We start from the raw sequence: 72,089 nt of genomic DNA, 5'->3' as shown, positions 1-72,089 counted from the left end.
CATTATATAATGCAATATAATTCAGCCATAAAGAATGAAATATTGTCATTTATAATGACACAGAGCTGGAGATTATATTGCTAAGCAAAATAAGTCAGTCAGAGAAAGACAGATACCATATCATTTCACTCATATGTGGAATTTAAAAAACAAATCAAACAAGGAAAGGGGAAACAAAAAAGAGAGAGGCAAACCAAGAGACTCTTAACTAGAGAACAAAGGTTGACAGAAGGGAGGGAGGTGGGTGGGGGGCATGGGTGAACTAGGTGATAGGGATTAAGTAGTGCACCTGTGATGAATGCAGGGTGATGTATGGAAGTGTTAAATTAGAGTATTATACACCTGAAGCTAATATAATACTGTGTGTTAACTAACTGGAATTAAAAATAAAAACTTAAAAAAATAACAGGAAGAACTGGAAAATCAGTTAAGCAGAGGCATGCAAATGATATTTTTGAATAATCAATTATGATAGAAACATAATTTATTAAGATCACCTAGGGGTCTTACACATGTCTATGTGGAAATCAGTAAACCTTAATTTTATCAACCAAACCATATGCCTTGTGACACGCAAATATTTGGAGAAGTGTTTGCAGGCGTGTAAACCCCATTCCCCTGTTGACATATAATCCCCTATAACTCCAGAGCTATTCTTCAGAGCAATGCAAAAGACTGTTTCCTGGGCTGTGTTCTTACTAAGACAATGAATAAAGCGTTTACTAACCTACCCTGAGTGCCTTCCTTTCAGTTGACAGCATCTACAACTCATAATAAAAAAACCAAACAACCCTGTGGTGGCTGGGTGGCTCAGTCTGTCAAGCATCCAACTCGGTCTTGGCTCAGGTCATGATCTCATGGTTCCATGGGTTCAAGCCCCACATCAAGCTCTGCGTCAGCAGCACAGAGCCTGCTTGGGATTCCCTTTCTCCCTCTCTCTCTGCCCCTCCCCACTCATACTGCTTCTGTCCCTCTCAAATAAAAAATAAAACTTTAAAACAAACAACCCAATTTAAAAATGGGTAAAGGATATGAATAGACATTTGTCCAAAGAAAATATAAAAAATATCCAGTCAGCATTTGGAAAGATGCTTAACATCATAAATCTTTAGGTCAATGCAAAGCAAAATCATAGTAAGACATAACTTCACACACTCTAGAATGGCTCTAATCAAAATTCAGATAATAACAAGTGTTGACAAGGAACAATTGGAATCCTCATACATTGCGGAAGGGAATGTAAAATGATGCAATCACTTTGGAAAGCAATGTTTCTTTTAAAAAGTTAAATATAAACTTAGCATCTGGAATAAAAATTCCACTCTTGGCTGTCTACCCAAGAACAGTGTAAACTTAAATCTGCACAAAGGCTTGCATCTGAATGTTCGCAGCAGCGTATTCATGGTAATCCAAAATCAGAAACCCAAATGTCTACCAACTAGTGAACTGATAACAAAAGCAATGCTGTATATCTATACATTGGCATACTGTTCATACTGTTCAGCAATAAAAAGGCATCAGCTACTGACACATATACAACACAGGTGAACATCAAAATCATCTAAGTGAAAGAAGCATTCAAAAAAAGACCCCCTGTTGTATTATTTGATTTGTGTAAAATTTTTACACATGATCTTAGCCAAAAGGCCGAGAAACAATTTTTGTATAAAATTTTTAGAACAAGCATATCTGTAGAGCTGAAAGCAGTCAGTGCTTGGCCTGGGGCTGGGGATCGGAGAGGCGATTGACTACAAATGGACATGAGGAACTTATTGAAGTGCAGGAAAACATTTTAAGACTGGGGTGTAGTGATGATTACACAGTTTTATAAATTCACTAAAAAACATTGATCTCCACACACACAACGGGTGTATTTTCAGATAAGTAAATAATACCTAAATAAAGCTTGATGGTTAAAAACAAACTTTGGCTTCTCTCTTGAAAGAGAAAGAAAAAGGGGTGCCTGGGTGGCTCAGTTGGTTAAGCGTCTGACTTTTGATCTCTGCTCAGGTCATGATCTCACCCTTCTTGAGATCAAACCCTGAGGACAGAGCCTGCTTGGGATTCTGTCTCCCTGTCTCTCTGCCTCTCTCTCTCTGTCTCTCTCTCTAACCCTAACCCTAACCCTCAAAATAAAGTTTAAAAGAGAGAGAGAGAGAGAAGGAATTGGTGAACACTTGAATACATTTGACTTAGAATTTGACTATAAATAATAGTTTTAAAAAACTGACCAACTCTTAGGCCTCCGTGTGTGTATATGTGTTAATGAGCAATGTACTGACATAATAACACTTTTTTTCCCTTGGTGTTTCTGAGGAAAGTGGAAACTTTCATTATATAATGATTCCAATTGCAAGGGTTTGGGGGGGGGGGGGGCGTGCGGTTGGCCTTCTGGGGAATTTGTGGCTGTCCACAGAGTGTCTGGGAGGTCAACAGGAGGGCACATGATGCACATATAACAAGGGCCTGGGCTGACACTGGTGGTTCCGTATCTGTGAAAGCACTTTCCCCAGCCCTCTCCCACTCCCCATTCTGTCAGTGCCCATCAGCACCCCTTGGCATGGTCAGTGCCTCCCCCCACCTCTGTCCAGATGCCCAGCTTCAGGTTCCTGTGAGGAATATGAAGGTGGTCTTCATGAAGCATATGGTTCCGTTTTGTTGATTTGGTCCAGTTGTTTGAAAACATCTTGTCTTAAATAGCATGCTATTTATCATATTTCACTATCTTTCAGTAGAAGTTTGAAGAGGGGGAAAAAATCAGACATTTTCTTGATTTAATCTTAGTTTCTCAAATTTGAGAAACTGTTTTATTACTTTACAGTGGAAAAGAAGATTGCACCCCCTTTTTTGTTTTACTACATCTGTAAGAGCATGCATTGTTGTGATAAATTAAATCTGGCAAGGATTAAAGGAAAATTCTCCCCCTAAGTGATCATGCAGCTTAAAGCAACATCAGTAGGTCAACTAAACCATCCCTCTGCCAAAGACAGACGGCGCTTAAACCACACCCAGACAAATGAAAGTTTATTCTATTTTTAAAGATTTCCAGGGGAGAGGATCATTGGAATTTTTGCCCCTTAAGGCATTTAGTCTGTCTGAGAAATTCATTTTACATAGGAACATGATAGAAACAAAGAGAACACAATTGTCTGGCTGCCAAATCCTAGGATTTTTATTATTATTATTATCATCATTCTGAAATACAAAGGACAGAGTGGAAGATAAAATTCATGCACTGTGTCTGGTATGTTTCCGATTAATGAAACAGACTCTTATATTTTATTAAGGTTAAGTAACCGAGCCCAGCCAAGAAGCAGAGTTTTGCATTTTAATTTGGGGAATTTTGACAATAATAAGGCTGCTGAACATAAAGAAGTTAAAGCCAAGAACTGTTTTCTCTAGAATTCTATGCTTTTCTTCAGCTGTTACACTAAAGGAATTGTAGTTTAGCCGGTGAGAACCTCATAAATTTAAAGTATTTATGGGGGCATTTTCAATTATTATTCTGAGATATAGAACATCCTCTTGCATAAATGGAAAAGTCAGTTCACAAGTGGTTTAAAATGAGAAAGACTGAATAACAAAAAAGTTATCTGAATATATATATATATATATATATATATATATATATATATATATTGCTTCTGGGCATATTTTAATTTAGAAGAAATCAGTGCTTTTCTAAAATAATTTTAATTACTCAAATTGCCCATTGTCATTATGAGCTAAGCCTCATTCTTTTTCTAATTAAATGTGATCATTTGCTCAAATTGTTCTCTTCTCAGTGGGTAATAGGCACAAACTGACCTTGTGAGAAGATCTAACTTCCCAACAATGAGTATTTCCCCTCACTCCAGTTTGTGATTAAAAAAAATATGCGGGGTTGTTGGGGGTGGGGTGGGGTGTGTGGAGAATGAGCCAGTTTCGTAAATGCCCCCTGGCAGTGAGAGAAAATGCTTACTCCACACTCTCTGCTGTGAGGGCCAGAGCTGAGAAGGAGGGAGTGGAGGAGACTGTCTGTCTGAAGGAGGAGCTAGCTGGCCGCCCAGCCTAGCCCAGATCCCAGGCCTCTGAGCTGCTGCAGAAAGCAGCTCTGCAGGATTCCCTCCCTCTGTTCTCCTGGCCACCAGCCCCTCCCTTCCTCTCCCTTACCTTCACCCGTGTAGACAGGAGCTAATATATAAACGAATGTATGAAAATTCCCAAGTTGAGTTTTGTCCAAGGTAAATCTTTAACCCTTATCTCTCCCATATTTGCCATCTCACTCAAAAGATATTATAGCGTACATATTAGTCATTTGACTTCCTTGGGAGTCATAACCATGGGGATCTTTAAAGACCAGGAGCATGTTGGGAAACTGAGGCAGAAGGGGCCAGGAAGCGGGGAGACCTGGGGACATAGTCCGGAGGGGGAAAGGTGACCCCAGTGAGGATGACTGTGTGACTGTGACCACAACCAACTCATGCCCAGAAGCAAAAAGAAAGCAAGGCTGCCATTTGCTCACTTGGAACCCCAGGGGCTGTGACATGGGCCCAGTGTGGGGGACAGAAGTTGCCACGGGAAGACCGGCGTGTGGACTTTGGTTTCTGGTCTTGGCGCTCATGCTTTTTGCATGCGCACAGAAACTCTATGCCCGGGTCAGTCTTCAGATACCACAAAAGAAACTATAGAGTTCTAAGAAAAGTCAAGGTATAAACTGGCTTAGAAATCTTTGAATGCCTTAAAAGTAATACAACATTCAGAGCAGAGGAAAGCCAGAGATAAATATTGGTTTTCTTTTTTTAAGTTTGTTTATTTTATTTTATTTTATTATTTTATTTTTATTTTTATTTTTATTTTTATTTTTATTTTTATTTTTATTTTTTGAGAGAGAGGGAGAGAGAGAGAGGGAGTGAGGCAGAGACAGAGGGAGACAGAGAATCCCAAGCAGGCTCCATGCTGTCAGTTCAGAGCCCGATGGGGGGCTCGAACTCACAAACCACAATATCGTGACTTGAGCCCAAATCAAGAGTCGGTTGCTTTACAAGCTGAGCCGCTCAGACGCCCCATGTATTAGTTTTCATGAGTTCCATCATAAAGCATATTTTTTCGAGGTCAGAGAAAACCCATTGAACAGAGATTAAAATATTCTTTTTGCAGTTTGGTTAATTCACTGATGATTTAAATAAAACATGGTAATTCTAGGTTAAAGAAGATGTGCAATGGGCTAGAAGTAAGCAAACACCACTGCTGTTTGTGATATCCCGGCAGGGGCAGAATTCTTATTCTAATTCTAATTCTAATACCTGGCAGGGTAATTCTAATGGTAATAGAAAAGCAAAGCAGGAGAAAGACTCAGGTAGGGTAGGTCTTTGGAAATTATTTTCAACAAAAAACCTAAACAGAACTTGGCGTTTTCCTTCAAAATACACAGTTGTAAAAAAGAATGGAAGCACAATTAAGCCCCCAAATGCTCTACATTCTTTTCCTGTTGTAGTATTATCAGTCTTTCTGATTTATACATATTTATTATCAAAGAAAATTGACCTTGATTTCACATCACAATTTAGCAACCCACACACCCCCACCCCCACCAAACTGCTATCTCTTTGAAAGAAGTTATTCCATGCTAAGACTCGGTTGCATGTATCAACAGTTTAATTTTTGTCTGGAGTTTTTAAGTGGCAGTTAGGAAACAAGAGAGGACTCACCTCTTTGAAAAGCAGAGCAGTGTCTGGCCATGTGCGTCTTCGGCTCCCTGGGAAAGTGATTTCAGATGGTCGGTTGTGGATGGCTCAGACTTCCTCAGCTCCCTCCCACACAGGCAAAGCATGCCTTTCCTGGGGCAGTAGGTTGAGAGAGGAGAGCTGTGATGTGCAAGGGTAGAGTCAGTAATCACCTGTCCTCTCCAGGCTTCCAGTGCATTCCATCTAATCCCTAGCAGCCTAGAAGCAGGAGTTTAGAGTCACCCTTTTTTCCATCAGGGAGGAGGACAAATTTGGGAATTTTAAAATGGAAAAAGTGGTATTATGGATATTTAGACCTGAGATAAACACCTGGCATGGAGGGGAAAGGAGGAAGGGGAGACGGGGAAATGGTTTTTTGGTTTTTTTGTTTTTTTGTTTTTTACTAGTTTAGAACTTTGCACGAGGTTTTGACTTAACTTAGTAACTTAATAACTTTAGAACTTCTAATAGCGTTCTAAATAAATTGTTAGTGTCAGAAGGAATTAAGTAAGTGTTATTTACCTAAGAAAAGCCTTGTTTTCACTCTGTATTATTTTCTTATTTGATTTCTATGAAACAAGTTTCTCAAGAAAGTGAAGATTTGCCAAGAGAACGAGTAACAAATACATGACAGTGCTGTCACATGGAGTGCCCTCTGTGTACGGTCACAGTTGGCCTGGTCCTTCTTTCCCACAGCAGTTACGCTCTGTTTCCCACAAGGACCGCAAAGTCTTCCCACTGCCCCACCGAGGTTGGAATGGCCTTGGCTATAGTGCAAAGGTAGAAAGGAGACCATCGCGTATACAGACACAAAAATTGAAGGAGACAAACCTGAATTCCAAAGCAGTCAGGCAGGCCCAGCAGAAGGGCCCAGGGTGCCGCCTTGCCACAGGATGTACTGCAGCCGGCAGCCTCCAGCTGAAGCCAACCTCAGTGGCCTCTTAATTCCAGACACACATTGCTGTAGTGCAGCCACACCCACAGCAAACACTCTCCCATGGGAGTTGGGCGACACCCCCACCTCCAAGAAGAGAACTGTTGGCAAATAAGTTGATTTAAATCCTGTGAGGACAATAATAAATATTAATGTTTCCATTTGCTGGGATTCTGAAACCTGTCGGCCATCGGGAAGGGAGACGCTGTCCTCGATTACAATTCTGTAAGATAAGTAACCCATTCCTTAGGAAACTACATGCCAAAAAATTAAATGACTGGACTGTATCACATAATCACCAAGTTGCAGAGGTTGTATTCGAACCTAATATTTCTGACTCTCCCAAGTTTTCACAACATCACTATGGATCTTTTAAATAATAATGCTACAAGATACCATTTATTGAGCACCTATTGTGAACCTGGCATTCTACTACACACTTTCTGTACATCGTCATATTTAATCCTCAACAGAATCTTTAATATTAGATAATGTTACTTTCTATTTTTAACCTCATAAAGGTAAAATGTTTGATGACCTAGGTAGGTAAGGTTTGGGGACGGTTATTATCAGTGTTATAGTAACCATGATGGATCTTTGTCTCCTCATTTTGTTCAGGGAATAGATTGCATTTAATGTTGTCTATGTCTTGACAATTGTATAAGGCTTTCTTGAAATACTAGCTAACGTGGTGCTCTTTGTGCATCTTTGACCCACAGGGAATAATGACTGCATTAAACTGGTGATATTGATTGAGAAAATAAGTTTTGGAATCATCCCAATCTGGTTTAGAATCTAGGCTCTGTCACATAAGCTACATGGTCTTGTAGATACTCTTTAATATTTCTAAGCTCCCATTTCCCCATTTGTAAATTATAGATAATAATACCTAACTCATAAGTATTCTCGTTGTGCAAATCAAATCAAGCAATGTCCATAAAACACTTAGCACTGTGTCTGGCATCTACTAAGTGCAAAATAATTGGTAGTTGTAGTTATTTTACAACAAGTAATCACATTTTATTGACTGCATCAATTAGAATTCAATATAGCTGCCTTTAACAGAAAAAAAAATGTCATTGCCTGAAGAAGAGAGATGTGAACTTCTCTCTCATGTAAAAGCAGCACAGAACAGGCCACCAGGACATATATGGTAACTCTGTGGTATCATTAGGGAGACCCAGGATGTTGCCCTTGTTCTGTCATCTAGGCAATGGCTTCCATTCTCAAAGTCAGTTCATGTCCAAAGTGATTCTCTGGCTTAAGCCAGCACATCTGAGTCTTGGACCTAAAGGAGGAAAAAGCTTCAGTTAGCTTCCCAAAGTCCCATGTCAACTCATTTGCTTCTATTTTTTTTTTTTTTTTTTTTTTTTAGTTCCATGACCTTAGTTCCATGATGTGATCTGTTACATGACCACACCATGCTACAAGAAAATTGAGAAATGTTCTCTTTTATTCCAGGACAAATTATGCCCTGTTAAAAGTATCAAGATTTGTTTCTAAGGAGGAAGGGAAAAAATGGATGTTGGAGGAAGCAGGTGACAGTCTCTGCGACACTGGTAAGAATGATAGTACCCTGATCAGAGCATGTCAGGGCTGATGGAATATTCGTGAGCCCTTAGTTCCATCATTTCATTTTAAAGATAAGTAAACTCTCATCCAGGGAGATAATGGGATATATGAGGGATTGCATGGTGAATCAGTGGCGGTGGCCAAATAAAACTCAGATCTCTGACTTCCAGGTGGGCCAGTGTACTTTCTGCCAAATTCATTTTCATTCTAATAAATGACTTTGGGTTTTTGAAAATCCCCTTTTAGAGAGATATTACCTAAGTCTTTATATCAAGGCTTCTAGTTCTCATTTTGTCTCTTGCATTGGTTAATAGCTGGTCACTAGTCAATGTAGAACATATTTGCCATTATAAGTAGTGTTTATAATCACTAATAGCCATTTTACCAAAGGCAATAAGTATAATCCTGTCAGCTGCTCCATAAATATAATTTTAATACTCTTAATTATTTTTTTTAAAATTCTCTTTGGAGTCCCTTCCATTATTCTTTCAGTCTGGAATTTATCTTCTGAAGATGTGGTTTGCCCTTCCCAAGGTTACAGCTTGTGGAAATGTTACAGGTCTGCATTTGCAAGCTTGTATTTTTATTAAAGGAAACTTAGTTAACATGGTTCTATCTCATTTAAACTAAAATCTGTGTAATACTAGAGTGCTATTTGATATCAATAGGGCCCTTTTAATAGGCTTTTAAAGAACCTTTTATTTCTAGAAATAGGAAGCTATGTATTGCCTAAAAGCACCCTAGTACAGGAACATAAGTAGTGAAAGATTAGAATTGTTAAGTCCAGGCCACTGATTTTTATATGAACCCTAAATTAGAGTGAATTCTCTAGCTCCTAATTAAAAAGGTTTTAATCACAGACAAAGAATAAAAAGCACAAAAGAACATGTAGCATATGGAAAGAAATTATAATTATTTAGTTGGGAGGAAGCTGTGTTGGGAAAAAAATCTGTGCAGTCACATTAACTTGTCATACCTTCCAAGCATGATTTCAAAGTGAAACATAAGAATTCTCTTGTCTCTAGAAACCGGAATTTACCTCAATCACAGATTTATTTGAAAATTATTTAGTGGGGGGGGGGGGGCGCCTGGGTGGCTCAGTCGGTTGAGAGCCTGACTTCGGCTCAGGTCATGATCTCAGGGTTTGTGGGCTCGAGCCCCACATGGGGCTCTGTGCTGACAGCTCAGAGGCTGGAGCCTGTTTCTGATTCTGTGTCTCCCTCTCTTTCTGCCCCTCCCCTGCCCGTGCTCTCTCTGTTTCTCTCTCTCAAAAATAAATAAACATTAAAAAAAAATTTTTTTTAAAGAAAATTATTTAGTAGGGAATTCCGGATTTTAACAGCATGTCTTCTCATAGAAGATGTTGATCCTAAGTTGGTAAATGAAGGAAAAAATACAACAGGCTATAAATACAACCTAGAAAAACGTTTTTTTGTTTTAATAACATACATAAGCATGTATGTTTAAAAGGTTCTAGAAGGATATATACCTAGATATTAATATATTAATAGTAAATATCTAGGGTGGTGTAATTGTGAGAAATTTTCCCCTTTTTCTTATCTATATCTATATTTTAAATATCTACTATTTTTCTAAGAGGAAAAAAAGAAATGTTTATGTTTTCATTTTAAATGATGCACCTGATGACAACTGGTTTTGAAAGAAAGAAACTAGTTTAATTCCCTAATGCATTCATTTTCATGAATGAACAAAATCCATCCAGTGGCAGGTTTATATTGTGTGGACAGAATATCTGTATGTACTTGAAAAAAATATGGCTCCATTTATCCAAAAAGCATTTAATCCTTCAAGGTGTCATAATTTGTCTATTCCTGTTTTTCCAGAATCTGAAGGGTAAAAAAAAAAAACAAAAAAAAAAACCACCTCTTTATTTTACAGATGTCCAGATGATGGTACTATTACTTTTATGTGGTAGGTTGAGGAACAAATGAAAAGTAGAAAAGTATTAAGTTCATATGAATTTACTAGTGTTTAAAAATGAATTTATATTTTGTTATATTGGAAAATTAGTAGCACAAGTAATTGACGTATAGTATTTATTCAATCTATAAACAATGGTAATATTCTTGGCACGTATTTGATGATCACTGATACTAATTCCAAACACTCAGAGACCTGAGATCCACAATGGTACATCCACTCAGGTCCTCACCCTCTCCACCATGTGTTCAACCTGAATTATCTGCGTCTTAATTAAGAAAAATAATTTTTCCCAGAAACCAGTCTCATCGTTATACCGATAGTCCCCTTCTGCCTATGCTTTCTCTCACCTGAATGCCTCTTCTCTCTGCCAAGAAGCAGGAGATAATGATCAGAGGTAGAGATCCAGGAAGAGCCAAAAATCAGGGCATTGAATGAAAGAACAGAGAGTATTAGGTGATGTCTCATGTAGTACAGATCAAATGGAAGTGCGGACATCGTGCTTCAAAGCCCTTCTCCCAGGTGTTCCACGGTGCCCCGTGTGCCCTTGAGCTGCCTCCATCATAGGCTACACAAAGTCTTCATTACAGGCACTCCACTTCAAACCCTTTTGTGCTTTGTCCTTCCTACATGTGTAATAGCAATCTGGCTTGAGCACGGACTATGTTCCCTCTGTGTCCATTTCTGCTCAAACACTACAGACTGATAGCAGAGTCCAATAGACGTCTATACTCATTGGGCTGAAAATCTTCTTGGAAAATAACTTGGTTTTTTAGGACTCAAACACGTTGTCAGGTATAGAAGATGCACAAAACTGCCTCTGTGAGGTTTATTTGAATCTGTGGTCAAGGATCCTTCTAAGACAGAACTTATCCTACAGCTTTGTAAGCTGACTGGCCACACTTCTTAGGAGATTCAAAAATGAGTAATGATTGAGTGCCGTATCAGTTAAATTTATCCCCAGCCCATTTTCATAGGAAAAAGACAGCTGTGAGTCAAAGGTGAAAACCTTGAATCCTGAAGTCTCTCTAAATCATTGGGCTACAATAGAGTTACTTCAGAAGCATCTCAAGTAGATTATGACTCAGAGAGAAACAAGGCAAAGCAGCGGGTGTGTCAAACAAAGTCAGAGTGCCCAGGGGTAAACCGATTATCACATAGAAATGTAGACTCGGTGCTTGCAGTTTAGGTTTATTGGTTTACGAAACAGCTTACCGAGTCTTAAGCCACCAAAAAAGAAGTGAGAGTTGATAAATCCACCCTAAAATGATTGAGCTCCTTTGTGGTCAGCCTGCTTCCGAGAGAGTAGCTGGCTGACGGTCACCATTCTCTTGCCATTTCTGACTTGGCAAAAGCTAAGGATGCTGCACAGGGCAAGTAAAGCATGTGTTCCCAAACCTCAGGTGTTACACTTTTTTTTTTTTTTTCGTGTTTCTTGTATTTCTTCTCTGTTAAAATTGTACCCAAAAAACTCACTCTTAAATTACGCTAAATTCCTTCTCTGGGCAATTCTTGGTCTTCATTATTCTGCATGTCTGTCTCCTTTGATCAGATGAGTCCAGTAATTAATCGTACTTTATAGGGATATTTTACCAGAGAATGTGACTTCTTCTCTTGGTTTATCCATCCATGATCTGCTTGTGTGTACTGATCTGTAAGTGGGCAGCACCCAGGCTGGACAATTCTCTCCCAAGGACTGGCTGTTGAACACTGGTTCAGCAAGGCAGGCTTGCCTAGAGCCCAACCAGACCCACAGATCCACAGTTACCTTCCCCTGGAATGTTTCCAGCTTTGAGTGAGACTTTCATCAAGCCCTGGGTCTATGCCTGGGCCTCTCCATATGCCCTTCTCCGTGTTATGGGATTAAAATGTCCAGGAGCAAATGTACCATGTATAATGTCTAAAAGACAGAGTATAGGGATTTTATCAGGAGAGTACAAAATCCAGACTAGGCTCCACCACTGTGTTAGTTTTCTTGTTACTATAACAAATTGTCACAAATTTAGTAGCTTAAAACAATGTAGTTACATTGTCTTACAGTTTTGAAAGTCAAGTCCGAAAGCAGTCTCATGGGACTGAGGGCAAACTGTCAGCAGACTTGGTTCCTTCTAGAGGATCTAGGGGTCAACCCATTTCCCTACTTTTTCCCACTTCTATAAGCCAAGTACATTCCTTGGCAGGTGGCCCCTCTTCCATCTTCAAAGCCAGTAGCATAGCATCTTGCTTCCAGCATCATAGTACCTTCCTCTTCTGCAATCAAATCCCCCTTTCCCTCTTTCTTGTAAAGAGCCTGTAATTACATTTAGGGCCCACCAGAATAATCTCTCCATGGGGAGATCCTTAACTTTATCATATTGGCAAAGTCCCTTTTGCTCTATGAGGTCATTCTCGAGTTTCTGGGATTAAAACATAGACATTTTTGGAGGCATTATTATTCAGTCCAGCACAGCCAGCAAAAAAGGATGTTTATGGTTGTGTTAGGCAGCATTCTTCAAGAAACGTAACCAATAAGATATATATATATAAGGGGCGCCTGGGTGGCGCAGTCAGTTAAGCGTCCGACTTCAGCCAGGTCACCATCTCGCGGTCCGTGAGTTCGAGCCCCGCGTCGGGCTCTGGGCTGATGGCTCAGAGCCTGGAGCCTGTTTCCGATTCTGTGTCTCCCTCTCTCTCTGCCCCTCCCTGTTCATGCTGTGTCTCTCTCTGTCCCAAAAATAAATAAAAACGTTGAAAAAAATATTTTAAAGATATATATATATATATAATATATATTATGCATTAATTAATGCCATATTAAATACCTTTAAATCTTATATTAAATCTCTTTCTAGACATATAATTATATATAACACCTATAATTACATCTCTTACATTAATTCTCTTTTCAGATATATAATTTATAAGTATAATGATATATTATTATGATATATATGTAGAAAGAGATTTAATGTAGGGTATTGGTTCACCCGATTATGGAGGCTTAGAAGTCTCAACAATCTACCATCTGCGAGCTAAAGACTCAGGAGAGCCAGTAGTGTGGTTTGGGAGCCCGGAAACTGGAGGGGTGATTGTGGGTCATGTAGACTCCAGTCCGAGTGTGGAAGCCTGAGAACCAGGACAGCTGAAGGCAGAAGATCTGATTCTCAGTTTAATCAGGCAGGCAGAGAGCAAATCCAAGTTTCCTCTACCTTTTTGTCCTGTTCCAACCTTCAGTGAGCTGGATGACACCCACTCACGGGCGGGGGGGGGGGGGGGGGGGATATCTGCTCTACTCAGTCTCCCTGTTCAAATGCCGACCTCTTTTGGAAATACCCTCACAGAACCAAATTAGTGTTTAACCAGCTATTTGGGCTTCCCTTGGCCCAATCAAGTTGACACATAAAATTAGCCATCACAATAGTACAAGATATTTTATATTCTACTAGACATTTCATATTCCATAGATATATAGCATATGATTCTTTGGCTGCAAAAGTGCCTATATTTTACTGTTAATGGAAAGAAAATAGACAAATCCTTGTCATCTGCACATGATTTTTCCCTTGGACATACAGTGCTTACACTGATGAATGGAATCAGTAGACTTTAATTTCAGTCTTTATTTAAAATACTCCTGAGTTAACCAAATTAATTGTTTGTCTACCTTTTTCTTATTTTGCCAGGTAAGATGGAACTGTCCCACTCTAATTGTCCTAAATTTGTTCTGAATTATTAAAATCCAAATGGACTTGTGGTCATTGACTTCTGTTATGCAAAAATCTAGAATTCATCAGGCATCAGCTTCTGTAGGTTAGAGGGTGGTGACAGTTGTGGGGTATATAGCACAAACCCCAATGGACTATCAAATACATAGAGGAATTCATACCACGTCGCATATTTTGGGTTTGTTAATGAAAATGGGATGTGAAAAAAGGGAATGAGAGTGCATTGATACATTTTTCTCAATGGAGGCTATTATTCAATATTATAAAACCAACTAATCAACATTTATGTAATTGAGAATTTTTATTACATCCTGAAAGGAAAAGGGTTTTAGTCCATTAAAAATTGATAAATCCTTTAAAACATCTTCTTTGAAAGCCAAACTAAGTATAACTGTTACTTGTAGTCAATGCTAAAAATGAAAAAAAAAAAAAAGAGCAAACTCATAAGATAGTAGAATGCTGTAGAAAGAACATTAGATTTGTAGAAAAAAGTCACAGATTTTCAGCTGTAATTATGCAACTTACAAGTCATGTACATTTAGGCAAATAGTTTGATTTCTCTGAGTCTCAGTTTCCTTATTTATAAAATATGAATAATATTATCTATTTCAAAAGATTGTTACAATAAGTAAATGAAATATTCCATACCAAGTGTCTTGTGAAATGCTATAGAAAAATTAAGATGTTATTGTGAGGGGCCCACCAAGAACTATATTTACAAATAAATACATTGTTAACTAACATAGTTTGAAACATTTTAGCTGTTCTTAAAGTAAAAAGTTACAATAGCAAAACTCATTAGTAGCCCTGAGGACATCTCTAAACTCCCCACGTTTGTAAAGTCATTATTATAAAGAAATACCAACTTCTAGAAACCATGCCAAAGTAGCTAAGGTGAATGACATCCAAGTAGGCCATTTTATTCAGGGTAAAAGTGGTCCAAAGAGTAGTTACAAAGATATTTACATGACTGGGAGTTAAAGAGGCAGAGAAACCCGAGGAGAAAACCACAATTTAAGCCATTGGAATCTACAAGTGTTTTCATTTAATACATACGTAGAGTCTTAATTTAACACGTATTTCATGAGCAGACCATCTAATAACAATTTCTAGAATGAAAAAATAGTAAGAGTAAGCATTACAAACCCTGAAAAATAGGATTGTTATAAGGACATAGCCCCATGGCTCACTGAGTACCGCCCAGACCTATGCCTTGTGATCCCCTAGCTGATCTCTGTCCAGCAACTAAAAGGTTAATGCTGCCATAAATGGGCTTCCAGGACTCTCCCCCAGTGTGACAGCCTGTGTTCCTTCTGATTGGCCCACATCTGTGCTGCCCCACGTGTTCCATGTTCAGAATATCTGCTCACATGTAGACCAACTGTTGTCCCTGGGCTGTGTCCAGAGGTCTGCCTTCCAGATCATGGACAGATCCCGATTCCTAATTACACACACCTTTTCCAAGTTTCCATGAGTCTGGGATTTCTGTTCATTGCCATCCCAGTGGGGGCATTATGTGTAGTAACCACTCACAAAATGGTTATTGTGAAATCACTCCCATATGTCCTTTCAAATAAGTAATCTTAGCTCCTTTACTTTGTCACCCACATATTATGTTTTACATGTTGTTAATAGTTTAGCTGTAGCATCCCCTACCCCCTGGAACCTTTACATTTATTCACCATTCTCTTCAAGTGAGCAAATTACATCTGTAAATAATTTTTATTTATTCAATAATATTTTATTTACTCAACCTGAATATACTGCAGATTGTTGTGTTCTAAGTATAAGCTACAATTGTTTGCTTATTCATAATAAAACTAATATTGGTTGTAAAAAATGCACATGTTCCATTTATCAACTTCCTCAGAGGTGAACACTATTAGTGCTTTTATCATATGCTTTCTAACAATTTTCAACATACATAATCAAATCTTATTGTATATGTTGTTCTACAGCTTGCGTTTTTCCCTGACAACTTCATGTGGCCCTCTTTTCATGCCAGTACAACTAAAGTCCTGTTGATAGTCATTTAGATAATCCAATTACAAAAACGTTTTAAAAATGTTCTTCAATAATCATCTTTAGAGGGATTGATACACATATTTAAATTTTTCTCTAACCATGTTTTACTAGTTAGACTAGGTAATGTTTATTTTTATGCCTTACTAAAGGCTCTTGCTTTTAAGCGTCATTGTACAAAAAACATTTAATTTATTAAATTTATTTAAGTTTATTGGAAATCTAGTGATAGGCTATACAAATTTCAAGAACTTTTCTGGAAATAAATTGCAGATATTCTTGAGTGCTAGACTGAAAACCCTAATCTACATGGTGACTTAAAAAAAATTACATAATGCACAAGGGAGTCAGCAAACATTCACCGAAAGCCTAGTTTGTACTGAGTACTTTTCTATCCCATTCAGATAAAATTCTGTGTCCTTGGGTATTTCACCGTCTCACAAAGAACATAATCAATTGGACAGGCATTTGATTTCTGAGAGAGGGGGAGGATGCTATATTAGAGGTGTCACCCAGTGTTTAAGAACCCAGAAAAGGGGTACCTAGCCCACCCCAAGGAGGACAGAGAGGATGCCTCAGACAATGAGTAGGATGAAATGTGGCCAAGGAGGAGGCCAGGAGAAAATGGGCCAGAAGAATGGAGAAATATTCAGAATCCCAGAGATAACAAAAATCATGGCTTATTCAGGACCCTGAAAGCAGTTAGCATGAAGAGCAGAGGAAATTAAAAAAAAAAAAAAAAAAAGTCAAAGGGTGAGAACTAGAAAGGGAAGAAGGAACTACCACAATTCCCCATAAACTATAAATACAAATACTTCTTTTGGAAAGTAAACCTTTTTAAAATAATATTTATGCAGTATAACATCAGTAACAATATCTTTCTCTCATACAAATACCTGGATTTTAAATGATATATTACCATAAAATTTATTAAATTTTGAGTAATTACCATATATACCATATATTACCATAAAATTTATTAAGGAGCAGGAAACAGGTTCTCCTAAACGGATAATGTCATCCAAAAAACTGGATCAAATTTTACGGAGAACAATCTGACTCTGTCAAGAGTGTTTAACGGTTCTCCCACCCCTTTATACTAATGTTTATTTCTAGCAGTTTGACACAAGGTATAATCATATTCTGGTATGCTTAAATTTTATGTAATTAAAAAGGAGCTAATAATATTTAAATACACAAATGTCCATCAAAGAATTACTCATAATAACAAACCCCTCATCAAAGAATTACTCATAATAACAACAAGGAAACTATATAAATGATGAAATATAGAAAGTCAGAGAAATTAATTATGTTGCTTAACATAATTAATACTTCCATTAAATGCATTATATTTAAAAGTATTAAATTATACAATAGTATGTACTGTTCAATTTTAATTTGATAATAATAAATATAAAAATCTTTAATAAAATTAAAGAACTAAATATAAAAGCCAGTATGAAAATATAACAAATATATATATATATATTGACTCAGACACTCAACCGACTGAGCCATCCAGGTGCCCTGATGGCTCAGTCGGTTGAGTGTCTGACTTGGGCTCAGGTCATGATCTCTTGGTTCGTGGGTTCGAGCCCCACATGGGGCTCTGTGCTGACAGCTCAGAGCCTGGAGCCTGCTTCAGATTCTGTGTCTCCTTCTCTCTCTGCCTCTCCCCTGCTTGGGCTCTGTCTCTGTCTCTCAAAAATGAATAAATGTTAGAAAAATTGTATACATATATATGTATATTTTTTATTTAAAAGGATTTATGCAACAGTAAGTAATTATTTTTTAGAACTGAGTTAATTTTTATTATCTTTCCCTTTTTTTCAGTATTTTCCTAATTTTCTACAGTGAGCATATATTAATCTCACAATTAGGAAAAAAAAACTCCTCTAAAATTGAAAGAACACACAGATAGATTAAATATCCAGTGTACCAAAAATGAATTCCATCTTACTATAATAAATTCTCTGTTAGCCAGTGCTTTTATTGTGTATCAGCTCTGTGGATTGAAGAAGGTCATTACCTACGTGCCCTTCATCAAAATGAATGTTTAAAACATCTTCCTATTTAATACTGTCTCAAAGGGATTTGGCAAAATGCCTGCTTGAATGCATTATTAAATATGTCTATGAGGATGCTGGTTGATTTTATAAGTCGACTTCAGAAGACAATGCAGGCATCACAACATTCTCAAGTGAATTATAACCAAATTGCTTCCAGTCAATGGTACCTTGATGGTCCTTATATAAACTGTGTCAACGCAGTCATTCTAGGGGATCTCCATCATCAGAATTTGACTCATGGGGAAAATATTGTCTAAATATTTTCAGTTCCTATGACCATTTTATTTGTTTAAGGAGAGATTTTTCAACCCCTGAGAAAAGAGCTCTTATGGTCTAGGGCTGTCAGTGACCACCAATGAATGCTTTGATCACCACTTCAAACATTTTAATTAATTATATAAAATTAGTGTGCTGGCCTCAGCTAAATTGGCCCTGTAACGTAACCTTTGTTAGAGAAGATACCTTGAGAAAAATAAATTTAGCAACTATGTATTGGTTGGTACCAAGTTCCAAGGACTTAGTAGGCACAATCCCTCCTCAAGAGGAACTCACACGTAAATGTTTATGTCAGATCCAGTGCGAACTCGAATACAACAGATGGCTCTTATGAAGGGCAAGGAATTGGAAATTCACTGGGGAGCCATGAAGATCCAAGGCTGGTATAACATGATACAAGGGAAACTAGGCAATCAGATGAGTTGGAAATGAATTTTAACATAGTGATAGAATTTTCAGAAACTGAAATATTATTGCATTTACCCATGAAAACGTAAAGTAAATTTCCTTATCTTTTCTCTCCTCCTCACACATAGAGATATTCATTCAGCCTTCAACTAATTTTATCAGTGCTCCAAGAATCCCACTTTTTTAGGAGCTGCTTTATCTATCTCATCTTATTTTATTGTGAAATTTTCCCTTACTATGAAAGAATTTTGTGGAATTCTTTACTAAAATGTGAATTATTTTTGAGGTGTTTCAATAATTTCATGGATGGAGTCTAACGTGCACCCAAAGTTGTTATAAATCAAGGATGGGAGTTACCACTGTATACACCACTGCAATCGTTAAATGGAGTAAAAATATGATGCTTGAGTCAAGTATGTCTGCAAGGAATTGTGCCATATTTGACTGTATGTTTTCATTTTATAGAAGAATATTGCAAGCTTCCAAATTGGGTATAAAATGACAAATTGTTACATGACTACTTTTATCTATAAGACAAGGGAGTTGAACAAAATTATTTCTAAGTTCCCTTCCATTTTTAAAATACCATGATTCTACCCTTTTTACTCACAACATGACAGTAATGGCTGCCCAATGCCACGGCAGCACAGCAAGAATGGTTTTTAATGGCCACTGACTGTCAACTATCATTTTCCATGTCAGTGGCCCAGAAAAAGTCTTGAGGTCCATTTGGAACTTCTAGAAAGTAAGGCACTAGAAGCATAGAGTAAAGTTTTCCTTTTCGAGGTTGTTTCATAGATGGTTTTTATTCAAGTAACTCAAGAAAGTATATCTTAATGGAGCCTGGATATTTTGGCCAAACCACAAAAAATTTCATCATCCCTACAAATAGAAGTGAATAATTAGGGTAATGATGACCAATCTTTTGTGCCGTTTCTCAGAAAGTAAAATGCATCTCCAGATTTTCCCCAAAAGTTGTCTTGGCAGGGTGAGGCTGGAACCTGAATGTTTCTTCAGTGTGGGCAGGTAAACAGCATTCTCCTCTTCTGCCAGGATTCATTTACCTTATAATTTTTTCTGGAAGATGGAGAAGGTTTTCGGGGCTAGAAGGGAGTGAAGGGAGAAAGGAGAAAATGGGGGGCATTGGAATCTGAACACTCCATCTGAAGAACGCAGTAAAAGTGTCCTGAAGATGTTGTGAGACTCTGAGCACAGGAAGCGTTGTACTGAGGCCCAAGTAACCTCACAGGGACCGGTCACACACAGCCTCCCTACTTGCTTGCAGAGAAACAGGACAAGTAGCATCTTAAGCAGAGGCTTGGGACTTAGGGACAGCAAACCTCCAGGAAGAATCTGCAAATGAAGAACACCAAGAGCTGTGTTCCTGAGTAAATCATTGCCACTTTGGGGATTCTTTTTTTTTTTTTTTTAATGTTTATTTATTTTTGGGAGAGACAGAGACAGAGTGTGAGTGGGGGGAGGGGCACGAGAAAGGGAGACAGAATCGGAAGCAGGCTCCAGGCTGTGAGCAAGCTGTCAGCGCAGAGCCTGACACGGGGCTCGAACTCACAAACTGCAAGATGATGACCTGAGCTGGAGTCGGACGCTTCACCAACCGAGCCACCCAAGTGCCCCACTTTGGGGATTCTTGAGATCACTTGAGAAAAGACTGGTTCTGAGGTTCTGCCTGGCCAGGTGGGCATTTGTAGCTCATTAGAGTCGGAAGTGTATGTGAATATGATCACATTTGACTCTCAAGATAACAGAGGTCAGAATATTGATACTAAGCACTAAATGAATTTCAAAAGCAACTTAAATTAACTTTTTACTTTACATGAGGCTGCAGATACTCTTTATATTGGTAAACGTGGAGATTAAGTTTGAGGCCAAACTAAAATTATTTTTTTAGAGTGAGTTAAGCTGAAATTTTAAAGTAGAGACATAGAAAGATTATTAATTGTGTGCAAATATCGTTATACCCTAAGGAAGTGCTATCCCTGGCCATTAACTGTGGGAACTGGACACGTCAATTCAACTCTCTGTCCTCACCTTTTTATTGCAAAAAATAGAGAAATACTGTGATAATGTGATGCTCAAAACTTCCTGTAAGTTCTGTATTTCAAATATTCCATGATTCCATTAACTGCTTCTAAAAAACAAATACATATATATATTTATATATATGTATATATATACAGTATGTATGTGTGTGTATATATACTTTATTTATATATTTATACACACAGATGCATAAATACTTCAATACACATGATTACATAAATATATGTCATCAAAAAGGGGGTTGGTGATTTGGGAGTTAAATCCTTTGATTGCTTGGTTACTTTTACTTTTGATGTTTTGCATCAACAGTTATATTTATCAATATCCTGAGAGAACTAGTAAATTCCTATTACAGTTTGTCTGACCCCTGACTCCTCAAAAAGGATATTAATCGACATACCTTGCTGCAGACATTTTAAAAATCAATACCTTAGCATTCTGATTTTAGTCTTTAATTTTAAATATCACCTCCATATAGACCCATGGAAGTATGCGAGGTATCCTTTTTCTAACCTGTCTTAATTTCTCAGTCTCATCCTCCATACCATAGTCACAAATTTGAACTTGAGAAAGACTTGTCTTCTCTATACAATCTTCCAGCGAAAAGAGAAAAGGAACCCAAATGCCACTCGCCTCCAGGAGGGATGGCCCCTGAATGGACTTAGCAGATCTTTTTTTTTTTTTTTTTTTGCTTATTCACACATTCAGCACAAATCACTTCAGTAAAATTATTGTTTCTGGTCTGTGCTAGTATTGAATTGAAGCATGTAGCATTGAAGCATACGAGTCTCACTGAAAATGAAATCTTAATTTGCTTCACTAATGGAACTCATTTTATTTCCTTTAGGCCCTGCCTTTGATTATTACCTTGCAACACAGAAAAAGCAGCGATAAAACACTTTAATTGATGACACCTCCATGGTATTTGTTACACCTGCTATAAAATAATTAGTTATTCAACTATAATAACTGCTTATTAAAGTGAAACGCAATAAATACTAGAAAATCTGTAAGACAATTTAGCTACTTAGGAAAGCTATGGTCTGTTAAGCTACCAAGAGCAAAGATCTGTCTCTGTGATCTGCAGTGTAGTCCCGTGTCAGTTTTTAATACCCTGTGTTGTGATACCCTCAGTTCAGTTATTAGCAAACAGGTGTCCTCATTGTACCAAAAGTGTAAATGGCCATAAACAACTCCCCTGACAGCAGAGAAGCCAAAGACTCCATTCTCATGGAGAATCACTCTGTCGTGGAGATGATCACTCAGCCCCAGCCTGAGTGGGAAAGGTCTGCTTTCCTGTACGTAATGCCTGCCTGGGGAACAGATCTCACTTTGGAGACTTCCGTAAGCATTAAGGTAAATTCTGTGTACAATGAATAATTCTAAGGCTCCCACCAGCTGCCGCTGCTGATGGTGCTTAGCCGGCTGCGGGCAAGAAGTGCGTGCAGGCAGAAGAAGGTGCTGCTGGCCTTCCCTACCAGTAGCTGAGGTATAAGTGGAGGGAAAAGCATACATTTTAATAAACAAACAAGGTAGCCAGCAGACATTTTGTCTCTGTGTTTCCAAGGAAATTGGCTTCTGAAAGGGGGAAGGAAAGACTACTTTTGAACTTTTGGGGGGCCCATCTAGAAGGAGATTACATGATCACAAGAGAAAGCACAAAAGAGGGTCAAGAAAATTGTTTTCCCTCTGCCTCCGTCTTCTGAAGTCATGTCACCTGCCCAGCTCACCTACTCTCTGGATCCCATACTTTCTGGTTTCTTTTATGTTCACAATTTTTTTTAAATTTTTTTTACTGTTTATTTATTTTTGACAGAGACAGAGAGAGAGAGACAGAACATGAGTGGGGGAGGGGCAGAGAGAGAAGGAGACACAGAATCTGAAACAGGCTCCAGGTTCTGAGCTGTCAGCACAGAGCCCGACGCGGGGCTTGAACTCACAGACAGCGAGATCATAACCAGAGCCGATGTTGGACGCTCAACCAACTGAGCCACCCAGGTGCCCCTGTTCACAATTTATTGATAATAGTTGCCTCACAAGTGCTGCTGTAAGTTCCGCGAGGAGAGTTTGATGACTTTGGAAAAGAGTTTTCGCACACACACACACACACACACACACACACACCCCACTTATTCATCTTGTTAGCCCAAACGCCAATTACTTATATTTTAACAAAATCTATACAGTGTTTGTGTCTAGCTGGTCACTGAGATATGCAGTAGGCTGACTATATGTTAACTTAGACATTCAACAGCAGGCCATCTCTCGCTCTGTAAACATTCTGAAGTTGATTTTTATAACTTGTCTTTGTAGAATATATCAGGGAGACTAACTCACATGGTAAAACTTCCTGAAATTCTTTATGAAAAGACTTGTGTGGGAGAAGTGTTGACTCACTGTGAGTCTACTGATAACCCATATGTAAGTGCTTGCGCTGTGTCTCACTAATAAAACCTCTTCAGTACAGGGCACCTGGGTGGCTCAGTCGGTTGAGCGTCCGACTTCAGCTCAGGTCACGATCTCGCGGTCCGTGAGTTCGAGCCCCGCGTCGGGCTCTGGGCTGATGGCTCAGAGCCTGGAGCCTGCTTCCGATTATGTGTCTCCTCTCTCTCTGTCCCTCCTCCACTCATGCTCTGTCTCTCTATGTCTCAAAAATGAATAAACATTAAAAAAAATTAAAAAGAAAAAGGAAACCTCTTCAGTACATACTACAGAAGAATTAATGAAGGATTAATTTTGATCAACTTGATTCTTGATTAACTTTGTTCAGTGAGCAGAGATTTGCCCTGTTCCTCAGCTCAAAATGATCAAGAACTAAGATTTAACGTACATAATTGGGAAGAAAAGTATATACTTCCTAAATAAATTTGGCTTTCTAGAATCGATATTCATAAGCTCGTGACTTTTCTTCTTATATTAATGCACTGAGAAACTTTCAGACCCCTAATTTTTTTTTTAAAAAATAAACTGGATGCACTTTAGAGCAGACATCCTTAACCAGCCCTTCCTGCTACTCCCCCATTTCCACAGCCCCTCAAAATCACCAACACCATTAGACTGAGAGGGGGAGGCAGAATCCGTGGATAGGCTTACGGGGGCCCGTTAAAACACTGAAATTGTAGGCTGGATTTTTTCTTACCTTTATGTGTATTGGGGCTCTTGTTTGCAAACGACAGAGATCAGTTCTGGTGAATTTACCTAGAAAAGGAATTTACTGGGGGTGTGGGAATGCCTGGGTTGCTCAGTTTGTTAGGCATCAGACTTTTGGTTTCAGCTCAGGTCATGATCTTCTGGTTTTGTGAGTTCGAGCCACGTGTTGGGCTCTGCGCTGGCAGCACGGAGCCTGCTTGGGATTCTCTGTCTCCCCCACCCCTACTCACACTGTCTCTGTCTGAAAATAAATAAATTAACTTTGCTTTTTTTTTAAAAAAGGAATTTACTTGAAGGATATTGGATACTTCACTGAATTTATTAGAAAGATATTGTAGAGTCTATAAATCATTTACAAAAACAAAGGAAGCTAAACATCCAAAGCAATAGTGAAAATCACACCACAGGAGGCATTGATTAGGACCCCACTGCCAACAGACACGATACTTCACCACTGGTCTGGAACATTGAATGTTCAGAATAAATGCAAAGTGATCCCTGTCTCTTTGTGACACTAGCTTTACCTGCAAACTCCCAGGGCTAGGTGAGATGATTCAAGTGGCAGAGCTTAGGGTAAGTGCCAGCGTACTGTCTATACAGGCTGAGAGACTACAATGGGCCTTTGCACATTCTGAGTTCCAGGTTGGTCATGGGGCTTGATTGCCACGAATTCTTGCATGATGGCTGCTTATCCAGCAGAAGATACGAGCATCTTAAAAAAAAAAAAGAAGTAGTAGTATATATATTGAGAAGGCAGGTCATGCCTTTTGTCAGGTTTTTATAAGTATTGATTATCCAACCAGGCTAAGAATGCCTATTATATAGAATTTATAAAAGGAATGATTTACCTCCAGAAGGACTAGAGACCCAAAGAGATTAAGAGATCACACACTGCCACCCATTAGCAAGATCAACGCAAGGGCTAGAGTGTAGGGGCTCAGAAAAGTGAAGCTGTTTTTGCTCAAACAAACTGAATCAGATTTAGAGGTTTTCAATTTGAAATTAATATCCCCCAATAACTTTTCAATTTATGAAAACTGTCAGGTACCTTCACTGGTCACCAGATAAAGAAAACTTGTTGGCAGACACAGAAAAGGTCTTCATCTTGGGGAAAAATATAAGCATTTTATAAACTGGATATTGTTATTTGCCTGCAGATTACTCTTTCTTTCAAGACCGAGTTAAAACAGACAGAACCACAGTATAAATGCCCCCCTTATTCATGGGGGGAATACGTTCCAAGACCCCCAGGGGATGCCTGAAACTGCCGATAGTTCCGAACCATATATATACCATGCTTTTTTCCTGTACATATATTTTTTTAATTTTTCTTTATTTTTGTTTTTTTTAATATGAAATTTATTGTCAAATTGGTTTCCATACAACACCCAGTGCTCATCCCAACAGGTGCCCTCCTCAATACCCACCTCCCACCCTCCCCTCCCTGCCACCCCCTATCAACCCTCAGTTTGTTCTCCGTTTTTAAGAGTCATTTATGGTTCGGCTCCCTCCGTCTCTAACTTTTTTTTTCCCCCTTCCCCTCCCTCCTGGTCTTCTGTTAAGTTTCTCAGGATCCACCTAAGAGTGAAAACATATGGTATCTGTCTTTCTCTGTATGACTTATTTCACTTAGCATAACACTCTCCAGTTCTATCCACATTGCTACAAAGGGCCATATTTCATTCTTTCTCATTGCCATGTAGTACTCCATTGTGCATATAAACCACAATTTCTTTATCCATTCATCAGTTGATGGGCATTTAGGCTCTTTCCATAATTTGGCTATTGTTGAAAGTGCTGCTATAAACATTGGGGTACAAGTGCTGTACATATATATCTATGATAAAGTTTAACTTCCAAATTAGGCACAGTAAGAGATTAAGAATAATAACTACAATAAAATAAAGCAATTATAACAACATATACTATAACAAAAGTCATGTGAATGTAGTGTCTCTCTCCCTTAAGATATCTTAAGGTGAATGATGTAAGCGTTGTGATGTAGCATTAGGCCACTATTGAACTTCTGATGATACATCAGGAGGGTCATCTGTCTCTGGGCTGGGACTGATCTCTGGTAACTGAAACTGCGAAAGCAAGACCATGGATGAAGGGGGATTTTTGTACCCACTTGCTTCCAGGAGTAAAGGTGCAATTAGGTTTCTGGATCATATATGGTTCTATTATAAAATATTCTATCTTTAAATCAGAGTTTAAGTAAATGAGCTCAGTGAAAACTTGCTAGCAAATTCTCAGTCATTTGCCTTAGAGAATTTCTTTTTGTTTCCCTTCCTTTTCTTATTTTCTTTATTTTTCTCTTTTTTCTTTCCTTCTTCCTTTCTTCCTTCCTTTCTTTCTTCTTTAGTATATTTAACAAATACACATAAACTTACATGTGTTTGTTTTACTCCATCTACACCACAATGGCAACTGGCCACTGTTTGACCTTTCATTTATGAATTGATGTTTAAAAGCTGAGAAAAATAAATTTCTCACAAATAGTTTGATATAAATGACACTAATAAACAGGGAAATAAACTGACAGGCAAATATAAAAATACAGTAAAACCTGGGATTGTGAGTAACTTGTTCTGTGAGTGTTCCACTAGATGAGCAAACATTTCTCATAAATTTTAACTTGATAAATGAGCGATGTTTTGTAATACTAGTGACACTGAATGTCACATGATCACAACTGAGCCAATAGTTTCTCCCCCCTCCCTGATGGATTGTGGGTGATCATCTCCCTTGCTTGGATGCCTGGTCTCTGGCCATGGTGTTTGGCAGAAATCAGTGATTTTTCAGAACATTGGAAAGTGCCCACAACTGGCATTAGTGTACTTTTTGTCATTTCAGAGCCCTTATGGACAGTCTTTTGCTTTTCCATACAAGAATAAGCTTAGGAATGCTTTGCTTCATTCTAACCTGCAGATATGGACCCTTTCCTCTGCTGTCTTATTGCTAGTTACATTAAATACAGTAAAGGACAAGAGGTTATTAGTATTGTACTGTAGTCAACCTCCGTGCAAGCATATACAAAGGCCCCCAAGCAGAGAAAGATTCCATTGAGCCAATGGATAGCAGTGATTCTGTTAGTGATAGGGAAGGTCATCCTACACAATAATCCTCCTCTCCCTTGTCTCCCTCACACCAGCCATGAAGGTTCTCAAAGGTTAGTGCAGGTTAATTTGTTTATTTTTCTTTTATTTTGTATTTTCTTTATTATTTTATATTATATTAAACTATTGTAATCATTTTTATATGAATATTTTTGGGTGGAATCAATTGAGTTTCCATCATTTCTTGTGGGGAAATTTGCTTTCATATACAAGTGCTTTGGATTACAAGGATGCTTCTGGAATGAATTGTGCTTGCAAACCAAGGTTTTACTCTATTTATCTTTATTAATCTTTATTCAAGAAGCTCATCAGAATGCTTTAGTTAACCTATAAAATCCCATAAAGACCTATGAAGAGAAAAAAATATAATGTTCCTCATATTACATATCAGAAAATCAGGACGAAGAAAATAAAGTCTTTCTTTGGCATAAATTGTTAAGCAAGGGGCTATAAAATAATTAACATAATAATAATGCAATTCAGGACTCTAGACAAGGCCTCTAGACAAGGAATAAAGCACAATCCTAGCTAGTGTGATTTTTTCAACTAGATATTAAATGAAATTAATAGGTTGATATATGGGACATCATAGTCAGATTGGGCTTGAATAATTGGAGTAAGCAAGGCAAAGAGAAGGAGAGTGGTGTGTAATTGGGAAGTAATCGTAGTCCGTTATTGGTTTCAAGAGATAGCAGATCCGGGAAGCAGAGAATTTTGAAGGAAAAATGATGATGTGAAAGCATATCTTTGGGTAAATATGAGGTAGTTCTTAGGCATTACACCAAGGAGTTTGACTCTGGGCAAGGAGTTTATCAAAGCAGTGTTTCACAAAGCCATGTCTGGGATTTCCGTGAATAGATGATTTAGACACTGACGGGAAAATAAAAAGGAAGAGGGAAAAATATTATAACACATGTAATACTAGTAATGCTGGTTACATTTCACGTTGGTCACCTAAATTTACAAGAAGTTGAACCGGGTCCCAAACTCAAGTGTTTCAACTTCAAATTATGGGCTCCTCTATCTTTAGATTGTGTTTACATGGAAGACAAACTTGAATTTGCACGTGAGTTTGAGTTTGAGGTTAATAAGAGAGAATCACTTACTCAGTTTTAGGGAGAACACTCCGAATAAATGTAAAACCTAGTGATAAAGATTTCAGGGCAAATTAGGAAAACAGACTTGCCAGAGATGACATGGGTCTTTGCAGTGAAATAGGAATACAAATTACTTACTGAGGGAGGGAGACAGAGCTACTGGGTCCAATAGGTCTGGAACTTCCTCAAACCTTTTAAGCTTGGTATAAGAACAAAGGGCATTGATGGGGGAGGTGAAGTGGATATTCCAGAATTGGCTCAATGATCAACATTGAAGGTTAAGGGAAAAAGAAGTCTATGGTGTTGGTATGAGGTCTTCCCTAAATTGCTTGGCCAAATGCCGAAGAGGTTGAAATGGACTGCATACTACTGGAGCTGTGTCTATAGCATCATGTGGCCCTAGACAAGGAATTCTTAGCACGGTCGCTGAGCTTCAGGATAACACTGTCCAACTCTCAGCCACCTAGTGCACCCAGGGTCGATGCCAACTCTGAAAGCTGGGCTTCCAGCTCTGAGTCACCTAAAGATGGGTCTGTATGCACCAGGGAATCCAGAGTTCAAAGCCTCAGATAATTTTAAATCAAAAGTTTAGCCTCAGGGAGCATAAGGTTAACTGAAAGTCAGCTTTGCAAAATCCATAAAATAGAATGAATAAAATAAAATGAGAAGCATGAAGATAGCAGTCACTGGAAAGGGAATTTATGTTCTCTATTATACATGATCTAGACTCTTAAAAAGGAAAGATAACGTAAGACTTCACCAAAAAAATATATATTTTTTGAAGAAAGAGGTTCAAGAGATTATTCTAAGTGCATATAACTCTTTATATCTAAAGGACATTATCAGATATGTCAGGAAAAATGGCTATTAATTTGGTCAGAATTATCCTCTTCTATTTTATTGATGACTGATACACTAATAAAAGATACTAAGAAAATATAAGCCTGCTTTGAAGCAAACATATAAAAGAAGACTTGGAATTTAGTGGCCATAATCCTTAGTCCTGGTTCTAAGCGCTGCAACCTTGCAAAAAAGCAAACATTTTTCAGTGAGGCCATAGGAAAAATTGTGGGAGGCTCAAAATATCATTTTTAATGTAATTGTCAAGGCCCAGTAGAGCGGTGAACTTAAAAAAAAAAAAAGGAAAGAAATAAAGATGGGGGCTCCTGGGTGGCTCAGTGGCTTAAGTGTCCAACTTCTGCTCAGGTCATGATCTCACGGTGCATAATATCGAGCCTCGTGTTAGGCTCTGTGCTGACAGCCTGGAGCCTGGAGCCTGCTTCAGATTCTGTGTCTCCCTCTCTCTCTGCCTCCCCCCAACTTTTGCTCTGTCTCTCTCTCAAAAAAAAATTATTTTTAATTAAAAAAAGAAAAAGAAAGAAAAGAAAGGAAAAGAAAAGAAAAGAAAAGAAAAGAAAAGAAAAGAAAAGAAAAGAAAAGAAAAAAGAAAAGAAATCATATTGGCCAAGAATATATTTGGGAATTCTCTCAGCAATAGTCATTTGAAATACAATCTGAGAGTTAAAGCAATGCACTTAGCCACAGTCAGTTACTGTTGAGACCTTACATCGGTGTCTGTCCAATTAATTTAATATTTCCTTTAATTATGCCCACACCATGAATTGGTGTTCATTTTATGGACTGTGGGATGATAAAAAGGATGATTATTTTGCCCATATCTGTAATGGCACTGAAGAACAGGAGCGCTTAAGTTTCTCATGGGGCACAGTTCATAAATTCAGGAACAAATTCGGTGTCCCAGGCCTAGCCTTCCGGTCCTGAGGTACTCAGTAAAGGAAGTCCCTAGATCAGGAGAAAAGAGCAGCTCGCCATCTGGAAGGGCAGCAAGAGCTCTAGGAGACTCTGTGTGATGAGGCGCGGCATCTTCAGAGGAGAAGACCGGCAGGGGTGCCGCGACAGCCCTACTTGCACTTCCACTTCTGCTTCCGGAAACAGAGGTCAGTGGAACTACTGTCAGGGACTGTGCGGAACTCAGCATGATCAGGGAAGGGGCGTTTCTCCTCCCTGATAAACCGCGTGTACACACAACACACACACACACACACACACACACACACACACACACCTTTCCTTTTTAGTCAATATAAAATGAGAAATATATTGAAAGGAAAGTGAACCCCATCCATGGGGAAATGCTCACAAGCTTGAATGGAAATAACGAGTCAGCAAAAGGCTAAAAATTGTGTGTTTTTTTAAGTAAATTTAATTTAATTTAAGTTCTGAGAGACAGAGCAGGGAAGAGGGGAAGAGAGGAAGAGGGAGAGAGAGAGAAAGAGAGAGAAAATATCTTAAACAGGCTTCATGTTCAGCACAGTGCCTGATGCAAGGCTCGATCCTAATGACCCTGGGATCATGAACTGAACTGAAATCAAGAGGCAGATGCTCAACCCACTGAGCCACCCAGGGACCCCCTAAAAACTGGGATTTTTTTAGTGGAAAAATTGATGGATTTTATATCATGAAGGAAGATACATGGTAAAAGTTTGTGGTTTTTTATTTCTTCTTTAGTTAACAAACATTCACTGATTCTTTTTTTTTTTTTTAATTTTTTTCAACGTTTATTTATTTTTGGGACAGAGAGAGACAGAGCATGAACGGGGGAGGGGCAGAGAGAGAGGGAGACACAGAATTGGAAACAGGCTCCAGGCTCTGAGCCATCAGCCCAGAGCCCGACGTGGGGCTCGAACTCACGGACCGCGAGATCGTGACCTGGCTGAAGTCGGACACTTAACCGACTGCGCCACCCAGGCGCCCCAAACATTCACTGATTCTTAATGGACATACATTTTCCTGGAGATGCAATCACAAACATAGTTTCTTTCCCTTAGCTTACACTGTAGAAAAAAAAAAAAACTATACTCAAGTTAAATTTCTGGTTCTCATAAACCCAGTAAAAGTTATTTTATTCTATGTTCTCTGCATAAATGAGAAGCAGAATAGTGTTGAAGAGTTTAGCATGCATGCCTACTACTGACTTTCTAAAGAGTTTGCTAATCATCAAAGACAAGGTTCAGTCCCACAAATAACTCACAGGATGGTCCGGAAACAGACATAGAAAAGTTGCAGTATGATACACGCATAGTAGAAATGTGGAGCACAGAGTCAAAGCAGCAAATGACAAGTTCTGTTTGCAGGGACATCAGGTTGGGTTTGCCAGACTAAGATAGACTAAGATACTGGAGCTGGTTATGCAGTGGTGGAAAGGAAGGGGGAATTTCAGGCCGGGAAGGATAGTTTCACAGGGTGGCAGGATAGGGGTCTAGGTATAATAGTTACCAGAGTGGGCATTGACAAGATACATATATTCTCTGTTTTCATACCAGAGAAGAAAGAAAACTTAAGAATGTATAAAGTTACAGACACCCGAGAGAAATCATTACCATTTACTTTAGCTCTGGACAATATCAGCCCTCATTTTGATGTATAGTAGAAGAAAAATCTTTCATTTCTATTAAAGTCCCATTTTCGATAGAAAAATGCAGCTGAATTCCCTTCAAAAAGAAGGACATGTTGGGGCATCTGGGTGGCTCAGTCAGTTAAGCATCCAGCTCTTGATTTTGGCTCAGGTCATGGTCTTACAGTTTATGAGATCAAACCCCACATGGGGCTCCATGCTGACAGCAAGGAGCCTGCTTGGGATTCTCTCTCTCCCTCTCTCTCTGCCCCACTCCTGCGCTCTCTCTCTCTCTCTCTCTCTCTCTCAGTAAATATACATAAACATTTAAAAAAGAGGACATGAGAAGTTATATCTGCATCTGCTAACTGAAAAACAATAGTGCTGTGAACAGAAAGCCGTGTGAATTTTTTCTACAATAACAATATAATGAAAACTAGACTAAAACCATGCTCCAATTCATTAGGTTCAAAATAAGAAATATATTATTATGTAATACTCATGTAAATCTGTATATAATTAAGTGGGCATCCAGTGAAAAATTTGAGATTTTCAGTTGAGTAGTATCAGAAAGTCTTCCTTGTATAGAACATAACAAACCTAATTACCTTGTATATAATATCCTATCAGACCAACAGACTGTATCATATCTTCTAGATTTTTGGCAAACTCCAGAATTCTTTAAATCTATCTGGAATGCTTAAGGGTAGCCCTATTTTTCGAAATCTTTTGCAGACCAATGGATAAATGAAGAATATCCCCATAATCACATTGTGTAGAATTCTTTTGACCATGTGTTCAGTATCTCCATATCAAAATTATATAGTATAGATGTATTGCAGATGTTTGTATTTGGGGAGAGAGATTAATTTCCCTTTCTTCACAACTACCCAACAGCTTCTTTGACTCAAGTTGTTTTCTCATACAAGTATTTACTTTTCCTGAATTCAGCTGAACCATGAAACATGGGTGTATTCAAAGTGCTTTTAAAATTGGAAATAAATAGAACATGAGACCCTGTGACTATGGTTTTTATCAAAAACCTTAATGTAGTTTCAAAAACCATGCCTGAATTACACTCTTTTGAACAATAAATGTTTGTTTTTCTTCCCCAGTCCCACAATGGGGATAAATTTTCTGATTATCTTGCAAATAAGTAGTGCAGCAGTACCTGAAAGCCATTGGATGCACAACAAATATCATTAATCCACTGGCCAAGTAGTATGAGTTTTGTGTTGAGGGTGGTATCAGATAGTCAGCGGTGAAGCAATAAATTTGCTAGAAGTATAGTAGAGGGACTATTTATAAGGTGAAGGCAAGATTATAGGAAACTGTAAGAGAGCAATATTCTGGAGACAGGAATGGCAGGGTACAGTTACCACACTAGGCCTTTAGGGATAACAAGAGGGAGCAAAGCCCTGAGAGAGAGACCAAGAAAGAGAGAACATGAAACAAGCACCAGGAAGACACAGATCTTTGTAGAAGAGATGAAGTGAGCTTACCGCGTTCCTTCCAGTGTCCCTAGAGGTTGTGCCCAACACATAGCCTGAAGACAAGGAAGACCCATTGATGGGAAACCTATAGGTCAACCTCCAGAGCCCAGAGCAGGGTGGAGAAGGGTGGAGAGTGAAGAGATGAAAAGAAGATACACGACACAGCAATTAAACTTACTATTTAGGACTTGAACTTTCAACCCCTACCCCTAACTACGCCAAAGATAGATGTTGAACACAAACTTTGTAAATCTCTGTCTGGTCATATGCTAATTCTTTTCAGGAATTCATTTTTTTTTCCTTACTCTTGGAAAGTGTTGCTTTAGTAAAGTAGAAAATGAACTAGATACAAATATTCAAGCAGCTAAATCACATCTAGGGAGTGATTTAGGCAGTAGGAAGAAAATATGGCCAGTCAATGTGCTTGAATATGTACCATAAAGAGAAAGAAAAGTTACTGATTCATATATTTCATAGTCAAACCTTTATAGAGAACATATCAGGCTCAATGAGCAAATGCAAGAAGCATTACATAAGCAAAATTTTTGCTTTGAGTAACACTATGTGATTCTATATTTAATTATCACATTTCTTCTAAAACTAACTGTTACCTATCTGCAAAAAGTGAGATCCAGTATGCAACAGAGTTTTTTATGCCTGTTCTCTATATAGTAAAAATATCTTAATAATAAAAAAAATAGTTCCATGAATATTCAAGTTTGTTTAGATACAGCCTATGTGTGAGAAAAGCTGAGCTGTTTCTCATTTGTTCCTCACTAAACTGAAATCTTTCAACAATTAGTTGAACCATGAACTTTTTTTTACGTCATTTTCAAAATATTTTTTTGTTAGCCTTGGTTCTGTTTTTGAAATTACCTTCTTTATTACTTTAAGTCAATCATGTATCTATTTCCCACCACAACAGTGAGTTTTAACTGGCTCCTTGTCTAACTATGTGCCCAGCAAGGACGTCTCAAATTCAGAGTCTCTGTGGGCTAGGAAGGAGTATAGACCAGAAGCAATGGAATTGGATGCAGTGTGGTATTTTTCAAAACACAGTATCATCCACAAACCACCAAATTGCCATATCACTTGTCTTTGGAATAAGTTTCACCAGTAAATATCTATCTAGCATTAGTAACTCGTGAGACTCAGTGCTCATCACAGCAAGTAGTTACCTTTTACAGGACTGGCTACTTAAAAGGTAGCTGAATCCAGCTGGAATCAACTATTTTTATCTAAACATTTGTCTGTGTTCTCACCTGAGGTTGGACTTGAGATCATAACCAGTTCTATAGTTTAGTGAAAATAAAGCACATTATCCTAAGAACTTAAACATTTCCTGACATTACCAGAAGTTTCTTAAAGTTCTGAGTTTTTGTTCCCAAGTCCACTGATGTATTTATATAAACATAGCTTTTGAATTTCATGGAAATAGTTAAGGTGGTAGATTTTCATAATTAAATCAGGTTCTTACATACTGCAGCTCTCAGAACCTTTGTTGAATCTTGACATATACCTCCATTGGAATTTTTATCATGTCTTTTATGATTCAATGGCCTCTCATTTGCATGTATCATAAGTTAATTTGTAACATGATTAGCTACCTTTATTCATCTCTAGATTATCTGCTTTTACCAGCAGGTGCATTTTTATATCCTCCAATGATCTAGCTCTGCCCTGTACCTAACAGGAACTCATTAAGCTTTTGTCCAAGGAATCAGCATCTTTAGTGTGAATTATTTGGCCATAGTCTCTCATTTTATGAAATACCTATAACTTTCAAAGCATGTTTTTATAAAAAAAATATTTTTCTCCATTGAAAATGGTCTTTCTTCTGATATAAAATCTAAAATTGGTATTGTTGAAAATTTTCAGGCACATCGATTCATGGCATCCTGGGTGCTGCTATATTCCCAATGCTTCCGCATCATTTTTATAACTTGTGTCATAAACGCTACTACCATCATCCCCAAGAAGCTTTTCTTTGAATATATCTTTCTATGAAATCTTATGCCATTTAGAGTAAATAGGTTGGAATAATGTCTTATAATGATTGCCTATTCTAAAATAAGGTGTTTTAATATTTAATAATTATTTTATGTATGTAATTATTTTCTTGTCAGTGAAATCATAAACCCCTACAAGGTCAGTAGTATGCCAGTTTCTTCTAGGAAGTATATCCTTATCGAGGAAAATTCAGAGCAAATAGATGTGACTTCTTTTTTTCAACAAAATTATTTTAAATCTTGGGCTGGGCCATGGAATAATGTCAGCAGAAATAGTTTTGGTCCATTGTTTGTAAAAAAAAAAAAAAAAAAAAAAAAAAAAAAAGCCTACATCTCAGTTAAATGGTTGCACTAGGCATTTGGGCATTTATTATTTTACCCTTTGAAGCCTCTGCTATATCTCTTACATGAAAGATGTTTCTTTTTTTTCTTGTTCCATTTTAAATTTTTTAATTGAAATATATTGGAGATACAACGTTGTACAAATCTGAGGTGAACAACATATTAATCTGATATATATTGTGATATGATTGCCACTGTAGTCATAATTAGCCCCTCTGCCTATCACATTACATAATGATCATTTTTCTTTTTAGTGGTTAGAAGCATTAAGTTCTAGTCTTTTACAAAGTTTGATGATTATAATACAATTTTGTTATCTATATTCACTATACTGGGTATTAGATGCCTAGTGCTAGTTGAGTACTCCATGCAAGTATGTACTCTTAAACATCTGTCCTACCCCCCCATCTCTCATCCTCTGGTAACCACCATGGTGCTTTCTAACAATTTGACATGTTTAGATTTCACATATAATATACAGTACCTCTCCTCTGTCTGACTTATCTCACTTAGCATAATATGCTCAAGGTCCATTGAGTGAATCAGGGTGACTATTTAATATATCTTTAAAAGACAAGAAAAAATGAGTTTTCCCAACTCCAAAGGTTAAAGTCTTTAAAGGATGAAATGTACATAATTTTCTAAAGCTATCTTTTGGTTTTCTGTGTGTTTGGTATTTTTTTTATCCTTTTCTATCATAAGCTAGACACATGAAGAAAACATAGAGCGTTGGAGACACAATAGAATAGAACAATCCCATACTATTGGAATTCTCATTTCAGAATTAGAACAAGTTCAATGTTAAAGAACATCTCCTCTTAGATTCAGTTAGGGAAATGGCCAAAAAGATGCTCTATAGAATCATAGAATGAGCAACAGGATTAGATATTTACTTTACTTCTCCTTCCAAAGTATGAAATACATTCAAAACTTAACTAGGCATTATGTGCATGTATAATTAACATTTAAAATCTTACATATTTCAGGGGCACCTGGGTGGCTCAGTTGGTTAAGCATCCGACTTCAGCTCAGCTCATGATCTCATGGTTCGTGAGTTCAAGCCCCACATCGGGCTCTGTGCTGACGGCTCAGAGCCTGTTTTGGATTCTGTGTCTCCCTCTCTGTGTGTCCCTCCCCTGCTCACACTCTGTCTCTCTCTGTCTCTCAAAAACAAATAAATGTTAAAAAATATTTTTAAAAAATCTTACATATTTAAAATATTCTCATCACCTCACAACTGAGAAGAACATGTGTCACGTAACCACACCTGCTGTGTTGGAGGCAGAAAGGATTGAAACTTGAAAACACCTAAGCAGTTTACTATAACACCACCGTAATAGTAAAAATAACTCTTAGTACTTTCATCTGAGGATGCCAAAGAATTTGAAAACATCAATTCAGTAATCTTCACAAAAGCCCTTCAATTTAAGTTAAGATAAATCTATGCCAAAGTGAACCTCCTTTCCACATTGCACATTTATTCTCATAATAGAAAAGAGGCTGACATTTGCCTCCAAATTGAAAATAATGACAGCCCAGACCTTTCAGTTCTTATTGGGGTAACAAGCCAAAAGTCTTAAGAAAAGATGTTTGTGATTTTGAGATGCACCAGAGAATAGGAACCAAAAAATGACAGTAAGTAGTTTTTTTTTTTTAAGCCACCATTTGTTTTATTCTTTAAGAGAGCACTGCCTCCGATGTTCTGATAAAAGAGGCTGACAACACACACACAAAGTGGCCATATGTCACAGTTCTAGCAGGTTTCCTCTCTGGACTAGTGGTATCCCTGAGAAATGGGAGCTTTGCTTTAATAGGCAAGCATGTACTTTCAGAGGAATAGCTGTTACAGGCATCCAAGTGGCCGTTTTCTCACTTGTTTGTGCATAGCAGGTTTCACAATGAAATCTACAGCAGATCCAACATCAGAGGATTAAACCCAGAAGCTGGCGAGTCAGAGGTCCGCATTAACTTAAGGGTACTCTGACATCATATGCCGTGAAAACAAGTTCAAGAGAATATGGCAGCTCAACTGGGTTTACTCTGTGGGGCTGGGATTCACGAAGGCCAACACCAGTCCACTGTGAGGCACATCCAAAGTGATCATTTTACTCTCAGCCATTTGCTCTTCACTTGGTCTTTCCAAATTGGAGCCTGGTTCAGATTAAACATTTCCGAAACTGGTGACTTTAACAAAAACAAATTGACCTAATTTCAAACAGTATTACAAAGCCGTAATGATCAGAATAGTATGGTACTGGCATAAAGATAGGCACATAGACCAATGGAACAGAATCAAGGACCCAGAAATAAATCCATGCATATATGGTCAACTAATGTGTGGCAAGGGAGCCCAGAACACACAGTGGGGAAAGGATAGTCTCTCCAATAAATGATGTTGGGAAAACCAGACAGCCACATGCAAAATATGAAAATGGACCCTATCTTACTTACATCATTCACAAAAATTAACTCCAAACAGACTAAGGACTTAGGTAGAAGAACTTCTGAAACTATAGTACTTCTAGAAGAAAACAGGAAAAAAGCTCCTTGACATCAATCTTGGCAATGATTTTGCGGATATACCAAAAGCACAGGCAACAAAAACAAAAATCAGCAATTGGCCCTGAGGATAATGGAATAGTACCTTAGGATACGGCTGCAGCCTTGGACCTTGGCAGACACTGGATCGGCCCCTAGGATTCTGCACCAGAAGCCTGAATGCTTTGCCACCAGGTCCTTCTGGCTCCTGGAAGGCTGTGGACTTGTGCCTGCTCCCGTGTGTTTTCCTCCTTGTTCTGGACTCTAGCAGTCTCTCTCACCTATGTAGCATTTTGGCCAGAACTCGTTTCTTCACACCCATCCTGGCCTCTGGGGCAAGATGACTGAGGCAGGGAAGAGGTGAGGCATCCACAGTCATTGATGTTTGTGTGATAAGTGGTGGGATTCACATTCCTTATGGATGAGTCTGGGATAAGGGGCCTCTGGCTCCCAGGGCATCCAGGTGTTTCTAATCCCAGAACACCCCCCATCCACCTGTAGAGCTCCCAAGTGATGAAGCTTCGTCTAGGAAAAGTGATCACAGCTGCAGCACCTGGGGGCCCTGATTCAGCAATTCTCTGAGTCCTCCCCTAATGCTAAGTGCATCCCAGCCCATCCTCTCCCTGCCCCTCCATCAGGACTGGCCCTTATTAACGCAATACCTCCCAAAGCCTTCATGTCCAAGGGGGTTAGAATTTCAACATATAAATTTTGGAGGAACACAAACATTCAACGCAAAACATGAGTTGAATATACTTTCATGGGAGAATAGCTCTTTCATGGCCTATCCCCACTCTATTGTGGCCCTTCCATCTTAATCTTCCATAGCACAACAGCCAAGGGGCTGTGATGTGTAAGGCGATCTGCTGAAGTTTCCACAGTAATGGGGGAAGGTAACCCAAAGGATGACTTCTGGAGAACGCACAGTCCCATTTCACCATTCCCTTCCTGCCCAGCTCCTAGACTATCAATAAATACCTTATCTAGATAGATAACCCACACACAGGCCTTCCAAGAATAAGCAATGATGAAAATTCATAGGACAGTCTAAATCTAGACTTTAAAAACAGTTCCCAAAAGGAAGAAAAGCTGTAGAGATGACCTTTAACCAGAGAATTCAGAGCAGTTTAGTTTTCTGGAGACATAGCTTCAGACCTCTCCAATCCAGACCAGAATTTTCTCTAGCTATAGCTATAAAATGGTTTTCTAGGTTAAGAGGAAAATATCCCTCAAAGATAGGTTCCTTCTTGTGATGGTTAATTTTATGTGTCAATTTGGTTAGGCCACAGTATCCAGATATTTGGTCAAACGTTATTCCGAATTTTTCTGTGAGGGTGTTTTTGAAGGAGATTTACATTTAAATCAGAGGGACTCTGAGTAAAATAGATTGTCCTCCATAAGGCAGGTGGGTGTCTTCAAATCATTTGAAGGCCTGAATAAAACAAAAGTTTGACCTCCTCTGAGCAAGAGAGAATTCTCCAGCAGACTGCCTTTGCATGCAAACTTCAACTCTTTTCTGGGCCTCCAGCCTGCCAGTCACCTCTATCAGATTTTGGACTTGCCAAACTTTTATAGTCACATGAGCCAGTTCCTTAAGTTAAATTGTATATGTACACACACACACACACACACACACACACCCTATTGGTTCTGTTTCTCTGGAGAACCCTGAATAATATACTCCTCTTAGAAAGCAAAACCACTTTTTATCATTTTTATTGAGAAATCTTACAGTCTCTCCTCATCTCGGGTTGAAAATATTCTGAGTCCAGACCAAACCAAGGTCACCTTGTCCATTAGTAGAAACAGCTACTAACTAAATCTGGTGTTCCAATAAGCATTCATGTTTTGAGGCCACAGACAATGAAGAAAAGAAACAAGCTTATTTATAAAAGAGTCTGAGGATAAGGAAGGAGGATGGGGAAGGAAAAGTAACCAGAGGGATTTCTGTAAATGGCTTTAAGTCACCCACTTTAAACTAGGCAAGGGGATTAGTTGCCTTCTCTAGAGAGAAGACTCTCACATTGATCTTGCAACAAAAATACAATGTACTGAGGGAAGTAATGCCAAGCAAGTAATATTATAGAACATATTTGATAAATGTATGTCTCTTAGCAATTTCACATTGTGAAATGAGATTGAAATACCCAAGAAATGGGATTATTAATAGCTCTGCTTGAAATGTGGCATTTTGAAAAATGGCTGATGACCATATCAAGCATGACTGCAATTCTTAATAAGCTGCTTTCTTTGGAAAACACTTGTAATTTGTTATTAACAATGGTTATTAAATGGCCCTGGGTTCTTTTATTGTTGTTGTTGCTGTTGTCATTTACATTTTATTGCCAAACATTATAGATTGGAAGAAGTGCTTAGGCATCTCATCTGGGAGATGTTCTATGACTTCGCATGTAACTACATAACATTTATGAGCCCACTCTTTCTCAAAGATACCTGCGTAATAAACTAAAGTAAGTGTCTATTACTAGACTGATATAAATTGTTTCTTCTTAACTTCAAGCCTTTTAAGAAGCTCTGTTTTCTTGACTGTAAAAATAAAGATAGCATCTATGTCACAGAATTACAGTAAAAATTAAACCATATAATATATGTGAAGTACCTAGTATCATGCCTGGCACTTGATGTACCTTCAACAAATAGTAATTGTTATCATTATGACTACCTATCTAAGAGTTCCGCCAGTGGTGATGAAGGAAGGGCCAGGTGGCTTTTCTAATACTGGAGCCATCATTCGGGTCTGTCCTTGACATCACACCCACATTGAATCTTGTGATTGGCTGGCTGTGTTCTGTGTTAGTCATGAATCTGTTTTATTTCACGTTGTCCCAGCTTGTTCTTCTAATTTGCACTTTCCCTGTTCCACCACATTCCAGTAAACCTGGACTTCTCACTAACCACCAAACACATCGCAAGCTTCCCCACTGCTATTACAGTTTGTGTCCCTGTCACTGATACCTACTAAATGCCCTGCAGTTTGCCTCACTCTCTGTCAAAAGCCTGTTCTTTCTTCATGGTCCACATCAGATGCTACCTTCTCCATAAAACCACCTAATGTATCAATGTGCTCCTTTCTTATTTTATATCCCCACAACATGACTTTGCCCCTCATTGTGCTGTCCTTCCTTGCTACAGTTTATTACAGTTGTAGATCATAAGCTCCTAGAAGACAGGAATTGTGCCCCACACATCTTTTAATCCCCATTGTCATTTGGCATAATATTTTGTTTGTACACAATACTCAAATATTGGCTAAATGTAAAGGTAAACCCCAGAAATCGGATAATATTTTGCTATATTCTGTAACGAGGATGATATTGATTACATCATTGAACTTGGACTTGAATTCAAGTACACAGTTGGGGATTCTTAGTGTTGAACAAGAATAACCACTCCCTCTAAGCAAAGAGTCTCACTCATCGGGGCTAGTATGTGTACTTGAAATATTTTAGTTATGACCTGCCAGTGTGTATATTTTTTCCTTCAAAAATTAAGAATATTTTAAATTATATTTTTTTAAATCCCAAGTTTCTATCACTGCTATCAGTGAAGTCCAATTATTGTAAATCACATTCAATTCCCAGTTTTCCTATATTTATTTCCCGACCTCTCTGTCATAAAGGAAAGTCAATTGATTTTATCATTGGAAAATTCACCACAGGTGACAAGAGGAAAAAGGAAAAGAATTTAAATGGTACATTTTCCTGTTTTACTCAGCTTCATGTAGAGAATCCACTGTAATTATATTTAACAACTTAGAAAATCTGACTGCTGGTTGTCTTAATCCCTATTTTCAGTCTGTGAATCCCTAAACCCACAGAATATCTCTTCAAGTTTAACATCTGACAGAAGTTATGGAAACGTTATTAACATTTCCTCCAGCCTCCCAGCAGATAAGCACAATATCTTTCTTTTAGAAGAAATATGCATAAACAAAGCCACCAGATCATAAGACTGTGGCCATAGAGTTATCCTCTTTCCATTTTTTTCAACTTTGCTCAGCACTTCTGAATTCTTTGAGAAGGAAGTCTCCATTTGGGGACAATACATTTTTACCAAATGCTTTAACTTTGTGCTAAGTTTCCATTTAAAAAAAAAGAAGAAGAAAGCCTTAAAGATAGAATATATAAAAATATTACCATCTTACAAATATCAATGTTTTATTTGCATAATGATTTTATTTATTCAACAATCTTGTATTGAATATTCAAGGACTTTTATAAAGTATATGGCACTTTACAGGAAGAAATTTGACTAGTTGCTCAGGTCATGAATGACTGTGAAGAGGATAGAATTAGGGAAGATGATGTTAATGCATCCAATATAATGTAGTAAAGGATAAGAGATACGGAGAATCCATGGGGGCTTTAAACAAAAGTATTTTCAGGAGAAAATCAATCAGTTGAGCTGGGGAAAAAAAGGGAATAACACGATTCAAGTAGTCGCAGAAGCTTTAAGAAAGCAACGGTACCCAGAAAGAACTTAATAATATATTATTTTCATTGGAGCTGATTTTATAATTGTCATCTATATATAATGATGTGGGATTCTGTAAAACTACTAGCATTCATTTGCTTAAGTAAAAATAATAAGTCAATTAAAGAAAAAACCTTAAGTACATAGAAAAGTACACAGGAAAACATTACATACATAGGGGGAGGAAAGGTAAGAGACAAAAACCATCAATATACTTCAGTATAACCAAACTATGACCAAAATCTGAAAAAAACTGCCCTAGAGGGTGTCACATATTTTATCTGCAGGAAGCTTACAGCAGAAAAACCAAAGTTTAGATTGGATTCAGAGACTAGTGCTGTGCTCTTTAAAATACAGGCTTTTCTTATTCCTTTGCAAATGGGTTTCTTTTTTTTCTAGCTTCTGCTATTTCCTTCTTCATCATTTCAAGTTTCAACTAAATCTCGATCCCTAGCAAAGTCATTTTATTTTTTTTTTCAACATTTATTTATTTTTGGGACAGAGAGAGACAGAGCATGAACGGGGGAGGGGCAGAGAGAGAGGGAGACACAGAATCGGAAACAGGCTCCAGGCTCCGAGCCATCAGCCCAGAGCCCGACGCGGGGCTCGAACTCACGGACCGCGAGATCGTGACCTGGCTGAAGTCAGACGCTTAACCGACTGCGCCACCCAGGCGCCCCGCAAAGTCATTTTAAAGCCTTGCTCATCTCACCCTAAGTTTCCTTGTGTTAGTTACACCATTTGGTACATATTTGTTTTCTACACCAGATTCTAAGCTCCTTGAGGGTAGAGGCCATGTATTATACTTAGAAAAATGTCTGCGTATAGGCCCTGCATTTGTAGGTGCTGAATAATTCCAACTACATTTACTGCAATTCAGGTAAAGAAAAAAAAAGTGGTATCGCAAGACTACTCAATGACTTATTTCTTACAAGGTTTAATGTAAGACATTGAAAACTGAGATCAGTTGAAAAGATACTCACAAATCTAGTCTTGGACCCATGTCATGACATTTAGGAGGTAGAAGGGATTTAAGAAATGTGCTAGCCCAACTCCTTAATTCAGGAAAACCAAAGTCTGGATAAGTTAAGATTGCAGATCTAAATAGGCAGACTTTGTAGCATGTTCTTAAGCTTTTAGAACTAGAAGACAATGTGCTTCCCAGTTCATGCTGCTTCTTCACAATAGGAACATTCATTCAATAAGTATTTGTCAAACACTTGCTGTACATGTGCCAGCCATTCAAAATAATATGTGAACTCGGCCTATGAGCAGCTTAAAGTCCAGGGCCTGACGTATGGTACTATTAAGTAACACCCTGAAAAGAATGCGCAAAAAACCTTTAGAGTTGTTTTAATAATAGAAAACCACATAAAATGTCATGAGTCAGGATTTCTGATACTAATCCTTCATCTTGAGAAAAGCTGGTATGATTCACCCAGAAGTTACCTATGAACTTCTTCTTCTAAAAGGTTTGCTAATACCCCAAACATTATGCCAGTTCAAAGTATTTACATTTCTGAAATTTCAAGCAGGCAAATAGTGCTTTTTGTATGGTATACTCATTTCAAGAGGGAGCAAAATTACCAACTTCCTGCCCCTGAAGTTTGGTCTTTGCTTATCTATCTCTTTAATGCTGACAGGAACCAGCTGAACATTAACATCATTACCACTCACTCAAAAACAAATTGATACTCAGGTTCATTATTCTCATGGCTGTTCATCATCATCACTCAAAAATTTGAAAGACATTACTTCCCATGTGTCTTTCCAAGCACATTCTCTGAGCTACACTTTCTGGGACTAATACTGATGACGACGATGATGATGATGATGATGTCAATTCAAGTATCTAGGAGATTTATAGGTGATGTATAAACCATAACTTAAAATTTTCAAATACAGTTAGTTATATATCTGAATGACCAACTATTATGTATATTGCTAACATCTATATATATGTAAGCTTTTAAAAGTTTTTTTTAAAGATTAACTTGACATTTCAGAAAAATAATGGACCTAGGAAAGAAAATAAAATTATAAAATTATTTGGAGATATTTTTCTCTTACTAGTTTAAACAAATTCCCAACTAAGAGTAATTCCGATTATTTGTATATGGATAAGTGAAATAGAGAATCAAAGTGCAGGTCTGAATACGTTATAACACTCAATTCTCAGTTATATTCCTATTTATTTAGATAATTGCCTTCCAACATATTTTATACATGTAGAGTTTACCTCATGGAAGTTAAGTTTTATCTGTATCTTGGGTATGGTATTAAAAATGATTTTATCCCCCCCTTTTTAATCTTTCTAAATATATAATTTTGGAAGTAGTATGAGTCGTTATTTTAGCAGAAATATTTTATGTTTATAAATTCTGTATTGTCAAATCCAAAACATTCCCATCTAATTTTGAGCCTTAAGTTTGTCAATATTTACACATTTTTGTTATTATTATTATCATTATCATTATCATTATTTAAAGAGGGGATAGGGGCAGAGGGAGAAGGGGAGAGAGAGAGAATCCCAAGGAGGCTCCGTGCCCAGTACAGACCCCAACGTGGGACTTGATCTCATGACCATGAGACCATGACCTAAGCCAAAATTGAGTCAGACACTAAACCAACTGAGCCACGCAGGAGCCCCAATATTTGCCCATTTTTAAAAATAAAATTCTAAAGATGACTTCACGCTCGTGAATGCTACCAAATATTTAAAGAACTAGCACCAATTTTTCTCAAATTCTTTGAAAAAATAGAAAAGGAAGACCACATCCTAAATCAGTCTATGAGGTCAAAATTACTCTGATACCAAAGCCAGACAAAGGCATCCCAAAGAAAGAAAACAACAGACCAATATACCTCATGAATACAGATGCAAAATCCACAACAGACTACTAGCAAACTGAATCCAGCAGCATATTTAAAAGGACTGTATATCATGACCAAGTAGGAATTTATCCCTTGAATGTGAGGGTGGTTCTGTATACAAAGAGCAATCAAGGTAATATACTACATTAATCAAAAAAGGGGGGGGAAGTCACATGATTACTTCAATTGATGAAGAAACAGCATTTTAAACAATCCAGTACCCCTTCATGATAAAACACATTCAACAAACAAAAAATAGGAAATCTTCCTCAACCTGATAAAGGGCATTTATGAAGAACTCACAGCTAGCATCATACTCAGTAGTAGTAAAGACTGAAAACTTTCCTCTAAGATCAGTAACAAGGTGCTGCTCAATATGTAGAAAATCCAAAAGAATTAACCACAAAAAGCTTTTAGAACTAGTAAATTCAACAAAGTCACAGGATTCAAAATCAACTCACAAACAGTTGTGTTTCTTTTTTTTTTCTTTTTTTTTTTTTTTTAAATTTTTTTTTTTTTCAACGTTTATTTATTTTGGGACAGAGAGAGACAGAGCATGAACGGGGGAGGGGCAGAGAGAGAGGGAGACACAGAATCGGAAGCAGGCTCCAGGCTCCGAGCCATCAGCCCAGAGCCTGACGCGGGGCTCGAACTCACGGACCGCGAGATCATGACCTGGCTGAAGTCGGACGCTTAACCGACTGCGCCACCCAGGCGCCCCTTTCTTTTTTTTTTTTTAAATGTTTATGTTTGAGACAGAGACAGAGTGTGAGTGGGGGAGGAACAGAGAGAGAGGGAGACACAGAATTTGAAGCAGGCTCCAGGCTCTGAGCTGTCAGCACAGAGCCCGATGTGGGGCTTGAACCCACGAACTGCGAGATCATGACCTGAACTGAAATTGGACGCTTACCAACTGTGCCACCCAGGCACTCCCAAAAAGTTGTGTTTCTATAGACTAGCAATGAATAAATCAAAAATGAAACTTAAAAAAAAAGTCTTCTTGACATTAGAATAAAAATAATAAAATACTTAGGAATAAATTTAACCAAGAAGGTACAAGACTTGTACAGTGACAACTACAAAACAATGTTGAAAGAAATTCTAAGACATAAATCAATGGAAGGACATCCTGTGCTTGTGGATTAGAAGACTTGACATTATTAAGATGGCAACACTTCCAAAATGATCTATAGATTCAATGCAATTCTGTCAAAATCTCAATAGCCTTCTTTGCAGAACTAGAAAAACAGATCCTAAGATTCATATGGTATTGCAAGGGAACCCGAATGGGGAAGGTAATCTTGCTGAAACAAAACAAACTAGTACCACTCACATGTTCTGGCTTCAAAACTTACTACAAAGTTATAGTAATCAAAACAGTGTGGTATTGATATAAGAATAGACATATAAAGCAATGGGATAAAAGAGAGAGCTCAGAAATAAACCCTTGTATTTACAGTCAAGTGATTTTTGACAAGGGTATGAAGATCGTTCAAGTATGAGATTGAAGACCAAGTATGAGGTTGGACCCTTACATTATGCTGTATGCATAAGTTGACTCAAATGGATGAAAGACCTAAATGTAAGACCAAAAACTCTAAGATTCTTAGAGGAAAACATAAGGATGTTGATGACCTTAAATTTGGTAATGGATTCTTATTTGTGATACCAAAAGCAAAAGCAACTACAGAAAAAATAGGTAAATTGGACTTTATCAAAATTAAAACTTCTATGCATTAAAGAATATTATCAAGAAAGGAAAAAGACTATGTATAGAACAGAAGAAAATATTTGCAATTCATCTGACAAAGGTCTAATATCCAGAATATATATTTCAAAAGAAAAAAGTACCTGTTACAACTCAACAATGAAAAAAAAAACAACACACACAAACCAATTTAAAAGTGGAACAGGGATAGGAGTAGGCATTTTTCCAAAAGAGGAAACACAAATGGTCAACAAGCACATGAAAAGATGGTCAAAATCATTAGTCATCAGGGAACTACAAATCAAAATCACAGTAAGATACCACTTCATATCCACCCACTATAATTTAAAAAAACAACAACACTGAAATAACCAGTACTGGTGAGAATTTTGAAAAATTGGAGCCTCATACAATACTGGTATGTAAAATGGTGCAGCCGCTGTAAAAAATAGCTTGACTTTTCCCTCAAAAATTAAACCTATATAAACCAGATAACCTAGAAATTCCCCTCCTAAGTATGTATCCTAAAGACTTGAAAATAGACATCCAGACAAACATTTGTACATGCATCTTCATAGCATCACTATTAACAATAACTAAAAGGTGGGAAAACCCCAAATGTCATCAAGGGACAAATGGGTAAACAAAATGTGGTTTATCCGTACAATGGAATTATTCAGCCATAAAAAGAAAGGAAATACTGTTACATGCTATTACATGGATGAACCTTGAAAGCATTATACTGAGTGTAAGTAGCCAGACACAAAAGGTCACACAACGTATGATTCTAATTACATGAAGTGTCTGGGCTATGTAAATCCATAGAGAGAGACAACAGACGAGTGGGTGTCAGGATTATGAAAAGGGTAAGGTGGAAAGGGACTGTGTAATAAGTACAGGGTCTCCTTTGAGCCAATGTAAATATTTTAGAACAGGATAGAAGGGGCAGCTGCACAACATTGTGAATGAACTAAATGCCACTGAATTGCACACCTTAAAATGGTTCATTTTATGTTATGTGAACTTCACCTAATTTTTTTAAATCTACACATTGAGATTACTTTTTAAGTATATTTTAAAAAATTAAGTTAAAATAATTACATGTCCAGAAAGTCAACTTCAAAAAATGTTTCATGATCATTTGAGTACTTTGTTTTTTGTTGTTATTGCTATGGGTTTTTTTGTTTGTTTGTTTTGTTTTTTGTTTTTTTTTTTTAACAGTGGGTGAAGGTGGGTGGCAGGAGACTGGTCCTTGTTGGGTCTTTTAAAATTTTTTTGTTTTATTTGTTTTTGCTTATTTTTTTAAGTCAGGCCAAAGATTCAATAGGGTAGTGAATCAGCCAAACATAAGGTTTGAGCTTCCCAGAGGACATGCAACAAAATAGAATACCTGACATTTAGTCTTCAAAAACTTAACTACCATTTGACTATTTATGGATTCATTTTTCTAATGGTTTTGTATGAGGATCAATTTTACCAATTAAATTACAAGTTATTTAAGTGAAATTGAAGATACCTTTCACTTCTGTTCAGTTCACTTATGTCATGTTGGAAAGAGTTTTTTGTTTTGTTTTAAGATTTCATTTGTAAGTAATCTCTACGCCCAATGTGCAGCTATAACTCACAAACCCACGATCAAGAATCGCATACTCCGCCCACTGAGCCAGCCAGGTGCCTTTCGTCTTGATGTTTTGGTTGATAACCGAATTTTCTTCTATTTTGAATATAACTCACTTAAACTGGAACCTCTTACATCAATGGAAAAATTTTGGAATGTTTTTAGACTTTTGTTCATAGAATTAAAGAATAGGGATTGATCTACAGTACTGTGTCCTGAATTGATAAGAATTCTTAGGCAAAGGAACATTTTAAGGTTACTTTGTATATACATTATAACTAAAGGAAAATTACTGACCTGGAGATTCACTTTAAAACCATACCCCTTCAGAAGCTCTACAATCACTTGAGCAAAACTAGAAACCATTTTTACGCAATCAGCACATTTATTTACACACCCACTGTCTTAATGCTTCAGCATGTCTTTGAAGCACTGAACTTGATAGTTTTGAAAAGGTGCCTTGTTTCAACATAAAACTATGAGAACACCCATAATGCGGCTGTTTCTTTTCAAAAAGAAAGAATGCAGGGGATTTTTTTTTCTGTTTAAACAAATGCTATTGTTTTATTGCCAATTTTTCTTTAAAGGAACCCATTAATGAATCCAGCAGCCTTATTAGGTATTTTTAATCAGTTAACAATGTTGTCAGAACTTGTTATGAATTCTTATCCGCTATATGAGAGTTTCTCAGTCTTTAGTCATCCTTTGAACCTGTAACATACCTGATGATTTATTTCCAAAATGCTGCTTTAGTGTTGTATCATTTAATAATGATAGGATTTTCTTAAAACAGAACAAAAACTAGTTTCTTCAGTTTCATTTTGTGAAATTGATGATAAATTCACATTACACTGTGTTAGTACTTTTTTCCAACTTCATAATCTGTATATGTTAAGTGGCACATTAACTATTAATTCCACTGAGTTGGAACCATTTGGAAATGCCAGCAAATGCCCACTCGTAATGATAGAAAAGGGTCTTCTCCCCAAAAACAAATCAATCTCAAGTTTGCTTAAAAGTCCACAAATGATATTTCAAGATTATATGTCAAGATTATAGAAATTCTGGTTTACTTGTGCTGCTTTGCTTTCAAAAATCTAAGATGGATTACCTGAAGTCCTATATTATCCAAAAGGGTTCAATGTGTTTTGATGCTTTATTAATTTGTTCTTGTAAGAAACATAAAATGAAAACATGACCTGAAAATGAATTGTAAAGAAATTTAAAGTGCTAGATTAGCAAACTAGTGCCCAGTGGAGCTACTATTCACATTCATTGCATCAAACTATCCAAATTACTTCAGCCTACATACATATATTTTCTATTTTTCCCCACTTTGATTCACAATCGCCTTTCTGTCATCTATCGTATACCCATGGAATAGCCAAAAACAATTTATGATGCTCAATCCAGAATCCAAAAATCATATTTTAACAAGATGCTTGATGACATTTTTTATTTTCTCAAAATGGAAAGATAAAGTGAGACTGACAAATTAGGATTTAGATCACTCATTGTCAGTCATTCACTAAGCCACTAACATTTAGGAATTGTGCTCTCTGTCACATAACCCATATTGTATTAAATAGTCTGGGTAATAAAAGTGAAATAGAAGGTGTGTCTTCTGCCTCCCTAGTGCAAGCAATAAAAATGTATCCCCTGTACAAACACTGAGTAGGTGTTATGTGCAACAACATTGTCAAAATAGACAAAGAAAAGAAGTAATCTGGTTCCTAAACACAAGTTTTGTATAGATATTTTCAGCAAGTAGACCATTAATGACCAATCCTCTCAAATTTCCATTCTAAAGCAATTGAGGGAAATTAACAGATGAGAATCTACTACTTCAGTTATCAAAAGGATACCCCACAAGTAGATCTTGGCTTCAGAAGATGTGAACCATTCCCAGCACGCATGGATCTTTCCTCTTTTGATAAGCCATTAACCTGCCCCAGTGGAAGAAAATTTCTGCATTGCATACTGCTTCAAACATTGTACCTTGAATGTTATAAACTAGTAGCCCCTCAATGTCTGGTAAATAACACATCATCAATCAACACTAGCGATGAAAGTCAAGTATGAAAAGGCACTAGAACATGCTGCATTTGTAAGAAGCTGAGCAACCATCCATCATTTGCCTCTGACACTTAGGTAACAACTACACCAAACTGGGGTTGGGGCAGGTGGGCGAAAGAAGAAACTTCAAAATAAGCAGTATCCAAACCAGTAAGCTACTGGGGCAAAAAAAAAAAAAAATTTCTGAAAAAAACTAAATGGAAAGCATCAACCAATCTTTACATAGTAAATTTTATTTTTCACTAGGGATTATGAAAAACAAAAGAATGCACAATATGCAGAAGACAGTCTTTGCTTCAAATGTCATTAGCTAATCATCACTGTGACACATAATTTCTAATACAGCTTATTAATGATACCCATAATGACAGACTGTTTGAGTTACAAAAGCTTTTCTAATCTCAGAAATCTTATTCTAATTCCAGCAAACACCTGTAATCAATATATTACTACACAAACCATAGTTAGAAGTATGGCCATTACAGGTAAAATTTGTATCACCAATGCACATTTTAAATAATAAGGAAATGTAATGGTCTGTAATCCAGTTTTAAACTATTTCTGAGTTGTGAACTGGAAAAGTGCTACAAAAACCCATTATATTTAGAGATTAAAGGAGGAAATATTAGATTGTCAACATTTCAAGCCGCAAATCTGTGTTTAAAAAAAAAAAAAAAGACATCTCAAAGCAATGAAATAGACCATGACTCCATTTGTATTTATTGTGTTCACTTTTCAAATTCACCAAAAGGACGACCGAGAAATTTCTTGTGATTTCTGCTAGAGAAAAAGAAAAGCATACCTGCCATTCAATTCTCAGAGTATATTTCCTTTCAAAATGCCTGGAACATATTCGTGCTTTATCCATTACCCAAACCCGTGCAATATGTAATCCACAGTAAGCCGGAGCAGCTGAAGGTGAGCTTCTTTAAGGGCAGAATCAAAGGAATTTACGGGGCCAGTTCTACTTATGGTGAGAATATTTGGCTTAAGACCAGACACCTAGAGTTCTTACCTGCAAAGACAGGACACATCACAGAAGGAGATGCTAAAGGAGATGCTTGAACTTGGGCCAGGAATGATAATAGAGCTGGAGAACAAAAGACAAGCTATTGAGCCAAAAGGCCTATTGCCAATTAATCTTTTATTGTAAAAGTGAGACATTTTATATATAAGCACGTTCATGAACAGGGAAACCAAAAAGAATTCTTGCTCCCAGTTTTGGGGTTAGAATGGAGTGAAGACAAATGAATAAAAGTAGAAGAGCTTGTATGGAGAAAAAAAAGAAGAAGAAGAAGCAGAAGCAGCTTCTTTCTTTGCAAAGAATTTGAAAATGCTTTTAGTCCACAGGGCATAACACGTAGTGGAACTATCACTCTGACAAGACAATTTAGAGAAAAAAAAAATATATCATAATGCAACCAGTAGCCCTACTAACACTTATAGGAAATGAAAAGTCCCTAATTTCCATGAATACATGGCACTCAGCATGAGCCATTCCAGGTCAAAGTCAAGGCTAATTAATTAATTGATTTATAGTAATGTTTTATTCTTTGAAATTTAAGTATATCGTAACAAAGTATCGGTGTTTATTTGAACCAGAACATAAAGTCCTCTAATGCAATTATCTTGTGAACCACTCATAAACACATTGGCTTTGTGCTAAAAGGTGCAAATATACTCAGTGCTGAGAGCAGCTCCGTAAAATTCGGGGAATAAAAACTTTTGCCTGTTCAACATTTTATCCAGAGCTGTATTGTAAATAAAAACATGGGGTATAGTAGAACTTGTTTAAAGGTTTGGTTTAGTCATTTCAGTCAAATTAATTTGATATAAACCAGAACTCTGAAACTAACAAATAGAATTTCTCCCTTCATTACTTTTGTTAATTTCTGGGGGCAAATCAATGAAATTGATTATTTTCTTCCATGACTTCCTGTAAGCTGTGCCAAGAAGAAATAAACAGACATAATCATACCTTCTCCTAAGGAAGGTAATATATAAAGTAAATCTCTACTTCTGCAATTTGAGTCATACAAATAGCCTTTGGGAAAGGCCATACTCCATTAGCGAACACTGTATTAGGAAATTTTTTTACTTTTAATCAGGTCTTTCAGCTTCAGCACTATTGACATTATGGGCCAGGGGATTCTTTGTTTTGGGAGGGGGGTGCTGTTCTGTTCACTTCAGGATATTTACCAGAATCCTTGCCTCTACCCAACAGAGGCAGCAGTACCCTCCCCTCTTTGTGTCAACTAAATACGTCTATTTATATATATATAATGCCACTTATTCATCCATTCATCTATCAAGGGACACTTGGGCTGCTTTCGTAATATGGCTATTATAAATAAAGCTGCAACAGAGGGATGCAAATATCTTTTCAAATTAGTGTTATTGTACTGGGTAAATACTCAGTAGCAGAATACTAGATCATATGGTAACCTTATTTTAATTTTTTGAAGAAACTTTATACTATTTTCCACAGTGCCTATACTAGTTTGCATTCCCACCAACAATGCAAGAGGGTTCCTTTTTCTTCCACATTCTCACCAATATTTGATATTTCTCGTGTTTTTTATTTTAACAATTACGGCAGGTGTGAGGTGATATCACATCGTGGTTTTAATTTGCATTTCCCTGATAGTGATGTTAAGCATCTGTTCCATTGTTATATGTATCTATCTTTGTGCCAGTACCATACTGTTTTGATCACTACAGTTTTGTGGTATATCTTGAAATCTGGGGTTGTCCTAACTCCAGTTTTATTTCCTTTTCTTTAAAATCGCTTAGGTTACTTGGGATATTGTGTGATTTCATACAAATTTTAGGATTTTTCTAGTTTGGTGAAAAATGCTGTTGGTCCCCTGATAGGGATTGCATTAAATCTGTAGATTGTTTTGTTTTGGGTAGTATAGACATTTTAACAATATTTGTTCTCCCAATCCAAAAGCATAGATTATCTTACCATTTTTCTGTGTGTCATATTCAGTTTCTTTCATCAATTTTTATAGTTTTCAGGGTACAGGTCTTTCACCTCCTTTGTTAAGTTTATTCTGAGGCATTTTATTATTTTAGTACAATTGTAAATAGCATTGTTTTCTTAATTCCTTTATCTGCCACTTCATTATTAGTGTATAGAAATGCAACAGATTTCTGTACATTGATTTTGTCTCCTGCAATTACTGAATTCATTTATCAGTTCTAATAGTTTTTGATGGAATCTTTAGGGTTTTCTATATTTGGTGTCATGTCATCACTAAATAATGACAGTGTTACTTCTTCCTTACTAATTTGGATGCATTCTATTTCTTTTTCTTGTCTGATTGCTGTGGCTAGGACTGCCAGTACTGTGTTGAATAAAAGTGATGAGAGTGGACATCCTTACCTTGTTACTGATCTTAGGGGGAAATCTCTCAGTTTTTTACCATTGAGTATGATGTTAGTTGTGGGTTTTTCATATGTGGTCTATATTATGTTGAGGTATGTTCCCTCTAAACCTGCTTTGTAGAGAGTTTTCATCATAAATGGATGTTGTACTTTGTCAAATGCTTTTTCTGCATCTATTGAAATAATCATATGGTTTTTATCCCTTCTCTTGTTCATGTAATGTATGCACCTACATGGGAACACCAAAATACATAAAACAACTACTAAAAGACATAAAGGAAGAAACTGATAGTAATATAATAAAACTGGGAGACTTTAACATCTCACTTACATCAATGGATAGACCATCCAGGTAGAAAATGAACAAGGCAACGGTGGCTTTGAATGGCATATTGGACCAGATGGTTCTAATAGCTATATTCAGAACATTCCATGCAAATACACCAGAATATAGATTCTTTTCAAGTGCACATGGAACATTCTCCAGAAGAGATCACATAATATGCCCCCAAACAAGTCTCAACAAATTCAAAAGCATTGAAGTCATACCACACATCTTTTCCAACCACAATGCTATGAAATTGGAAATAAACCAAAGGAAAAAATCTGAAAAGAGCACAAATACACAGAGTCTAAATCACATGTTACTAAACAATGAAGGGGTCAACCAAGAAATCAAAGAGAAAATAAAAAAAATACATAGAGACAAATGAAAATGAAAACACAATGGTCCAAAATCTTTACGCTGCAGCAGAAGATCCCTGCATCCCCCCATCACATGCTCTGAGATCAGCAAATAAATCTTCCATATGCCCCAGGCACGTTTCAAACTGCTGCTTCTATGTTGTATCTCAGTGGGATTGTTTGTTATGTTGTCTCTTTAAAGGCAGGGACTCCATTTCCTATTGCCGTCTGACTCTCTCAGAGCCCAGCAGCTGATTTTTAAAGTTCCAGGTTTAAACCCCACTGACTGTAAAAACTTGCAAAGTTAAGCCCCTCTGGTTTTCAAAGCCAAATGTGATGTGCCTTACGTGGGGTCCGCTCCTCTCCCTTTTCTGTGCTTGAAATGTCCCTCCCTCCTGCTGACAGCCTCATGGGTCAGTTTGATTCTTGACTACATCTCCACCCTTCTTACCTTTTTCAACGTGGCCTCTTACCTGCATTTAGCTGTGGAGAGTCTGTTCTGCCAATCTTTGGGACTTTTACTGGGTTATTTACACTAATGTGGGTGTCATCCATGGGACGGGTGAGCTTAGGGTCCTCCTACTCTGCCATCTTCCCCAGAAGTCCCTTAACTAAGTATCATCACTGATCTCATTGGAAAAGTCTGTAAGTACAGGAAGTAGTCAAATTTACAGGGGCAGACACAAGTTTTCCAAAAGTTAAATTTTCACCAGCAGCAAACATGATTTTTCTTCCCTTGAGGTGACACACTCACTTCATTAATTTTCAAGAAACATCTACCAAATACACAAGGCTGATTAGTCATAGTTTGGCAGTCATTCTTTTAAGTAAAAATGGTGTCCCATAAAAGAAGTGGCTAGGCCAGATTGCAACTTGAACAATTGCTTGAGGACTTTTCTAAAGACAGCCATTATAATTCAGTCAGCAGTGAAAGTGCTTCATGTATATTCCCATTTCTTCCCGCAGAAATAAACGTATACAAAGATCGAGGTTAATAATATTAATAATTTTTTACTGCTTCACCAAGAATTTTTTTTAATTCAAGTTAGTTAACATAGAGTGTAGTGTTGGCTTCAGTAGAACCCAGTGATTCATCTCTTACAAATGACACCCAGAGCTCATCCGAACAAGTGCCCTCCTTAATGCCAATTATCCATTTAGCCCACCTCTCCCCAACCCACTTCCCTTCTAGCAGCCTGCAGTTTGTTCTCTGTATTTAAGAATCTCTTATGGTTTCCCTCCCTCTCTGTTTTTATCTTATTTTTCCTTCCCCTTCCATATGTTCATCTGTTGAGTTTCTCAAATTCCACATATGAGTGAAATCATATGATATCTGTCTTTCTCTTTCTGACTTATTTCACTTAGCATAAGTGAAAAGTACACTTATTCTATGTACTGGAACCATTCTAGTTCCATCCATGTTGTTGCAAATGGCAATTTTGCATTCTTTTTTGTCACCAAGTAGTACTCCATTGTATGTGTAAAACACATCTTCTTTATTTATTCATCAGTTGTTGGACATTTGGGCTCTTTCCACATTTTGGCTATTATTAATAGCACTGCTGTAAACATTGGGGAGCATGTGCCCCTTCAAATCACCATTTTTGTATCCTTTGGATAAATACCTAGTAGTGCGATTGCTGGGTCATAGGGAAGTTCTATTTTTAATTTTTTGAGGAACTTCCATACTGCTTTCCAGACTATTGCATCGGTTTGCATTCCCACCAGCGGTGCAAAAGTGTTTGCGTTTCTCTGCATCTTCGCCAACATCTGGTGTTGTCTGAGTTGTTCATTTCAGCCATTCTTAAAGGTGTGAGGTGGTATCTCATTGTGGTTTTGACTTTTATTTACCTGATGATGAGTGATTCTGAGCATCTTCTCACCAAGAGTATTTTTAAGCCAAAATAGCGTGTGTGTGTGTGTGTGTGTGTGTGTGTGTTTAATGCAAGTGTATTAGCCACAACAGTTTGGGGCCACTACCTTCATCTCTGCTAAGGTGCCAGCAGTTTTATCCACCATTGTTTTTTTGTCACTAGTATAAATGTTAGTGAAAGAGCCAAATAGTGTCTTAGTAGAACCATGAAAATAGTTTTGACTCCAAGATCCTCTGAGAGCTACTGACAGAAACCCTCAAAGGACCGTAGATCACACTTTCAGAACCATTATAATGGATGAAGAAACCTTCAGAGACATTCTTCTGTGATTCCCTTGCATTTCCATATATTGGCTTTCTGCCTAAGGGCCACTCCAACAAAGAGTTGGACAATGGAATTGAGGAAAATTCACATGGGTAACATTTTCATCTCAAACCATCAGGACCATAATCTCAAGAACCCCCACTTTCTTATCTCTTCCTCTCAATCTCACGTGTGTTTATGGAGAACTGATTTCAAATGGTGCAAATCCAGGCTCTGGCTGGGAAGAGAGAAGATGAGAAACAGAGTATCTAGAGGGGATTTGTAGGGTAGTTGGACATAGTGAAGTTAGGAGTTACTATGCAAAGCTTTTTATTTAATATCTCAAATAACTTGGCTAAGTAAAGAATTAATTAACCAATCAAATTACTTCTGTGATCACTTTCCCTTCTACTACTCCCTGATTGTAAGCAGTGGAAATACGTACTGCAGTCCATTTCATAGACAACCACATTTCTCATCACTGGAATTCATTACTGGTTAAAATTTGAGTAGTGTCTGAGAAACAGTTGAATATGGAAAAGTCATTTTGCATCCTTTTTTAATCAAGCATAGCACATATTACAGCTATCTATAGAAAACAGAAGGAGCTCTAAGGAAATTTCTTCATATCACATTTAGGAACAATTAATCCCCAGTAGACTATTTGATATTCTACGTACTGCCAATACAATCATTCCAGAGATTTTCACTAAACTTTTACTATAGAGAGAGGGGGAAAACTGTCTGTGTGGAATTCATCTTCTTGAAATATTGTGAGTTCCTATTTGACCTAGTCTGATGCCTTGCTATACCCTAGTAGGTCTTTCAGTTGATTGTCATGCCAAATCCATCCACTATATAGTATTTCAGTTATCTTTGCTTCATAGCACACCGGAAAAATGTGTGCAGAATCTCGGGCAAACTACTATACCAGGATTTGTAACATTTGTGAGGTGGATTATATCTTAAAGTGACTTTGCAGGCAAAGCCTCAGATTGAGGATTTATGTGAAGCCAAATAATGAGAAAGACTCGTGAATCTACAATTAATGAATTCTATGTGAAATTAAATTGAAGAATGCTAAATTATAATGATAATGTGCTAAATCGTTTACTATCGTATGTAGACAATATTACAATATTGGTAAAGAAGAATATTTTGCATAGCCAAGTTTAAGCAGAAGTCTTGAGATTTAAGGGTTATGCTTTCTGTTATTAAACAAGCCCTTGTGTTCTGCACACTAACTTATTGAAGAACTTAAGAGAAAAAGTTGCTTCATAAATGGTGTTAAATAATCCTTAACTTTTTATCCCCAGAATTCCTCATGTTTATCTAACTGACAGGTCCAGGGAAAGCTCACCTTAGTTTGAGGGTGTTTTGTTTTTGGTTTTTTACGATCCAATTTTTTTATATATGTTAAGAAAAGTGGGAGAACAGTGTCACTTTTGAATTGATTCAAATAAAGATTAATTTTTCTTAAAGTAGTTATCTTTTACGGGATAAAAAATTTTGAATCTAGAATTATTCATAAATGTCTTTTTTATACACTACAATATAATTTGAGAATGAAAACTAACTTATAGAACCTCATATATGTCTAGCATTAAACATACATATTTAACATATTAAGTAGTACCATATTTATATATATAAATGTATAACATACTAAGCTCAGTTGCATTTTTTCTTTATACTTGACAATATTATTCCAATTCTGTTAGGTATAAACTGTCTTACTTGAATCTTTCAGTGTGGGTCTTTATGATCTCTCTTTGTGAATTTAAAGCTTTATCCTAATAACAATTCTTCAGCTATTTCTAAAGGTCTCACTGAAATTGATTCAACAAGGTCTATTACAGGTTTGTAGATGATTGATCACAATAGCCTCTAGAGTATTATCCTAAAGGAACCTACAGATAGTTCCCGAAGCCAAGAGCACACTGTATACACTGTACGTTAGCTAACCTGATAATAAATTATATTTAAAAATACATGTATTGTCCCAAGAAAATTAAAAAGGGAGGAAGGAAGGTCATAACAACTGATCACTGAATGATGAGTAGGTTACAGAAGACACACCTTCGTATTAAAAGTCAAAAGGATGAGCCCTTCACCCTTAGTGATACACTCAGGGCAGCATGAAAATCCTATCATCTCATTTTTGTCTACTGAAAACATCCAACCAAGCAGAAATTGGTTTACCTAGTTAATCTCATCTCTATTCTTTCTGGATTTTTAAAGTGTATTAGTTAATTTAAACTATCATGGTTTGTCCTGGCACTCTTGACTAGTATTCTCATTACATATTTGTCTATTTATTGTCTTTTCCTGGACTAGGCCATTCATGTCCAATGACTAATACATTTCATTGCTATATATTTTTGGAGAAAGAGTCTATGTTTGGAATTCCTTTAGCAATGTTGTCAGTATGATGAATAATTGGAGAGATTATGAAACAGTGTCTTTTGGCATATATTATTGTTTTATTATTATTTGTGGCTATTTTTAAGTATGTAAAGCACATTATGTTCTTACATTCAAAATTTGGCAAACAGCCATATGTTTGTTTTCAATTTTGTCTTACAGGCACCGATTAGTATCACAGTGACCTAACTTTTCACTGTCCTTGTATTTTTGTTCTATTTTTAATGCAAGTCTCTTTTCAGATTGTCAAGTCCAATTTTGTATAAGAGACCATGAAACGCATACACCCACCCCTCACACATATCATTCTCCTCCTCCTCCTCATTCATCACCCTCATCATCAATGTATTCTGTAGGAACAGAATAAAGAGTAAGGCATAAATATTGTAAAAGAGATAACATTATCTTTCTAGATATTCACTATTTATATTCACTATATTCACTATTTATATTATTTCATTATTTGTCTAGAGGTTCAATCCAAGAAGGTAAAGTTTTATAAAAAGGTACCAGCACTCCTTAAAGTGGCCAGATTCAATATCATCATATAAAAATCAGTAGTTTTCTGGGGTGCCTGGGTGGCTCAGTTGGTTAAGTGTCCAATTTCACCTCAAGTCATGATTTCACAGTTTGTGAGTTCGAACCCCACATTGAGCTCTCTGCTGTCAGCATGGAGCCCACTTTGGATCCTCTGTCTCCTCCTCTCTCTGCCCTTCCCCCCTCCCCCTTGCACTCTCTCTCTCTCTTTCTCAAAAGTAAGCATACACAATTAAAAAAAAAAAAAAAAAACAGTAGTTTTCCAACAGTCTACTATCAACTAGAAAATATAAAAGGTAAAAAAATCCTATTCACAATAGCAATAAAAAACAGAAAATGAGAAATAGTCTTTTTTTTTTTTAGAAAATGAGAAATAGTCTTAATGAGAAAAGGAGTTCTCTACACAAAGCCTGTAAAATTGTGTTGTATACATCTGAAAAGATGTGAAAAATAGAAATGGGTACAAATATCATGGTTGAGAAAACTCAATATTATACAGAAGTCAGTTCTCCCAATTTAATTCATAAGTTTTAGGCAATCTTAAATCCCAAACAGAATGTTTCTAAGCTGCTTGACAATTATTCACAGGTTTATCTGTAATAGAAAAACAAATATAGTAAAAGAAATGTTGAAAGTAAGTACAGTGAGTGAAGACATGACCTACCACATATCTAAGTTCCAATAATTAATAAATGGATCAATAGATCCAGGTAGGCAGGTGAACAATAAACCCAAGTGAATATATAGATTTAGATGATGATAAAGGTGGTACATGAGGAGAAAAAAGTCTGGACTAACTTGACAAATTGTAATGAAATATTTAACATTTCATCTGGAAAATAAGAATACCTCTAATTTACACCATACTCCTATAAAAGTCTCATTGTTTTAAAAGTTAAATGTTATAGAGCAAAACTATCATAGTATAAGAAAAAAACAGAAAAATTGTAATCTTGAGCTAAAAAATGTCTTTGGAAGTTACAACCAAAACCTAGAAATCATGACAAAAGAGAAAATCACTGATAAACTATACAGTAAAAAATTAAATTATTTTGATAAAGAAAATTGACATCATTCAGAAATGTTAAATCCTAAGTGAAAGATCAGCAAAAATCTGAAATGAATATAACAGATAAATAATAAATGTTAAAAAATAAAAGCTTCTGCAAACCACTAGGCAAAAAAGCAAAACAAAACAAAACAAAACACCCAATGGAAAAAGGTAACGTACGTGGAATATTTGGGATGTTTTGCTCCAGTTTCAGACAGATTATCTCAAATCTAGTGGATTCCAATTATATATGTAACAAATATATATAAATATGCTAGAACCAATTATATGTATTTATATATCATATATGTTAGAATCAATTCTAGGCTTAACAGCTGCTCAAGATAACTCCAGATTCCGTAGTCAATTAAATGCATACAAAACTCAATTTGAAATTTTGCAGCCAAGACTGTCAGATTGGTCAACAATAAACAATATCCAAAAATAAATATTTGCGGAAAGTCTATTGAACACAAGGATTAGTCCTTTCCAAATACTTGCAGAGGACAATCACAAGCCAGACACAGAATCTTGGACCTGAGTCAAGGCTAGCAAGAGCTTTAAGGAGTGAGGAAATGAGACAGAATTCAACAGAATATTTACCCTCTGCCTTCTACTCTCTGTGAGTATCTTCAGGATGAAATTTCTGACTATAACTCATTTGCCTCCATGTTCCTATTTGCCAATCAGTCAACAAATAATGAACGACTTGCTATATGCCAAAGCACATATTTGTTAGGTGACGGGAATACAGACAACAAAGTAGACCCAATTCCTATCCTCTGAAACTTACAAACTAGTGGGAAGGACAAACAATAAAGAAATTACATATGTTATTAGCACAGCAAAGGAGCACCATGGGAATGTATATCAGTAATACCTGATCTAGTCATTTGGAAAAAGAAAGAATCCTGGTTTTGGTCAAACAAAATTCCCCAAAAACACTTAACGGCACTAACACATATCATGATCACACCACAGTTATTCATTGTGTATAATTTTCAGAATTTGGCTGTTTCTAATTTTCCTCTAAAGTTCGTCATTTTGCATAAAAATGCTTGAGGGTGAGCATTTCTTTGAATTGACTTTTAGGCTCTTTTTTTCAAGAATGAAATCTGAAAATTCTTGAGATGCCATTTTGACCACCCAGCTCTGCAAATATCTCTCCTTGACTGATGAGAGTTCAGATCTGACACCAAAAAGCTTCCAGGCCATTTGTCTTCCTCAGTTCTACAGAAAGAACTTTAGACCAAATTCTTGGTTTTCTTTCCTTCCAACTCTTAACATTTGTGTGTTTGCTTTACACATGAATAATGCAAACTTGCTAAAGCATCTCCTCTGGTAGGAACTTTCGTAACTCTCCAGTACAAACAGGATTAATCCCAGATGACAATTACAACAGTGAGTTATTACTCAGAATATCATGTGAACTAAGTTAAATGAGGTGATGGGAACAGAAAGAAATAAATCAAAATTAACAAAAAAGAAAGGGAAAGGTCTTGAGGAAGTAAATCTAAAAGTACAAGTGATTTGCCAAAGACACTGAACTGTATAAATGGCCATGCAGATGTATTCAGTATTCTAAATTGTATTAAAAAGAAAGGGGAGGGGGAGGGGGAGGAGAAGGAGGGGGAGGGGGAGAAGGAGGAGAGGGAGAAGGAGAAGAAGGAGAAGGAGAAGGAGAAGAAGAAGGTCTGAATGCCCAATCACCGTGGAATTTTTAAAAGTCATCTGACTGAGTTGCCTGAAACAAGAAAAGGGAGAAAGCTTAGATACATATGTATTTACTTTTCCTGTGTCAGCCCTACACCCAAAGCCAAATTACTCCAATTTACGCACCAGAGTCTCGTTTTAGATTCTTGCTATATGTGTGTAATACACTAAGGTCTCTGGCAATCTTTGATTATCTCATTTAATTATTCAACAACCAATCATTTTTCATAATTTTTAAAAATTACTTTGCCCCATTCTTACACCATCCCTTCTTTAATAAAATAATCTGGGGCTAAGGGAATAAGTTAAAAATCAAGCCTTTGGGACATAGTAAGTACTAACTTTTGTCCACCTTTCATTTCCTAAAAAGTTTTCCTTAATCTCATTGCTAAATTCAGACAGACACTGATAACCATGAGTTTGGAGCAAGTGAGCAAAGAAGCTAGGTCAAAGGAGAATTCTGTTCCAAAAGCAGTAGTAGCACTTTGCTCTTTCCAAGACAAAAGAGGCAAGGATTGTTTGCACTATCCAGGACCAGCCCTGACATCCATCGTCCCTTCACAAGGAGAGAAGTATTCCTGCCAGACTGTCCCAGATGGAAGTTTGGCTGTGGTTGTCATCGGCCACCTCCCGTGGTGCCTACCCATTTCTCATGTCTGATTCTCCATCCTTTCTGGCAATTCTGTGACTTATCCAAGATCCTTTTAATAAAATGCTTTCTGTTTAAACCAGCCAAAGTTGGCTTCTGTTTCTAGCCACAAAGTATCCAGAGTAAAATAGGGAGATTTATTGGGCTCTTAAGCCATTAGTGTATTATTTCCTGGATGGTGCATTAAATTTATAACTTACGTATATTTCTTAGGAACCAAAAGAAACTGGTAGAATAGAGCTAGATTCATTATATTGAATAGATTGGTCTCATTCTAACACCGGATTTCAGCTTGTCATAGGAATTCCATTTAATAAGCCTGGAATAATCCCTGAAGTTAAATACAGTAATAAAAGAGGACCCCTTTTCAGCTATTATGTACCTGGGTTGAGTTTGAAACTTCCTGGAATTGGGTACAGTTCAGTCCAGATTCACTGGATCTTCCACAAGCAAACCAACACCAAGTAAAGATTTAGGTCTTTGGTGCTCCAACTAGGTTTTCATGTCTTTCTTTTTGGTTAATTTCTGCTAAAGCAAAAATGACACCTGGAATGAACATTCAGATATTCTCATTTTACCTATTACTGACTAACATAAACTGAGAGAATTGATGCCTCTCTCAAAGTATCCAATTTAAATTATGTTGATATGCCACAGGAAATTTTGATACAAAAATCTAAAATCATTCTCCTGTTTCAGTTAAGAATACACTCAGCTGTGAGCCTGGAGTCCGCTTGGGATTCTCTTTATCCCTCTCTCTTTTCCCCTCTCCCCCCTCAAAATAAATAAACTTAAAAAAAAAAAAAAAAGAATACAGTCAACTGTGGATAGCAGAAAACCCCACCACAGTGGCTTCAACAATAAGTCGTATATTAGATATAGCAATAAAGAGTCTAAACTAGTCCTTCACCTCAACAATGCTGTTAGGAACCAGGAGCCTTCCAACTTCCTGTTCCACACTCTTAGCACATGGGTTTTTCTCCCTGTGGCCATGGTTGCAAGATGCCCTGTATTTCTCAATATCACTTTCATGTTCAAAGCAGGGAGAACATGCAGGGGGTAAGGCAAAATCCACTCCCTGGGAAGGATTTATTTTTTCATATGAAAAATGAAAATCTTCCGGGGAACGTCTGCCATTGTGTTATTGCCCAGAACTGTGTTCGTGATCACTTTTAGCTGCAAGGAAAGCTGGAAATTCAGTATTTTCTCTCAGCTCCACGGTATAAGGCAAGAAATGAAGGAGTTCAAATGAGTGTTAAATGAGTCAGTCTGCAGTATCCGTCATGTCTCATGACACCCTTTTTGTGCCACATGGACCCAATGATTCTAAGGCCTTAATGGAAATGTGACCACATTTTGGGTTTGTTTTTGTTGTTATTTAGTTAGCCCATAAGTACCCAAAGTAAATCATAGTTTTCATTTTGAAGCGGATAATGATCAACACTCTTCTGTAGCTAATTGTTTATTTTATTATAGATAATTGTCTGCATTAGTTATCTATTGCTACATAGCAAATTACACCAAAGTTAGCAGCTCAAAACAGCAAACATGTATTATCTCATGGTTTCTGTGAATCAGGAATCCAGGTGTGGCCCAGCTGAGTCTCTTCCTCAAGGCCTCTCTCACAAGGCTGCAGTCAGTGCCCGTCAGCAGTGCCCACAGCCTCGTCTAAAGGCTCAACTCAGGGATGATTGGCTTTCAGTCTCATTCACATGATCGCCGGCAGGATTCTTTCCCTCTGGATGTCGCAAAAGGCTTCCTTTGGTTCCTCCCTGCATGGGCCTTTTTTTCATAGTGCTGCTCATGGCATGACGCCTGGATTCCCTCAGAGGAAGCCAGCAAGAGAATGAGAGAGAAGGGAAGCAAGATACAAACCACAGTTTTTTTGTAAGCTCATCTTGGAGTGATATTCCATAACTTTTGCATATTCTGTGTTAAAAGACAGGCAGTAGGTTCAGTACACACCCAGTGTGAGAGAATTACGTGAAGCAATGAATACCTGGAGGCAGCGTTTCTTGGAGAGCCTTGTTAGAGGTTGCCTACCACACTGCCTATATAATTTGGCAATCATTTGGGTATTTTATGACACTTATACTTGGGTGCTACTCTGAGTAACTTCTGTATTACCTGGCTATAAATTGGATGCACTGAGAAGAATCTGGTATTTCAGTTGGAAACGGATTTAAGAACATATTTTCTTAAATTCTAAGCTCAGTTAAATTTTGCTTAAATAAGTCTTCACTCTAGTCCTTGCTCCAGTTCCTAAACTATAGAAAAGATTGCGATCTTAATTATCTTAAGTCTTGAAAACTTTTAGAAATGTTGTTACTGTGTATCATCTTTGTTATTGTATTTTCAAGTTTGGTATTAACAAATGCTGTTGATTTGACATGTCTATCCTGTGTTACAACAATTTTGCTCGGTTTGATCACTTCTGAATTTCTCTATTGTTTTTGTGTGGTTTTCTATTTAGACAGTCCTATCATCTGCAAATAAATGAGACTATTGTTGCTTTCCTTCTGACTCTTTATTTTACTTGTTTTTCTTATTTTCTTGCCTTACCAAACACCTCTGATATTATGTTAAACATTTGCAATAATAGAGGAAATCTTTTTTTTTTCCTTTTTCCATTTTTAAAGACTATAAAACTAAAGCTTTTCCAATAGGTATGATCACTGCTGAAGGTTATTTACTTTAATAGAATGTCTGATATTGAAATATCATTATATTCTTTGGGAAAGAAATACATTCAATTATTATGTATTTTTAACATATTATTAGATGTAATTGAGTTTGGAAGCTTTTTGTCATATAAGATAGAGATCTTTTCCTTGAGAGTTACTTAACTTCTGGTTAGAATACACTTTTCAAACTATTTGGTCTTGAGCTCTTTTGCGAGGGAAGAGTTATTTGATTACATTTTAATTTCTTCCCTGATAATTCTTATTCAAGTTTTTATTTAATCCTGTAATAATTTTGGTATTGTATGTAATTTGAGAAATTCACCCATTTCATCTTAGTTTTCAAATTTTTAGCCATTCTGTTGTTCAGGATCTATTTTTGTCATACTTTGACCTCTATTACATACGGTTATCTGAAGGTATTTAAAAAGTTATGTTTTGGTTATCGATCCCTTATTTTATGATTTTGACTTTATAGAGTATGATACTGCATTTATTAATATCCATGTATGTGCAGCAAGAATGTGCATTCTATGTTTTTGGAATATAAAATTCTGTATACATCTGTTGGTTTAGGTTTATTGATCACAGAGTTTTTCCAGATCTTCTAAATCTTTTTATTTTTTATCTTCTTGATCAGCTGATCAAAAGTGTGTTACCAGCTCCAGCTGCAATTGCTGATTTTGCTGCTTTTCCCTCCTAATGTATCTTTCTTCATAACACCGGGAGATATATATATTTTCCTGTCACTTTTTTTTATCTCCTATTTCTTTTTCTAATATAAACAGTATTCATTTTTTACTCATATAGTTTGACAGCTTAAGTTGTATTTTGTCCGTTACTAAAGTTAATGATAGCTTCATACATTTTTAACTAATTCTTTTCAATCTATTTCATTTTAATTATCTCCTGCTGACAATGTCTTATGGCGTCTTATTTTCCCTGAGAGTCTCTGAGGTTTGATGTGCATGTTTAATCTGTTTACATTACTTTAATTATTGTCATATTATGATTTATTATGGTGAGTCTATTTCATACTTCCTATGTACCATCCCTTCTTTTTTTTTTTTTTCTTTTTTTCCTTTCTGCCATTCATTAGACTTTTCCTTTTGGTATGAAAATGAAAATTGTCTATCTTTTGGTTGGTTTCTGCTAATGTGTTCAGTCTTACACTTCATTCTTTTCTTCTCTCTTTTTTCCCCCTGAGCAAGACAAGGACCATAGCCTGCTATCCATCTTCTTATCTCTGCCTATTCCCTACCCCTTAACATATATTGGTATGATCTAGAACTTTATGTCTAGGTTGTTAGAGAGCTACATTATACAGTGCAGTTACCATTAACCACTTATGGCTACTCAAATTTGAATTCATTAAAATTAAGTAAAATAAAACAGTTCCTTGGCCACACTCACCAACATCTTAATAGCCACATATGATCATAGATTATCATATTGCACGTGCAAATGGAATGCTCTCATCAAAACTAAAAAGTCTTTTGGACAGCACTGTTGTAGATATGTACAAATAATCACACACACTTTTTTGGCCGTTGCTTATTTCTTTCTGAAGTCATGTGTTTTCTCTATCTATAGAGAACCTCCTATACAAAGTTTTCTCTAAGGTCTTATGCATCTTTGCGTATGTGTAGCTCAGAATGTCTTCATTTTATTCAATCTAGTGTTTAAATAATAGCTGAGTCATATAAAATTCTAGGTTTGAGATTATTTTCCTTCAATATTAAAATGTTACTTTACTATTCTACAGTGAGAATTTTGATGTCAATTACTTTAGAGTGAAATGTTTTTTTTTTTTTCTAGATGATTCTAGAAAGTTGTCTTTTATATTCTAAGATAGTATAATGGGTCAAGATTTAGAGTTTTCCTCATCAGTGTTGTCTATTGCTTTATGGGTCCTTCTGATCTGACTCTTCCATCTTTCTTTAATTCTCAATCATGATTTCAATAACAACGACAATTCTCTGCATCATTTCATTTTATCTAATAGGTCAAAGTTGACCTATTTCTATCCTCTCCCTGTGTTTTAGATTCTCTTAGTTAGTTTCCATCTTTCTGTCCTTTTATTGCATGTTCCAGGAAAATTCTCTTACTATATCATTGATCTCACTGATTTATTCTTTGGCTATATCTGTTCTGCTATTATATGTTTCTTAACTCCGTTCGATCCTTTTTTTTTTCACTGATTGTTTCTGCTTCATATTTGCAGTATCTCCTCCCCCTCCTCTCTGAAGATATTTATGGTATTGATTTTACATTCTTGTTTGGGGGTGGGACATTAATTCAACTCCCTCTTATAAGGTCCTTCAGTACCTATTTGTTTTTTTAAAGGGCTCATGTTCCTGGGACGCCTGGTTGGCTCAGTCAGTTAAGCATCCGCCTTCAGCTCAGATGATGATCTCTCAGTCCGTGAGTTCGAGCCCCGCGTCGGGCTCTGTGCTGACAGCTCAGAACCTGGATCCTGCTCCAGATTCTGTGTCTCCCTCTCTCTCTGCCTCTCCCCTGCTCATGCTCTCTCTCTCTCCCTTTCTCTCTCTCTCTCTCACTCAAAAATAAATGCTTTAAAATTGAAAAGAAAGAAATAAGTAAATAAAGAGCTAGTATTCCTCCTCAGTTATCTTTCTGCTCCTTCCACTATCACTCAAGTTCTTTTAGGACTATTGATCACCTTAGCTAGTAGTAGTGGGAATACTGATGAAACCTTAGACCTAGTGTGTGCTCTCTTCCAGGTACATTTAGGAGGTATAGAAATGACTTACCAGAGCCTCTACTATTGCAAATCTGGAAGCCTTTGTTTCCATACAAGCCCCAATCCTGCCCTTCGCGGAGCTCCCCATTTCTTCTGCATACAGACTGCTTTTTCTGGGGTCTGCTTCCCTCTGTTGTAACTGTCTTGTCCATTAAACAAGGAGAAGGAGCTTGCCTCTCCACTTGAGATAGAAGCTGTCAGTGTTCCTTCCTCCACTCTCATATTAACTGCCTCATCCATTGGTGTTGGCATGAGGCTGCTGTGTCCCCTCCCTATAGGGCATTGGGGAAAACAATGATTTATCGGGGGCAGTGTAGAATAAAGAGATAAGGACAATTAGAACACTCCTTCTCAGCAGCCCTTAGGTAGTGGCATCTGGTTCTCTTCAGATTTGGATTGCTATTCTCTTCTCAGAAAAAGGCCCTGATAGGCTTTGTTATGACTAGAATTCAACTGGTTCGGCTCTCTTTTCTTCTTCTTTTTTTTCCTATCGTTTTTCTTAGAGAGATAAAGCCTGAGTGGGGGGGAGGGGGGGACATAGGGAGAGAGAGATCCCAAGAAGGCTACATACTCAGCCCGACATGGGTCTTAATCTCAAGACCCTGGGATCATGACCTGAGCCAAAATCAAGAGTCAGATGCTTAACCGACTGAGCCACCCAGGTGCCCCCGATTCTGTTTTCAATCATTCTTCTTGTTACTTGTGTAGTGTTTCCTGGTTGAGCTTAGAGAAGAGCCAGCTTGCATAATAGTTTGGTGTCTTGTCCAGAAATCTTAGTATGTTGGCCAAAAAGTTTATACTCCAACCAGATTCAGACATGGCCATAGGCCCAAGTGAACACAGAACAAGTGATGCCTTAATGTAAAAAGTTTCCAGGAAATAAAACACTCCACAACCTGGGAGGAAATTTATATATCCCCATATTCATTGAAAACTGAACCAGGGAAAAACTCCACTGGAAAAAGCCTGAAATGACCTAAAAATTCTTAGCTGCTGTTATTACAGATTTTGAAAGCAAAACTACTTATATTTCTTCCCCAAATTATAAATGCAGAATGTTATTGCAGCCCCTCAAAAAAACCCTCCATATCCTTACAGTCAAAATGGTAGAAATAAACTATTGGCAAGCAAAGATATAACTAATACTGAACTATCAATAAAGTTTTATACTTTTATTAACAAGTTTTAACTGATATTTATGTGCCAGGCATTTCCAAATATATTATCTCTCATGTTTTGGTAACTACCTCAAGAAGCAGTCTTAGAGATAAAGAAAGTTGAACAGACATGTGACTTGTCCAAAGTCACCCAGGTAATAAATGTTGCAGCTGAGGCTAAACTCCAGGTGGAATTCTCTTTTTTACTGCCTTACTTACCAGCATTTATGTTGCGCAAATGACCTTAAGATACATATCACAATAAGGGCAATTTCTCAGGAAATATTTATATCTGTCAAAAAGCCATCTTAGATGTGCACCTGGAACCCATGTACTTTGGCTTGATATTTTATTCTTTTTTTTTTTTTACCTTAACGCTTTATTTTAATCTACATATTATTTTAGAAACATATTGCTGCCTCTCTGGGGTGCACATGTGGTAGTTTCAGGATGAAGTCATACAAACGTAGCACCTGGGCTCTGTGGTTTCCCCCATGTGGGTATTATTCAGGGAGCTCTTATTTAAGCAATAAGTAGGAGTCTTCTTTACAGTTTAGGGATGGGAACAGAGTCTAGGATGAATCTAAGTAGTAGCTTTTCAAGGAATTATTTAAGTACCATTTGACTGAGTTTAGAATTTAAAAACATATATTTAAAGATATGTAAAAATATTTAAAATATATATTTAAAATTATGTATATTCTTCAGCCGGTTACAGTTTCCAACTGTAACACTAGATTCTTCTCAGTGTATCCAATTCATAGCCAGGTACCTCTGAGTTTCGCAGACTAGAGCCAAGTGTTAGTCTCATAATAACACCTAATGAACCAAATTAAATAAATATACATTTACATACTTTGTACATCCAAACATTAAGGTCAGAGATTTTTCCCTAAAAAAAATTGTACTTCAGAAAATAGCAAATCATACAACTTAGAGGATGCCATATCTATTACTTTATTACGAACAACAAAATACGGTTTATGGCAAATTTTCCTGATATGACCTCTGTCGTGCTAGTTGTTGATGTTTATGGAAGTCAACTTTCAGAATTGGTTAAAGAAATCTTTTTGAATCGATATCATCATTATTCCTGGAAATATATGACCAATTACAAGTGAATATTATAAATATAGATTTTAAAAAATAAATGAAAAAAAAATTTTTTTAATTCCAGTACAGTTAATATACAATGTTATATTAGTTTTAGGTGTGCGAAGTAGTGATTCAATAATTCTATACAGTAAATGAACTCTTAATTTCCATCACCTATTTCAGCCATCCCTCTACCCACCTCCCCTCTTGTAACCACTTGTTGGTTCTCTGTAGTTAAGAGTCTATGTTTTTTGTCGGTCTCTTTTTTTCCTCTTTGTTCATTGTTTTGCTTCTTAAATTCTACATATGAGTGAAATCATATGGTATTTTGCTTTCTCTGACTTATTTCACTTAGCATTATGCCTTCTAGATCCATCCATGTGTTGCAAATGGCAGGAGAAAATGAAACCACTAATTCAAAAAGATATGTGCACCCCTATGTTTATTGCAGCATAATTTACAGTAGCCAAGATATGGAAGCAACCACAGTGTCCAGTGTTAGATGAGTGGATCAAGAAAATGTGGTATATATATATATACAATGGAAAATAATAATTCTTAATGTTATGTGAATAGACATCTGTGGTGTGGAATAAAATTTCCAATGATAACATCATATGTAATTCAAAACTCCCACTTCTCAAAAATGGATGGAATATAACACAGAAAATATGAGAGGAGAAAGCTCAAAGAGTAGCTCTGGTGATGGTGAAAATCTACCATTTAAAAATCTGCATGACGAGTGAGACTAAATTATTTTACAAAAGTTAGAAGTGGAAAAAATACTGCTGATTTATTATATTAGGTAATAATAGGATTTTAAATACATACAGAGAGCTAGATTTATTATATATTTTTAGTTCGATAGTTGATTAGTTTACCTACATCCCCAAATGTTCATTTGTTCAGGGTAGAAAACAAACAAACAAACAACTCAAGGATCAAAGAATGCTTTGTATTCAAGGGCAACAGATATTTGGGCATCTGCACGAAATCTCCAAATCTCTGCCATATACCAAGTAATGGCGTTCAGCCCAGAAAAATGAGCCTTCGTGCCATCTGCCCTAGAAGCAGCAGTAACTCTAAGTGATCATGAAGGAAGAGTAAACACAGGTGTAGGACCTTTCTGCAGGCTTCCC

Source organism: Lynx canadensis, chromosome B1 (genome assembly GCF_007474595.2).
Source record: "Lynx canadensis isolate LIC74 chromosome B1, mLynCan4.pri.v2, whole genome shotgun sequence".
Classification (NCBI taxonomy): Eukaryota; Metazoa; Chordata; class Mammalia; order Carnivora; family Felidae; genus Lynx; species Lynx canadensis.
This window is presented reverse-complemented; position numbering follows the sequence as displayed.